The 66,274-nt window shown below is 32.8% G+C and overlaps 3 protein-coding genes across 3 annotated transcripts; all 3 read right to left on the bottom strand.

Moving 5' to 3' along the window:
• Window positions 1-9,298: 9,298 nt before the first annotated feature.
• SerT (Serotonin transporter) lies at window positions 9,299-27,860 on the bottom strand. The gene is made up of 13 exons (XM_067289421.1): window positions 27,638-27,860; window positions 21,706-21,840; window positions 20,607-20,823; window positions 17,864-18,002; window positions 17,078-17,212; window positions 16,627-16,730; window positions 16,381-16,505; window positions 16,165-16,277; window positions 15,952-16,083; window positions 15,780-15,879; window positions 11,859-11,959; window positions 10,499-10,666; window positions 9,299-9,471 (listed from the first exon to the last, which is right to left on the bottom strand). Exons 1-13 carry the CDS (start codon window positions 27,858-27,860, stop codon window positions 9,370-9,372), a joined length of 1,794 nt encoding a protein of 597 aa, XP_067145522.1. The 3' UTR covers window positions 9,299-9,369.
• A 10,902-nt stretch (window positions 27,861-38,762) lies between these two features.
• Window positions 38,763-60,858, bottom strand: LOC136968060 (ras-like protein family member 10B). The gene is made up of 3 exons (XM_067262022.1): window positions 60,764-60,858; window positions 41,045-41,103; window positions 38,763-40,164 (listed from the first exon to the last, which is right to left on the bottom strand). The coding sequence occupies exon 3, from the start codon at window positions 40,158-40,160 to the stop codon at window positions 39,549-39,551; it is 612 nt and encodes a 203-aa protein (XP_067118123.1). The 5' UTR covers window positions 40,161-40,164; window positions 41,045-41,103; window positions 60,764-60,858; the 3' UTR covers window positions 38,763-39,548.
• Window positions 52,102-53,289, bottom strand: LOC136990946 (uncharacterized). Its single transcript, XM_067289420.1, has one exon. It carries the CDS (start codon window positions 53,287-53,289, stop codon window positions 52,102-52,104), a length of 1,188 nt encoding a protein of 395 aa, XP_067145521.1.
• Window positions 60,859-66,274: the final 5,416 nt, after the last annotated feature.

The raw sequence follows: 66,274 nt of genomic DNA, 5'->3' as shown, positions 1-66,274 counted from the left end.
ATTCTAAAATAAAATGAATTATAACTGTACAATAATGGCATGCAGCCACGGTACCTAATTTTAAGTAAAATTAGGATCGGATTCTTGGTCTCCACATTTGCCGGACTCGATTCCATTAGGTTTTTTTTTACGGGGACGTGCGAAAACAATAGCGTATGCAACCAAACCTCAATCTTTAGAAGACTCGAAAGCTAAAATAACTAATGCGATTTCGGGCATTACCGTAAATCAATTGGCAAATGTTTTTAGAGAATTAGAGAAAATCTTCTTATCCTTTGTATTACTAACGATGGTGGACACACGGAAACTTAATAAAATACAATAAAACCGGCGGTGTGTCGCAGTCCACGCAAAAGTGCTCCTTCTTTTGTATTTTCTAAAATATAAATACATATTGTGCGATTATTTTCATAAACAAATTCTTATATCTTTGTTTCATATCAATGTATCTATTTTAGAATTAAAATAAATAAACTGTTTATTTTTGTCATTTCCAATATTTGGTTATAACTTTTACGGAAACAGCTTCCCTATCATCAAATGTCACCACACACCACCGAATAAATCAATAAAAAAATATAGATTTTCTTATTTCTAATACATTCTACATACTTTCTCTATCACAAATATTAATAAAGTTATCAATTTTTTCAATTGCACATGGACTTTATGTACATCTTGTGTATATATATATATATATGTACAAAACAGATACATAGGCTACCATAAAGCCTGGATTCCCCTGATTTCATCCCCTCGATACACTGTGATAATTCCTACGTATAATTTCTTCTGCTTTTTACTTATATATTATTAAATTTGATGATATTGTTTAGTATGAAAAAGTAAATAATTGTAAATTTGGAAATTTTCTTCTGGAATAATGAAATTCCAAGGCTATGTAACATGACATTTTTTAAGTTTTTAAATAAATGATTCATGGATAATTTCTTTATTCGTGTTACAAAATCAAGAAGGGTTAATGACACGTTAAGCAAGTTATATTAGGCTTTACAGTATAGGAAATAGACTTTGGTATATTAGAAATATTGACAAAATAATATATAAGAAATGCAACAGATTGGATAATATGTGAAGTTTTTGAAGCCCCAAACAAATAGTTCTGCTGGTTATTTTGGATAGGGCCTTCACTCGAATTTCCAAAGAATTCTGATTATAAATAAAGCAGAAAAACATTCTTTTTTGCAATCATCCAATATTGTAACGTATTGCAGTATCCTATATTGGATGATTGCAACAATAATGTATACATATTTTCTTTAAAAAAACATGTTTTTCATGTTAATTGATCATATATTTATATAATGTAACTGATAAGATGTTGCTGTATGTTGATGTGTTAAAGTACAGTAAGGTCTGCCCAGTTAGACATTCAATGTAATAACAGTTTGTTTAATAAAATGTTTTGATATTAAATAATTTAAAATAGCTTTTAAGAAACAACGTACAATTAATGACCTCTCAACAACGGCCATCAATTAAACGAAAACAATTGATTACATTTGAGATTCAAAATATACATTTGCATAAAATAAAATGATTCGGATGGAAGAAAAAGGTCATGACGCGCGAGAGGGAGTTAACTGGCATTGCTTTAAGTCAACCACCTCTATCCACGACACTCCCTAAAGCTTTCTTTGATCAATTCAAACCAGTCGTTAACGATAAATATATGTAATTTTTGCTTAAAATAAACAAAATTCGAAGCAAACGACTGGAATAAAACGTGTAACACATCATTACTGTAACAAATAACAGTACGACGACGTAATACACTACTTATCTGATACAGAATTATTTAAATTGTTTATAAAGTACAGTCGTGGTTTATTTTTAATGTTTTGTTGAATTCTAACCCATTTAATACCTTAAATATTTAGTAATACAGTTTATAAAAAGTTTTTTTTTTTTTATATTCGTAAAGTGTACTTTGATGGGTAACTGACTTTGTTAAGTTTTAAAAACTACCACCAGGTAAAAATTGGTGTTGCCTTTCTTCCGTACTTTGAAAAATATAACTACGAATTATCTTCCAATTAATATACAATAAATTTTTACTGTAAACACCCAAAAATACTGCAAATCACTGAAATGAACCGACAAAATTCCCAACGTACTGTATAAAGTGACAGTCTGAGTATTAAAATATAATTTTATTAACTGTATACAAAAGTATTAATATTAAAACGAAAACTCTTAAATATATAAAGTACTCGATTAAAATAACAATTAAAAATATTTACAATACATTTTTAACATTACTTAAGAATATATTGTTTATGTACTTTACAGACGAACATACAGACGGCTGGTTTTTCTTAACGACTGGTTTACATCACAGTTATTTCTTGTTCCGTACTAGATAACACCCCGTTTGGAATTTCGTCATCCAGTTTACCGTTGTACATATGCCGAACGGTACTTTTTCGAGGTATTAAACGTGTACCGGGAACGATCTCTAGACCCTGTACGTACCACTTGCTTTTATAATCGTTCCAACGTGTCAGAGTGGTACAGTAATGCGAAGTACGACATTTGGAATGGTTGTATACGGTCTCGGCATAATTTTTCGGTTTCATTAACGTTTTAAAGTACACGCAATCCGTGTAAATTACATCCGTATCGTTTACGTAAACGCTATTGTAATAGTGTATCGGTACAATACGTGGCGTGTACAACACCGAATTTTTGTAACTCCGGCTGCTACCGTACGTACAAGTGGAAAGGACGTTTATCTTTTCTAAAGGTCCTTGAGGGGTGATAGTGATCTGTTCGCTGTAAACTCTAGGAATCATGACGTAGTCCACCCTCTCTTCCACCCTATCTAAGGAATTTTCGACAGACTCTGGAATTTCTTCGTGATTTCCTCCGTGATCCTCCATCTCGATTCCCCCTTATTGTGTAGGCACAAAGGCAAAATTCATCCAAAAAAAACCTGAAAAAAGTCATGAAATTTATTTTTTATTTCGAAAGAAACGTGATAAATAGTTTCACGATTAGTTCTTTCGTAACGATGTAATTTCAGCTTGTCATAATACAAAAACACGTACTGGCTTAATATATTAGTGATGTCATAAAACAAGTTAAAAGTGTAGAGTGGATCATCCAACCAGAGATCGGGTTTCTCGTATAAGATATTAAAATTAAATAGAAATAAAAAAATGTGCATTTCATTTGAATACAGTCGAATTATTCAAAAGTCATCCTTGAACTGTTTTGTAACTGAATAGTACCATAAAAGTGTACAGGAAGCAGATACTTTGCCGTTGAAAACGTCTCGTTTCGTGGAAATTTGATAAAACATCCCGGATATTTATTTAGTACCGACGTAGTTAAGGGGGATTTAAGGTGCCGACCCCCTCAAAAAGTATACTTTTAATTACACTTTTATCAACTTTTCGGTTCGAGTAACGCAACAAACAGTAAAGAATAATTAATTTGATCGATCGATATGAAGATTTAAGCGGTATTTCAACAGAGATTTTGGCCGTTTAGTAAAAAAACAATTCAACTTTTTTTGTGTTTTATTATTTCGTTATACGTCTACTCGTCTTTTAACATAAAAAAACAACATTTAAACTCTATACATTAACTCGAAACTCGTTTATGTAGTGGTTTATTACACGTCTCAATTTTTATGGCCATCACTAACGTAAAAAATAGAGATTTTATTTTTAAAAAATAACACATTTCACTTTGTTTTACTTAAAATAATTAGCTAAAAACGGCAGGAAATTATGCAAATATTGTTTTTTCCTAATTAATTTGTCTGGTTTCGAGCGCACGCTGCACGAATATGAAGTTCAAGGAGCGAGACGTGTAATCAATTTGCATAAAGAATGGATTGGAGATCACGTTTGCATCTATTCTAAATTAAATTAGACTTTTGAACCGTTTTAGAAAATATTATTATATTACTTACAATTATCAGAAAGGTCGATTTATTCCACTAAGAATGTAGACAATCGAGATGTGGATTACCAAAACACGTCACACACAGTTATAAAGTCTGTTGTGTTGATGTTAAGAGTCAAGAATTCAGGAAGACGTGGGACTAAAACGTTTCGTTACGTCAGTAAAATTTAGCAGAAATCGGTGAATGAAACCTTTGTTTTAATATAATAATCAATACCATATTTAGTTAAGTGGGAAGAGAAAGTCGACTACTCTAAACTTCCTACTAATTAAGGTGTTTTGGGGGGAAAATTTAAACGGGAATTGCCTGTGTTATATACGCGACCATCGGTTGTGACCGTAAGCTATAACAAATAACAGGCCCTTCCCTCCACTAAGCTAAACGAGGCCCTAAACTGCAGCTTAACGTGTAAATCCGGCCCTAACGACGACGGTCGTGAAGAGGAACAATAAAAAGATAATTAATAACCAGCGTGGCAACCGTTTACACGCCCTACACGCGAGTTATTCGTGACATACCAATCGATTTTTTTTAAATCTAAAAAAAGAAACCACCCCCCTAACCGCACTCACCTCGAATACGAGAGACGGAGAGTGTGTGACGTGCCGTTTCTTAGAAAAGTCACGATAGTTCTGTGACGATCAACAGCACTCGAACAACATCGGGGTGAGGAGCATTCGCTGCACACAGTGCACTATAAACGAACGATTGTCGTCGACTGTGCTTCCTTCTGTCGGACGAGAACTCAACCTTACTATACTCCGAGGGGGTATTTTTTTTATTTATTTGTTTTTTTTTGTTTGTTCGACCTTTGACCCGGATGTCTGAGAAGTAGATAAAGCGGCGCGCTTTCGTCACAGTGTACTTCTGCGTGTAAAATCTGGAGAATTTTAAACGGTTTTAATTTCGATTGTCGAGGAAATTATTTAATAATTGTTATTGAACTCTTCGCCTTATATTTTTGCTGACGAGATAATCAGGCTTTACTCGTTCGAACAATAAAAATGCCCCTTTTTTGTGTGTGTACGCGGTTTAATTGTGGTTTAACTGACCCGTAACGCGTTAAAAATATACCCAGAAAATTTTATGAATTTTTAATTCTTACTTTTACAAATTTAACTGTCATTTAATGACATTTGAATCGTTTAATGACAACTAAACTATTAATTACACTATTAATACTCGATTTTTGATTATTTAATTACTAATTAAATGATCAATATCCTAAAGATTATGCGTCAAAACTTAATAGTGATTATGATAAATAACATAATTAAAATTAATCGTGATTACATACCAACCAGTAATTCTAATTAACTTTCAAGGACGTTGATGATTAACTGGAAGAAAAAAAATCCTTCAGGTAAGCTTGAATGGAATGATTGATGAAGTGTGTCAGTTGAATTTCCTCCACACTTAGATTATTTATAATTATGTTGGAACACACCCCCATAGGAGAGCTTATATGGGGCTCCGGGCCCCATACAAACTGTGCTATGGGGGTAGAGCGGTTCCCTTTGCCTCTAGTGGGCCCCTTTTTGACGTTTTGTTAGAACAAATGAAACACATAGTGCTTCTTTATTAATAAATAAATATTTTAAAAATTAATTTATTAATTTAATTTATTAATTTATCTGTTAATAAAAATAACATTTATTGATAAGTGTATAAACTAGTACGTTGCCTAAATTTTCTCGGGGCCCGGGCCTAGTAAAGCGGTTTTAATACAGCTGGATAAACAAACGAATGAAACGTCGTCGGTTTATCAGATTTATTTTTTGCAGATCGCAATCTACAGAAGTCATTGTTACATCAAAGCTCTGTGTCACGTTTATTTTATAGTTGTTACGCTTTACGGATCACAGGAACATTCTCAATTCGATTCTAGTTTTTAGAAAAAATTATATACAGTATGTAATAGATACACAAAACAAGTGCCTCTTACGTGTCCGTGGATATCGCATCTTTATTATCACAGACATCCGAATACACGTAAAACAAGTTATCCAGAATAGCCATAAAGTTCCTACGCTTGCATCCTATGTAAGTTCTGAATATCTCGGGCCCCTTTCCTCACCACCCTGTCGCTCCTATTGTAGGGGTATATAAACAATAGGCCCGACCGATACGACCAGGTCCATTTTGAATCTCTCTAGTATCATATAAAAAGGCTCGCAGACTCGCCGTGTTCAGAATTTTCAGGGTTTTTTGTTGGAGGTGTTCAAACCGCGAATCATGTCTGTACGATGCAGTACAAGAGTTAAAGAAGAAATTAAACTGCTTCAAATCTCCCGCTATCTCGGCCATTTGATTAGAATATGAGATGATGTTGGGGATTGTAGATACGTCTGGTCATACATACACAGTGGGCAGACTCCGGATTCCCCAGACAGACCGGCTGAATCAAGCACGAACAACTGCAATGGCATCTTTGTCTACCATCCAGAGAAAGATGGAAGCTTCGCTACAGAACCCTTCTCTTTCAGTACTATTGACAGGTAGCTAGGACAGGCAAATTTGCACGCGCGGCCATCCATCGGCACTTCATCATCGTCAACTTTATTCATAGTGATACCCTGACACAGATGCATAGACTGTTACGAAATGGTAGCGTATTGCCTTTAGCGACGAATCCTAGCTCTGTTTGGGAATGACAACCACAGTGTTAAAGTATGAAGGATCACCGAACGTTACAATTTCACCTTTACTGTTAAATAGCGCATTGCATCCACTGCTGGTATGCCGATTTGGGGAGCCATCTAGGCGATCGGTCATGCCTATTATTGGTACGACGGACAGGCTATCCTACGTTTTGTGTTGTCTTTCAGGGTAGTGATGCAATCAGCCATTTTCCAGCACAATATAAAGTCACACAGTGCCATATCCGGTGAATACGGAGCTTGCGGTACCGTATTTATTGAATTTTTAGCCAAAAATTCACCGACAAGAGCATTTCTTCGGCCTCTCGAACACATTTTTTTTGGGGAAAAATCCAACGTTTTCGAGACGACTCGAGAAGCGACCAGCCGCAAGCCCAGAAGATCTTTTAAAATTGCTGGACGAGATCCAAATGACAGAGGAGCGTGTTGAATAATATTCCTAATTGTTAAACGACGATCATCGAGCACCAAATCTCTGACTCGTGTTGTTCATCGGTTAAAATGGATGGTCTACCGGAGCGTAGTTCGTCTTCCACGCTTCCTCGAACATCAATTTTTACTTTGTACCATTTGAAAACGCTTGTGTTTGATAAACTATCGTCAACGTTCCTTTATCTTATTAATTGTTGACTAGTAATATTTGAGAAAACCGTAAACTTTGGTCTCAAAATAGACATACTCCAATTCAAAGATTTGCCCAAATTTGCGATATTCGTACAGTTCAAAATAATTGTTCAATCATTGTATTGGACGAAGCCGAATCTTTTCTCATACTATCTCCTTATTTAAGGGTAGTGTTCGAACATATACTAACTGTACGTGAATTGATTATGGCTCGTGTGTGTGAGGACGAGTAAAAGGCTGGAGACAAACTCATGCAATGATCCGTCGAAATCACTCTTTTTAGAAACTAACGTTTAGCGATTTTATCCACTCGGCCACTGGTGAGCTTACGATTAAATATAAAAAGACCCACGCCTCTACCCTCTTCTTAATTGGCAAATCCACTATCTTCATCCTTTTGTGTTCATTAATACAAGAATACGCCGCGCGGTAAATCGTTACCTACCATCGTCAGGGGTTTCAGATTCTAAACTGGTCCAGATCAAGAGATACATTTCCCATCTCCCATCCACGCTGTCGACCCTATTGTAAATCGAACCCACCCGAAATGGGCGTAATTGTGGCCGGTTATATGATCTACAATGCGCCGGTGCCTCCACCCTAATTAATCAATCGAAGTTAACATTCCACAGCCATCGAGTTCGTTGTCCCGACACAAATTCACTATCAACAACGCTAAATTGTCCGGTAAATAATACAGTCAAACCGACGGAAACATCAAAAATCGACCGTTGTTTGGAGGTTATTTTGTAAGGATCTTCGTTCGACTTTCCCGAAGAAATGGAGGTTCGACTGTATTATCGTTTTACCGAATCTAATTCTTATTAAGACCAGACTTTTATCATCAGACAATCTAAAATTTATTCTAAGAAAGCATTATTTACAGTGATAATTTACAAAGAACGACATTAAGTTATACAGATGACGTTTCGTGGCAACAAAACATCTTTAAAAACATTAACTGTTACACTGTTTGCTTTGATGGCAGACAAATATCGAAATTCTGTAATATTTTTTAAATATATGTTTTTTCTTTGTAGACTCTTGAACAATAAGGACCACCGATTTCCAAAAATTGAAAGAGTCGTTGCAATATATCAATCACTTAAACATCAATCCCAGAAACCTTTCGAGAATGGCTTATCGGGGATACGTCGGGACCCCAATTCTCACCACCAGAGAGTAACTAAAAGGGCGTGAAAAAGGCCCTTTTAGTTATCAAATGGAGGAAAGAGGCCCGGTCATAACCGTTCTTAAAGAAATCTCCATTAACAAACTTACGGATTACCCTGTACAGTTTTAATTATATAATAATGATATTTAATTAAACAATTAATTTTTACAGCAAATTGTAACATTTTCCAAGGTAATTTCTTGATTTATCGACGCGAAAACACTATTAAAAGTTGCACAGAACGATATTGCAATAAACGGTTAATGTTACCTTAGGTGCCAAGATGGCGGCTCGTCTCCGATTCCAGCAAGGAAACAGTGGGACGCAACCTAACCTAACCTATTCTAATAAATTACCATAATTATTAGCAACCAAATTATTAGAATAGGTTAGGTTAGGTTAGAACGTGCCTCCCACCGTTTCCTTGCTGGAATCGGAGACGAGTCGCCATCTTGGCACCTGAGGTAACATTAACTCAATAAACTCTTTCAATCCTATACTATATACATATTTTATAACAATTTTATATATTGTTTTCATTTGCATCATTTCATATTCTTTGCTTTGTTTTTTTTGTTTCTAAATCTATACAACTTTTCACATTAATTCACAAAATACACATCTTCCTTGTTGTTTTTTTTCAATATATATTCACAACATAAAATGCTATTCACAAGAAAAATATATATACAATTATTAACCACCTTTTATAATAATAATCATCTCCGTCAACGGATTATTATCTTAAAAAATAAATAAAACTTTATACTTTCTCGTAACGTCTTTGACAGGATAAAGGAAATGTAAACACCAGAAAGGCAACTGATATTATTTACATAAATAACGTCGATGTAAACGAATCAATGGCACCAATTACTTCGTTAAAAAAAAAGGGAAAAATATATATTTAAATAATTTAATCACATTATGAACAAAATTATTGCACCGTTTATCTGTCTGGAACACGTGTTTATTCAGACGTTACTGTTGTAAGTAGTAGAGATGTTTCTGTCTTCGCTTGGCTTTATTGTTGTTACATTTGCAGCAGCATCCGGTCTGATTCCCTTCAACAATTTCTAATAAAAAGAACATTTATTCAATAGTTTTCGAATGTTTAATTCAATTTTATTACAGTAAAACCTGTCTGAAACGGACTTCTAAAAAGCGAAAAACCTGTCTGAACGGATAATATAAATTAAGAACGAAACGATTCGATACACGAAATATTGTAGTATTATAAACCTGTCTACGGCGGAAGATTTTTCGAGAACAAACTGTAACCTGTATAAAGCGGACTTTTTCGTAGCTAAATTTTAAATCGAGTTCTTAACGGAGATCGTTTTCTTTGTCGAGATTGGATAGAATATTCTACAATAAACTGGCGCCCAATTACGTACGGTGTCCGTTTTAGACAGGTTTTGCCGCGTAACATTAATATATATAGTCAATCCTCGATTTAACGAATAAAGCACACAGATATTGATGGGTTATCTAATATTTAGGAGGATAATCCCATTACGACTATCCATTAACGCATTATAGAGGTAGCACTATTTACGAAAGCGTTATATCGAGGTTCGACTGCATATATTTTTAAAAATAGGCATTTCCCATCAGTGCGTAATATTTAGCATTTATTTTATATTTATGTACTGTACATGCAATGCAGATTAGCGATTAGATGAAAATTTCAAAATCGTAAGTTTATTTATTTATTTTTTCGCGTTTATAAAATTTAAAATTCGCAGCTTTTTTACGTAAAAAAATGTGGACATTATTAAATATTAAATGAATAAATTATCATTTATAAATTCCACACTTTGATCCGACAAAAGTTACGAAACTCCACCAGAAAAGTTCGAATCAATTTATTTAAAATTATGCAAATAATTTATAAATTTACAAATAATAATGAACGTTATTTTGATTTTTTTTTTTTTAAAAACAACCTCTTTAAATTGTATTTTAATATAAGTTTCATAACACCGAGACGGGTTCGAATCCGGGCGAGCAAGAGCCGAATCCACGGTTGGTATATGGATGAAAGGGTCTCGGTGACCGAAAATTAGATTAGCTGCTTATTAGAGGTGATGTTAAACTTACCTGCCGTAGAGTTCCCGGTGTTCTAATAAGAGAGTATACAAAGTAAATTGGAATGCAAGAGAGGGAGGAGGCCATAAGTAGCCACCCAACAGCTATGGACCAAGTTGGATAGGTGTAACCTTCCCGTTGTAGATGTTTATATTGCACCATGGCGCAAACGAATATACTCTAATAATAACAAAATTGAATAAATTTCATTTAATATAAATTAATAATAATAAATTAAATTATGTATATTAGAGTGTCCCTTATTTCCCGACACGAAAATTTTTGAACGCCCACCCGTCCTTTTTTTTTTCTTTTCAAAAACACGCCCATGTTTCGGCGTCAAAGTCCTCGTGACTGTGTTTCTGTCGGCCATACGTCCGTCTGTCTGTCCTTCCTTAATCTCGAGAAGGGAGTTAGATAAATGAAAGACGAGACAGATATGTAAACCTTAGGGGCAGGAGGCCCCGATTATTAGACGTATTTGTGCACTTTTACACCACGTTGTACTCCCAAAAATATTGTGTTTTTGATAGGGAACGTGACCAAATAATAGGAAGCAAACTGCTGTCAAATAGACAAGAGCTGGTTGTTTTATTTCACAACATACAAGAGGTAAGTGGGGGATTAACATTATCCTATTGAGAAGAAACTTCATATTTGAGTAATTCTGACCAAATGTATATGCATTTTAAAAATATATACTGTATATTACTGTATTTAAATACACTTAAATATGCTTAATTAAAATTGCACGCCTGTAATAAATATTTAATTAAATAATTATCATTTATTCTCCAATGCTAAAAAGTAAATTTGAGATAAACCTAACACACGATTAAATTAATTTTTTTTAATCTATTAAAAATAATTAAATTTAAGTGCAATTATAATTATTTTAAGTAAATTAAGTTACAGAATATTTTTAGAATTAATAATTTAAATGTATTTAATCTATAAAAAATATAATTTGTGTGATTAATTATCTTTCAAAGTAATTAATTACACAAATTGTGTCTATAAGTACTAAAATCAAGTACTTATAGACAGAAGACGGAAAATGTCGGAAAAAAAACAGAAAATGACAATTTTTCTGCAACAGAATTCGGAGTTAAAAGGAAAGAACGGAAAAATTCCAGCTGAGGAGGATCCAGAACTAAAGCTGGCCCCTGTTATTACAACTCCACTTTTAGATCCTCGTTGGCTGGCTCCCTAAGGGGTTAAATAGGCTTTTAATGACTACAAAGCGCATTCATGATCACAATTCTGGAATTAAAGTAATAATTTTCTGTTTCTGCACACGAGTACCCTGCTTTAAATATTCTGATATATGTTTAGACTTTATATAATAATAATAATAATAATTCTAACTTACAAATATAAAGATAGGACTTATGTATGTCCAGCAAACCCTCCAAAAAATTCCGGGGCGAAAGCCAATCATTTCTTTGATTTGTTCAGAAAATTTTTCAGCTCCTATAATGTTTCAAATAAAATCGATTAGAAGAAAAGAATTCTGTATATTTGTACTATAAATCAATTTCGTTAGATTTACCTATGGTATACAAATGGCGGCTCGTCTCTAATTCCAGCAAACAGAAGGAAAACAGCGGGGATGCACGTTCTAACCTAACCTAACCTATTCTAATAATTTTGTTGCTAATAATTATGGTAATTTATTACAATAGGTTAGGTTAGGTTAGAACGTGCATCCCCACCGTTTCTCTTCTGTTTGCTGGAATTAGAGACGAGCCGCCATTTTGTATACCATAGGTAAATCTAACCATCAATTTAGAGTAAATTGAAAAAAAAGTTACAATTGTCTAATTTAATAAAACGGCTACAAACAAATTAGCAGAAGAGATGTGAAATAATACATAGTATAATACTCACGCGTATCAAAATAATTTAAAAATTGCAATTTTTAAATCCGTTAAGTGGTGAGAATGGATATACTTTCCTACTTGAAATTCCTCGTATTAATTGCCGACAGCACAGATCTTACAATGATTTCTCTAACTCTTTCCATCCTGTAGGTACTAAGAAGTCTTTTTTAACAAGACCGAGCCCTGGATAGAGCTGTAGGGTGACGAGAGACCGGGATGGACCACCTCCAAAAAATTCTCGACATTTTCCAATTTTGCATTTCTTTTCGATATTTTTTTCATTTTTATAAAATTGATTAAGGACTAATGTAATTTTTAAATTATCTTTCGAAAGGATGTGATTTTTATCCAATTTTACATCGACAATTTTGTAAAAGTCAATAATGGTTATATCAATTAAAAGAAGATGGCGCTGCAGAAGTTATCCAGCTATTGTCTCCCGATCTCTTTGTACGAAACACAGGAGTAGTCAAAGTTTTTTTTCACCCGGGCCACATTCCAACTGTATAAATTAGTGGCAGTCACATATAGAAAAGTTTTATTGTATCACTCTCGTTCTTATATTTATGATTTGCCTAAATCGCGAACCCTTGATAAGTACAGTTACGCTGCAAGTTTGAACTCGTTTCTAACAATTCCCGAATCCTCCCACTTTATTTTTATGCTAAGACCAATAGTTTTAACCATTACGAGAATAAAATTTCCGCCATTTTGAACTCTCGTCTTCGGTTAACTAATTATGATTAATTTTTTTGAGTAAGTATTTTTCATTTTACAAGCTCATTCTGTTATTTAAAAAATGTATTAATTAAATCGTTTATTTAATGATTTAATTTATTTAAAAGATAAGAATAAGTATGTACGCTTGTTACCTTCATTAAATTGCCAGAATTCAACAGCAAATAAGGAATTATAATAATAAAATCATAGTTCGGGTGATGGCAATAAGCGCTATTCGACACTGTCTAGGAGAGATTTAGCAATTCAAATGCGACCAAATCTGATATAACAACATTACGGAACACGCGGAAGACATTTCCACAAAATACAATTAGTACCAAAACTTGCCATTACGGTACTTTTGGCGCTTTGTAAGGACACTTAAAACGTGTCATTTATCGAAGATACGTTGCGAATTCGATAGCCAGAAAGGGTATCACACTGCACACGAAAAGCATCACAGACTAGACACGTTGTTACCAGAATGGGGACCACATTGAACGAGGTGCATCTCTAATGTCTCTGTATGGCAAGAGTGTTTTGCAGACAGTCCGTGTACAGAAAAAGAATGGCCAGTAACACTTTGGCAGCCATTTTTCGGGCAAAACAGTCGAAACTTCTTCGGCATAAGCGCTATATTTCTACAATTAGCTGATCCTACTGTAGTTCTTTTATAGTATTTCTACGGAAGTTACTTTTTGGACAAAATTAACAAGAAAATTCCCTTAATTCTCGCCGATTTCGACGAATTTTGAATATGGTGAACAGCGCGAAAAATAAGTAAGATATATCGGATCAATTAAGATTAATCTTGCATACAACCGTTTTAATTAAAGCAAATTTTCGTGAAATATTTTACTGTCAGAAATGTCAATAGTGGCCGATACATTACGCCTTGCGCTTAATCCTTTCAAAATTATAACAATTAGTAATTAATTGGCAGTAAAATTTACAAATCACATTTCTTTTTCCTAATTTCCCTTAACAATTTTACAATATATATTTTTTATTTATTTATTTTTAAAGCTTTTCTCGTAGAGTTACAGTGATAGAAAGCGGTTCATCCGTCTTGTATAGTATTTAAAATTGCTAAGCCCGGTTATGGTTAGGAAAGAGAGAGAGTAGAATTCTTTATTTATGACAAGATTTTTCTTTTTAAGATGTAGAAAAAGAGCTTAGTTAATTTTTCTTTATTATATTTAAGAATACGGGATTACGTTTAAAAGCCGTGTAACTTTGGACTTATCCTTTAAAAGGTTTTTGTAATAAATCAATCATACATTTTTAATTAATTTTACGGCGCTTTTACGTCGCCTTTTTTATTTTCCAAAGGAAAAGAATGCCCTAAATTACATGGCACGGTAATCAGAAAGTAGAATTATATATTTCTACAAGGGAGCACACGCTCCTTTAACTTTTCCGCGAATAGCCCCTCTGTCTTTCTTTACCTATTGGAGAATGTTTGCCGCTATATTAAACACTATATTAAAAGGTCAATTCAAGATTTGTTTCCGACTGTACTTAGACTTACAACGTGAAAAGATGCTTATATTTAGCTAAACTATAACATTTTTAAGTGCCAATAACTTGTATTCACGCAGTTGACCACTCCCTCTCTATATATAGGTTCTCTGGTGTCTGGTAAAGAGCCTATAAGAAAGGAACCGCGCTCCCTTTCCCCTTTTTACCACTTTGTCGTTTGACACTTAACTTTTGCATTAGTTTAACGTAATTAAAAATTATAATCGGATACTTCTATAATACCGAGAAGCAGGTAAATAAAAGTTAAGTTATTTACACGCAAACGAGTATAATTTCGACATATACGTGTCTCATAATTATTCCCGAAATCACTCGTAAACTATAGAAGTAAGCAAAAGGCATAATCTCTATTCCACTATTGACATTTCTGACAGTAAAATATTTCACGAAAATTTGCTTTAATTAAAACTGTTATACGCAAGATTAATCTGTTACCTCTTAAAGTTAATATTACACCTTCCAAAACTACTAACAACACAGGATTTCTGATATTGGTAGGTATTTTAAGATTCGTATTCGAACCATCCTTACTTAATTTATAATTGATTTTATATTGTTTCACTAAATTAGTTATGCGGATTATAAAGGTTGGAGACTTCTAGGCACACTAGGCACACGAGGCACAGTGTGCCTCGTGTGCCTAGTGGAAAATCCAGCAACGATCAACAATTATAGTGGAAGAACTCGTTTGACGAGTTACGAGTAACATTTTCTGTATTTCGGACAGAGAATCATAAGCAGAAATTCTTAATTATCGCTGTTTAATTCATCTGTCGGATTTAAGATGAATGCAATGGATGTTAGAATGTGAAAATCAGCATAAATAAAATTCCTGATTTGGTGAATGTAGGAGATGCGAATTCCATCCAGTAACTTGGCAACAGATTCTTTACGTAACTATTTCCTTTCTTCAAATTAATATAAAACTAAATTCAGTTTGTTTATATTTTTATTAAGTAATATTTTATCAATAGAATTATTTTTAATTATAATTATTGTATATTTAACTACAGTAATAAGGAAAGAAGTATAATCGCCGACAAGTTGAAGGGTTCTCTAACTTATACTCACTGACATTTAATGGATGCGATATTATTTAAGAAAGCGCTAAATTTAGATTTATTTATGTAAACGAATGTTATAATTACCATACAACCAACAAACTGCTGCTGCTTCTACGAAAACTATGAAGAGCACGGACATCGATGTACCATAAGCATCCAACAAATTGACGAGATAGTTTCCGCCCTGAAGAAGAGCTTTCGTTAATAAGATCCTTTATACGCTACGAAGAATATTCAGAATAATAATATTACTTACATAAGTTGTAGTAGGGAGAGCGCAAAGATATATGCATAGTATGAGAACTCCCACGAAGATTTCTCGATGGTTACGTAAGAGTTTGGGATATTCGTCGCAAAGGCCGGTTATCATAGCTTCTAATCCTCCAAACTTAAAAATAATTTATTAAAAATTCAATAAAAGAATATTTATATTAAAGAAATTTAATATCTATGGCCAAGTTTTGCTTACAGTACTATCCAAGCCGAGAGTGATAAGCATTAGAAAGAATAATATTGACCAAAATGTAGATCCATGCATAGTTGCGATGGCTTCGGGATATACAATAAATACTAAACCGGGACCTGTTATAGTGGTATAGCATTGGTGAATTTCAAAAAGAATAGCGAGAATATCGTAAGGTTTAAAGAGAATCGTTAAGAAATTGAAAGATATGTGTGAAAGTACCGTCGGTTGCAACGTTGCTGATATCCTTCCTTTGCATATGAGCCATATATCCGAGTACAGAAAATATAACAAATCCAGCTAAAAAACTCGTCAGGCAATTGATCGTACTCGTAAAAATAGCATCCCTGAAATGATAAAGTCATACAGAGCTTAACAACATCGATGGGTAGATATGCCAATGATAATTACTTATAGTAATTACCACTGCAATACACACCGATCAGACTTAAACGTGTAAATTCAAACCTGTAACAGTTGTTGTGGAATTTATTATAACTCGACAATGCCAATAACGTTCCGAATCCCGGTCCTAACGAAAAGAATATTTGGGTAGCGGCATCTATCCAAACCTGAAATTATAAATAAGAATATTAAGACATTAAACTTGCGAAACAGGACGAACTACAGAGGTAAAGGAGTGAGTTCGGTTCTCGGTGCAGGAACTGAACCCACCACCTTCTTTTAGACTACGAAACAAAGTTAGATATATTAAATAGCGTTAATTTAAAGGAGTATTTTGTCGAGAAGGGAGGTTTTTCTATAGAAAACTGGCCCGTATTTAAGTGTTACGACCGTGGCGGAAACCCAGAAAACTCTACGTATCCACGATTATTACGTATTGTATTTAATAAACAAATCCGAGAAATTCATTGCATCGAATAAGGAATTATTTTAACACGAAATCAAATTAACTTACTCTACTTTCCAATAACATCTCCCACTTTGGCGAGAGATAATATTTAATTCCCTCCAAAGATCCTTCCAAAGTGACACCTCGACACAATAGAATTAATAGCACTAGATAAGGCATCGTGGCTGTAAACCAAACTGCCTGAAAAGAAAAATAAAAAGCGTAATAGTTTAATCTTAAACTAAACTTGTAAAATTCAAAAAAATTCAACTTTTATGACACTTTCGGTACTAAATTTAAGAGGGAAGTTGTGAATATTTTTTAATTGCCTTTAAGAATAAATTGAATTTTTCTAATCGAGATGACGGTGAAGATTATTAGTTTAATAAATTAAGATATCCTTGATCTTGTTTATGATTCGGGAGCTGACTCAACAGAACGGAACGTAACCATTTGAGTGAATGATAATTAATTTTATGGCATCGGTTATAATTATGTAAATTGATCATCTTACAACCATTCTGCTTTTATAATCAATATTTTATCTTATACAATATATTGTAATTCGTCTAGATAGATTCTATTCATTCGAATTTTGTGTAGTATCCGATAAGATCATCATTTAAATCTTTTCTGTAGTAAATTACAGAAAAGATTTCTTTAAAAATCTACAATATTCATTTCATTTTTAAGCATTTATATAGATTTCTTCCTTCCAAACTTTATCCAAAATCATTCATTTATTTTGAGTATTTTTAATTTATATAAATATAAATTGGTTAAATTAATGTAACAAACCTTGTAATTATTTATCCTAGTTATAGTTTATTAACTTATCGAAGAATTTCTCACCTTTCCTGCACTCTTCACACCTTTCCAAAGAGAAAAATAGACTAGAACGAAGACGGCCATCAAACAAAGAGCGAGAGACCATTTGATTGGCCCGATGGCATCTATCCCTTGCGAACGATGAATTTCCAAAACGTGACGCCTAAAATTTAAAAATAATTCAAATTTTTACACTAAAAATTCTCAAAATTCCCATTTAATTATTTAAAATTCTTTCCCTAAATATTCAAAATTCGTCTGTAAACACTACATTATCAAAATTTCGCTATAAACAATTAAAATTCATACTATAAATGCTTAAAATTTATATATAAAATTGTTAAAGAATTCATTCTAGAACGTTATAAATTAAAAATGTAATTGTTTTAAATATTTAGCGAGCTATCAATCGCGTTAAAAGTTTGATAGAATTCTCATTAAAGTTAATTTTATTTCATTTTTTCTCTTTACTTTTCTATGCAACACCGCAGTTTAAAACAAAGAAAAAATGTCACTTTGGAATTTATCTTATAAAATACAGTGTACAACGAGGAAAATAAGTATTTTATTGTACATAATTAAAATGTGCAGCGTAAAATGTGTGTCCCTTACAGATTTCGGGTGTAATTTAAATACTAGTGGAAAAGTTTAAAACAATTTCTAAACACGAAATGATTGAGTTTTAATAAAGAGATTTCAAAATATTCACAATAATTACAAAGCGTATCATTTGATAAAATGTACATTCTCGATTCAAAGATGTCCAATCTGAATAAGGCAGGAGCTAATCACCAATTACATCGGCAGGACTCGGCATTCTTATCAGGATCATAGCGAGGAGACATTAATGCTGGAATATTCTAACCTAAAAGTGTTTTCCACTATTGACAGCGTACCTGTAATAATTGATGGGTGGCAAATATGGCGAGAATAGCGCGTGCAATCCATTGTTGGTTTATGATGCGTACCAGAATGAAGATCTCTAAGAGTGGCGGAGCGTGGAATGATTGGAAAGGAAGTTAGAGGGAGACAATTCACACCACTCGACTCGACTGTGTGATGTGTCACACGCCAATGAATATCCCCACTACCAATCTGAATTCCCACTATCTAAGTCTACGACTGCGTGATTTATATACTCTCCTGTTATAGATTTTATTGGTCCCTATGGGAGAACGTGCTGAAAGATGATACAGTACACTCGATAATATGTTTTTAAATAGAAGCACCTACTGAGATAAAATTAATTACTAGATAAAATACGATAAAAAGTTAAAGTTTATATATATATATGTGTGTATTTTTTAATTTTAGATTTTACTTTAAATAATTGCCTTAAAATCGTGTTTATTTAATGATAAAAAAAAGTCGAGGTGGGCATAAATGTTTCGACAAAAAGTTGAATGAAAATTTATGGCTCGTTATCAACAGGTTGTGAGTGTCTATCACTCTTGGGTTGTCAATAATATTGACCTGTCAACCGAGTTCACCCTCCAGATGATTGGCTCTTCTTAATTTACTGAATAAATATCTACTGATAATGACGTTTTCTGTCTCTAACGCCCTTCTTTTATTTATAAAACTTCAAGTAGACAATGGAAAGAAAAAAGAGGGTTTAAGATAGCAACCGTCATTACTTACTTCGTATCTACTACCCTAGACGGATATTAATGGTGTATTCTTTAGTAGTTTGCTTTATAAAACTTAATATATATATATATATATATTTATTTATTTAAAATTACATTATTAATAAATACTAGTAATATATAATAATAATAAAAAATTCGAATAGATTTAAGTTAATCGAAGTATTTTCTGAAGGATTTTTTAATCAGATAAGTGAGAGAAACCCCGGATAAAAGGGGTGATAAGTATAAAAATTGGCGGTTTATACTGTATTGAAAGCGATTTTCTTTAAATAAGAAGTAAAATATTCGAGTTGTCACATCAAAGTATGATGAAAAATCGAATTTTATTTGTCAAGACAGTTTTTTCGGATGAAGAATTTTACTAATATATATAGAAAGAGGATCTAAAAACTCAATTGAAAGTATATTTTCGGGTGGTTTTAAATGATAAACACTAAACACTTTTATTTAATGTAACTTTAAATTTTTTATATGCAAAACTATAAAATTAAAAATTAAACTCTGTTTATTACCAGCAAAAATTATTTGGGCTGCGATGTTTAATCATATTTTCAATTAATTTAATTTAATTTAATATATAAGCTCTCCATCTTAAATTAGTAGTGGCTTGCCCCTGTAAATCATACTTTTCCTAAAACAACGGAGTCATGCTGGTCAGCTCTGTTCTGGGGAAAGTTTTTGAATTGGATTCACGTGACTTCCGGTTTAGACCGAAAGTTATTATACAGTTATTCGGGGTCTCCTCTCATATACTTTCCATATCCAGTCTTTTATCTATCCACCATCGTTCACGAGATTAAGAAAGGGCAGACAGACAAACGACAGTGTGAATTTACAGGTCTACAATTGTTTTAAATTGCAGTCCAATAAATTTAAAAAGTTTGCACTGCTTTTCTTAGTTTAATATCTTTATTTATTTATTAATACAGGCGATGTAACTAAGACGGTATTAGCCACCTCCATACGAGGAACAATATACGAATCCGATTAAAATATGTTTTAATATATGTTAAAATTATACTTAAATAATATTAAATAAATAATAATTCTAATCTAAATATATTTTAGAATTATATACAAATTGCTTTAGTAATTTTTGTTAATGAATTACCTACTCGAAATACTCCTGTGCGGGACTCGTGGATAAGTTTGAAGAATTTAACCTTCTTTCTGCCAGTGTTAAGCAGTGATCTGTATTCCAGCTGTTATCACATCTAGTCCAAGGTAATTCTGTACTGAATGAAGCGAAGAGGAAGTACACTGCCCATGCAATAATCGTATTATAGTACATAGCCATGTACAAGTCTATCAGACAGATTGCGTACCCTATACCTGAAAATATCATTCATTTTTTAACAAAATATTCCTTTAATTTGGTAATAATCGTGTGTAAACATTGCTCTTTCCGAAAATTAGGTAATAACTCTTAAATTTGGAACCAATCATTTATAAATAATTACTGTTTATTTATCTCGAATTTGTTCCTCTTGATACTTTGGGATAATTTAAATTTAATGCATTATTATACAGTGCGATCGTAAAGTTTCTCCCTGGGCCATGCCCGGGTGGTTCGGCCTAGCGGAGACGTCATTATTTCGTTCCACTTGTGTTTATTCGCCCACTGCAGATGGTCTTTACGATCGCACTGTATGATGAAGATTCTTAGTGATAATTTCAAAGGTTTTTCTCCCGAATTTGGTAGCTTAGTATGTAAATATTACAATGAAGAAACCACAAACAGATAGGCTATACAGTAAATACTTTGATTTTCTTGGATGTCTTCACTAGACTAGTACTAGGCCTGAAAAGTGCTTCAGTTTTAGAGCCAGTAATGTACTAACTAAATCAGGAATACAGGAGGGATAGGAAAGCGATTCAAGGTGCCATAAGCAGTGTGCCACAGGGCATTTTCTCAGAATAGCGGCACTCTTTGAAATTTAAATTTTGGCTGTCTTCAGGGCGCCTCTTTCTATCACCAAGATTTCGATTCCTTGATTTATAGCAGTTTGTCAAGGCGTGTGACGATTGTAATTTTGACAACTAATCTAAAAATGGGGTTATATCTGTTCGATTGCTTGTTATCATTAAAAAAAAGTACTAACTTATACAGAACTATTTGAATGTGGTGGAAAAAGAGCCGTTCCAAGTGGCAAATGTTATAATTATTCATCCTAAGGATTAATTTCATATATTATTAAACATCTTCGAACTAACCTTTCATCATAGGGCACAATTTTTGCCAAATTGTAAGACAACCATTCCTGTAATACTGTCCAAGTGCTAGCTCCAAATAGAACAAAGGTAAACCTCCAAATATTAACATGATAACATATGGTATGAGAAATGCACCTGCAAATATTGAATAAGTTATGGAAATTTATAAATATGCATGGGATATTTTGCTTCATCTTTAAATAAGTTAGTTATATATTTATTAAACAATACACAGTACACATAAATTATATAAATTATATATTAAACAGCATGGCCAAATAAAGTTTAAACAAATTGTATAAGAAACAATGGAAATTTTTCTACTTCATCATCTTTAATAATTGTATCACATAACATCACACTAAAATTAAGCGAATTGCCTTTCAGTAAAGGTAAAATAATACAGTTTTGGTGACAAAATCTTTTATTAATGCCACTCTTTGCTTGTTTTTATTATTGCATTAATATCTCTTCTAATATTTTAACATTTATTTTCTTAAAAAATACATGATTTTTATGCATTTATTTTCTGATTAAATGATGCCTCCCGCACACAATTACATAGCAAAATTTTCACTTTAGTGTTTTAAAGGCTATATTTATAACAAAATTAACACCTAACTTTAAATGATGTGTGTGTAATTAAGTCATCCCGAATGAAATTTAAGTGTTAAAGAATGCCAGAGATTTAAATATAGGGCCTATTAAAATACAATTAATAATTATGTATAAAATTTAAGTAAGTTCTTGTATCATAAAAGCAGATTTGTACAAATAATTGTAATAATCTGTATAGAAAATAAATTGTAAGCGGAATAAGATCTCGTAATTTTAAATATGATCTAAAAAAATATTGTAACATTAATCTTTCTGTATCGAGAAATCTCCAATTTCTTATAAGATAAATATATTTCTGGAGTAGAATACATTTCTTGTATAGGAGAACCATCGAACACAGGTCGCGGGTTCGCGCCTGATGGGCCGGTCACGTGCAGTTTTCCACGTTTTCTTCACGTGTCTAACACCCAGCTGAACCCAAAAATTTAGGGGCGCTGAAGGTCACACCTAAATTTAGGGGCGTGTTTCGTATAGGGAGGCATTCGCTGGAATTGTCGACGTTTTCTTCACGTTCCTAATGCCTAAATAGGGGTGTGTTTTATACAGAAAGTCACCGGGAGGCACTCACACTTGCTAGAACACATTCATTTGTTCTATCAACTCCAATCCGTCCTTGTGTAGGAGATTGTCTTTATATTGTTCCCAATAATACATTTTACATATTTAAAATAATTATTAAATTATTTCTTTATATAAAAATTTAATTAACGTGAAATGAGAATTTTTATCTGATTTTTACTTAATATAAAACATTTATTTATGACTTTTTATAAGGCATTTTTGATGCGTAAAAATAAAATTTTTATTTTATTTTATTGAAAATTGCAATTAAAATATCCTTAACATCTGTCAAAAAACATTAAATAGATTTAAATATAATTTTAAAAATATTTAATTAATTTTTTTATAAAATTAAAAAAATAAAATAAATCTGATTAATATCATAATATTAATATCTAATTCTTGAAAATAATCTTTAATTTAATTAAATTTAATACTTTTTAGCTGAAAAATAAAAAAAGACGAGCGCTATACTTAGTGACACGAGGAAGACATTTCATTAAAATAATAAAAATTAGTTCCAAAACTATCCACTAGGGCACTTTTAGCGCTATAAGGAACGAGAAAGCCGTTTCACACTTAAAAGGAGTCCGTTTACCCGGGACGTGTTGCAAGTTTGGCAGCCTGGCTGTATGAGAAGCATCAAAGAACATTAATTATTGAAAACACTGAATGGGTACCACATTGAGCAGCCGAGTATCTTGTTTCTTGCAGCGCCAAAAGTGCCATTAGTGATAAGCTTTTGTACTATTTTTTCACGGAAATGTCTTCCCGAGATGTCACCATGCCGGATTCGCTGGCATTTGGACTGTTAAATCTCTCTGTAGGCGAAGATCAATCGGTACTTTGTTATAATCAATAAAAGTTTAAAGATATAAGTTTTTATTTATTGCAAGAAAGTATTTAATAAATTAAAATATACATTGTATATATGCTATTTAAAGAATATAGCAATTCGGTTTTTATAACGTTTAACTGACTTTTGAGTCGACTTGTGTAGAAAATGCAATAGTTGCAGGCAACTCTGAACTGTGACAATTGTAATCATTTATTCGAAACGTATTATTTTTCTTTTAAATGTTACAATAAACGTAAGTGAATCATTTATTCTTTCGCTAGTATCCGCCTTCAATTACATGCTAAAGTAATTCCTTACTTGGTTGGACGAATCTACCCACAAATCATTCTCAAACACGACATTTCGTTTCTAACTTATTTAAAATAAATACTAAAAATATTATAAATAAAACGTAACTCGTGATACGTAGTAACAAGTTACTATATTATTATTTGTGTTTTATAGCAATAGAACTTTGCTGTATTTGGAAAAGCAAGATTAAAAATGTGCTTCTGTAATCCTGTATGCATAGGCTTACTATATGTGCGGGATTAACCGGACAACTCGGGAATTTTATTGTTTTCTGGCTTCTGTCCGATCACCCTATATGCCCGAGATTCCAAAATTATAGACAATATAGACACACTTCTGTATTTGAAAAATGCCATTTAGACCGTCCATAAATGAAAGAGCGACGAAATTGTTTGATTGACGTAGAGTTGTTGTATGTACAAGCGCTGGACCAATAAGTATGCAAATACTACAACAGTGGTACTGTACCACTGTTGTAGTATTTGCATACTTATTGGTCCAGCGCTTGTAAGTTCGACACTTTTAGCTCAATATCTCGATTTGCTCGTGAGATTGTATGGTAAACCCGCGTATACGGTATTCAAAAGTGTCTTATTACGTCGAGAACACCAATTCGGTGTGCTCGTGGGAAGTTTTTACACGTCGTTTTTACGGATTCGCTATGAAAATGATGAAAATTGATTCTCTGGTGGCCGTTTTAAGTACAGTACACGGTTGTTATTTTTTGGTGTAACCTACAGGCAAATGTCCATGTTGTTAGTTTCGAGTCTTCCTGTTTTAACGATCTCTGTACCGTTCCACAGTTTATTAATTTGTTAATATATAATTTAAGAACGAATTTATCTATCATAAGAAGCAAATTTTGTTGCAATTTTGCACCATAATTATTTTCTATTTTAAAATATTACTTTATATTCTTTTGCCTTTATTATTTTTCCTAAAATATTGAATAAACCGCGTGAAAACTTACTTTAAATGGCAGATTTTCTATGTATTTTAAAAAATATCCACGAAAATCTACGGATTAAATTTAGTAAAAATTGAAAATTTTGATTAAATTTCTCAAATGCATTTCCAAGAAAATCGATTTCGTCGAAACGATTACTATTTTAATTTAATTATTATCGATTAATCGAATCGATATTGCATTAAATTCCATATTTTTAGTAATTATTTGCACAATACAAGCACTGTATATATATATATGTAATGTATTTACAGAGTTGAGGGGGAGCTCGGATCCTGGGTTCCTTGGTTACTCTACAGCAAGGAAACAATGATGTAGTGTAGAACACGCTACATTATTACTGTGCAAATTTGGCAATGTAACGCTTCACACGGCCCGCCAGTGGCCAAGCGGTTCCGTTCCCCGAACACCGGGAGTGTTTTCTCCACATCTGTAACGCCAGAATACTCTTAAAAAACCTCCCGGAAGGCATCTTCTATTGGAAGATCGCCCAACTTAACTTAATAAACACACAGCGCACACAGAGCCATTGAACAGCGTGTTCAATAGCACTATGATGCTTTTCGTGCGCAGATTCTCTTGATTTTTTCAGCGCCAAAAGTACCCCAGTAGCAAGTTTTGGTACTAATTTTGAATTTGATGTCTTCCTCGTATTAGGGATTTATAAATGACAACGTTAAATAGGAATACTTCAATTACGATTGTATTGTGTAGCGCTCAAAATATTTCAAAATTTATTTATTTATTATTTTTTTAGCTGATAATTTTATATAAAAAAGGGTTATTCCTATGATAATTTATCTTTTAATAAATCAGTTTGACTAATATAGAAATGCCACTTTAATATAAAATGGGATTTCTATCCTATCCCAACTCAATTATTGTTAACCCTTTTGCAAGTTATATTTAAAAATGGAAAATAAATTGGAAAAAAAATATATATATTTTTTCATTCTGAAACGATTTCGAATTGCTTTTATAATAAACAAATAAATAAAATAAGTAAATATTTAATTATTTTTTTATAATAGAAAGCAATTAAAATTAGGTTTATTACAAAAAAAGTACGAGGCTCGTATAATTTTTTCTTGATAAATAGACTTATCTGTTGATAATTACCTAATTATGTATTACCTCGTTATATTTTAACAACGTACGATATATAAAATCCAACATCTACTAATTAGTTTCATTTGAAGTGCTTAGTAAAATGTGGTTATAAAATTTAATAAGATATTATATAAATACAGTAGTTTTATTTTTGCTTTTAAAGCTGATAAAAGAATTTACTTCACCCTGTAAATAAATTATATTCAGACGAACCTTTCAATGTATTTTAACAGTAAGGAGTACCAATAGATCGGGGCCCTGGAAAATTTGAATTTGGGGCCTCCTGTTGTGGGGGATAATTTCCCTTTTTGACCATTGAGGAGTAGGGCCTACTTTCTCTTGTAATCATTACTTGTAAGATTATACGTGTAATTAGCTGAAAAAACACTAAGTTGTAGGCCTACATTCTTACAAGTTAGTTGTAAGAATGGAGTAGTAATTGCAAGAATTCAATAGGGGAGACCAGGGCTAGTTGTAACTTGCGGACTTAAGTGTCTAAGAGTTTAATTTCTGTGCTAAGCCACCCAGAAATTCAGGGTCCTCGGTATGGAGCCAAATTTAAATTTCGATATTCTTACTACTATTATAAGTTTATAAAAGATTGGTTTGGGGCCCCGTTGGTAGGGCCCTAAGTAATTGTCCTTTTTGCTCGTAAGGACAGCAAGCATTCGATTACTGGAAATCGAATTCTTTTCAATAATCTTCAGTAATCGCCCTTAGATTAGACTTAAAAATATGCTTACGTAACCACAAACAGGGGAGTACGTCATAGAGGCACGTGCACGTAAGATTACAACGATGCCAAGTGATTAGGGTAAGATATAATGCTAGTATTACACTCCTATTACACTCCCCTAGTACTTGTAAGAATGTAAGCAATTGTAGGCGCAATAGCGTATTTACAACTACTACAAACGATACAACTGCTTGTATTAAGTTGTAAGAATGTGGTAAATTGTAAATACGTTGTAAATATTTGTATTTTCATCCATTTTTACAAAAAAAGTAATTTTTTACTCCAAAAAATCGAAGTTCTTTACTACACTCTCGCACTCGTTGAATGTTTCTTTACTATAATTGAGACTTCCTTTTCACGTTCGACCTTCTTGCATATAATTGAAAACATTTATTTTGACGTCTTTCCTTTGTTAAAAAGAACACACCATCAGATTTAAAGAAGAATGGAAAGTTAACTTCGATTTAAACGTGCGTAACTTTACAGAAAAGTAAGAAAATGCCCGAACGACCAATGAGTAGCTTTTATAAACAATTTATTTTTTAAAATAAATATAAAATTTAATGCCTGGTACACGTGAAAAGATGCTGACAGTTCAGGTGTTTTCAGTAAAAACATTGTTGATTTAAGAAAAAATAATTATTTTATTTTATTTACTGACAAGATGTGTTGATACTTTTGTAAATTTTCTAAAGATTAGCTTAAAATTTAGCGCTTAAAATCTAATTTTAAAGCATGTCAACTTAGAAATAATTAGAAAGAAATTTAGTAAAATTAAAAGTCGACTTACCTCCTCCGTTTCGGTAACAAATGTAAGGAAATCGCCAAACATTACCCAAATCCACAGCAAAACCAATCACGGCTAATAAAAATTCGATTTTTTTATCCCATGTTTCCCTGGAATCGGAAGTTTGCCTTATAGAGACTACAGTTTCGACTGTGGACGTTTTCACTTCCGTTCCGTCAACTTCCGTTTTCAGGTTCAAGTTGAGATTCTCGGAGCTCGATGACATCCTTACTTTGTGGCCGACACTACGTAACGCCCAAATATCGTTCGGGTATCTCAACTTTGTCATACCCGAGCATGCGCTCTACTTACCACCAACATTATCCTTCCTACACTTTAACCCCCTCTCGACCAACCGCCTTCGTCTTCCTAACACCTTAAACACTCTCTAATGATTAAAATGCAATTGTTCTCCCTTAGAAAGTTTAAAAAAAGTGCATTTTTCTCGCCTAAAAGTTCTGTTTCCGCACCATTCCCCCCCTTAAAATTATACTTTATAAAAGTTAAATGTGAAAATTTGGGCATAGAAGAGGGGTGGAAAACGTTCTATATTAAATTTTCTACAGAAGATTAGCGTTATAGACGGGCTCTATACTGTGTAGAAGTATAAAAAGCATAGTATACGGATAAAATACATAGATATATATAGGAGTATTAGGGGTATTTAACTTTATATACCTTTAGAATAAACACTGTTATAAGGGGGGAGCGCCTAATTGAGGGTCAAGGATGAAGAAAGGAAGAGGAAAGCTCTGTTTACTGTACAGAATTATGAATAAACTATTAATAAAATGCATAGAAAGAAGCAAAATTCAAAAAGTTAAAATATCAACAGAAGGTAGAAACTAGTCAAATATTCTTATTGATTTTATAGTCATAAAATTTCAAAATTCACATTTTTATTCCACTCCATCTTCTTCTTTAAGTACATAAATTTAAAAATTATAATTCTTTTTTACTTTAAATACGGATTATTATTATTTTTTTGATTATAATTCCTCATCAATTTAGTTTAATATCTGTATAATGTGATGATAATATTTTAAGGTTGGATGCTCTGTTCTCTTATCCATGTCGCATCTGTTTATGGCATGGTAATGAAAAGATGTTAATAGATCCCTAGTAACTCGATTATCATAAATACTTGGAGAATTTTTCGAATTTATATTTGAAAAATCTCTTTTCAACGAGCCACAAATCCATGAATTATTGCGGTTGTTTTGTTGTTTTTGTAAAACTTAATTAATTTCCACAACTATATGAAATTTATTAAGTGATTTTTCTACGCAATTCTTCGAATAAAAACGTTATTTTAAAAAGTTACTTAATAACTGTATACAACTCGACGTAATTACAGTCGAACCTCGATTTAGCGCCATCGCTCGCTTCCGCTAAATCGAGGGAACACGTAACAATAAGAATTATGCCAAACACGTGCGCTTGATAATCGCGTAACAATGGCCTTTTGTGACGAAAAATCGTACTTTTAATGCATTATTTGTTTAATATTTGTAAATCCGTTGGCTCGATACGAGGGTAGCGCTACGTAGAAGGGCGTTATATAGAGGCTTGGATTATTAGGAATAAAATACAAGCAGGAATTTCTGGAAACAGTAAATACAGTAAACACGTGATGTGATAAAATAATGTGGAAGGGCCGCCAACCTTTCGAGTGTAGAGCCACTGATAGTAAATGATAGGGGACACGGGCAAATTTGAATTAGGAGGTCCCGTGTATAGTTGTTTTCTTATAAACTCCACCTGTATTAGTGCATAAATACATATTTTTAAACTACAACAGCTGTACTTTATACAGTAAATTATTGTTTTTGGTAGCAATTTTCTAGAAGGGCCCTTGTTTTACGAGAACTTATTTGATATTAGCGATTATAAGAGGAATGTTGTCCTTGGTGGGACCACGATGTTTCATCCAGTCAATTTTCCTTCTTTGCAGCTAACCTCAGATGACATCGCGACACGTAACTTAGCAACAGGCTGACGATTCCAGTGACATGGCACGTCTTGTAATTTAAGCTGTCTAACATTAAGAGGATGTCAGACATGGGACATTAAGAATATAGGCTGACTTTCGCATCCGTTAGTTGCATAAACAACAGTCCAATTATGACTGATAATACTGCAATTTAGTCGTTAAACGTTTAGTTGTCTTGTAAAATACGTTCCCGTCTCGCCATTTTTGCATTACTTCAATTTAATTATTTAACAAATTATTATTAAATTGAAGAATATTAAGCATTCGACGAAATTGAACTGCAAGACAATAGGCTGTTTAATGCTGACGACTTAAAGATTATCTCAAGTTTTGAAGTCGTCTATTTTTAAAGAATAAAGTAAAATAAGAGTTTATTTTCGTATTATTAATTATTATAAAGGTTAATTTTCGGGGTAGAATTGAGTTTCATTGCAAAAATAAAATTGTACGCGCTAATAAGGGGTAAAATCTGCATTAAGTGATACGACACGTGACTTCCTCTATCTCCCCCACCTCCTCGAATTTAGCCACTAAAATTTAGTAGAATCAATCCCCCTAACACACGAAACTCCCTACAAAATTTCAGCAATTTTTGACTAAATGCAAACGAGTTATTAAGCTTTAAAGTGGACGAACAAAGTCCCCCCACACACAAACACACACAAGCACGCGCGCAATACAGAAAAATCCCCAAATATTTTTGCATTTCTCAACGTTTCGAGGAGTCCAAAAACGTAAAAATATTGGGGGGATTCGTCGCATACTTCCCCGTGTTATACGTAATATCCGGGAACGTAATATAGAAGTATAACTGTAGAATTTTGGATGCCAATTGTATTCACCAGGGAAACTTTGAAGTAGGATCGTAATGCCTTTAAAAGGTTTCAGGATAATGCCATATACGACAATGGCTTAACGTATTATCTTGATGGATTTTGATTAAAGATAGCTAATGATGTTGTTACCCGTTAATTATGCAAACCGTTCTTTATGCAAATGGAGAATTCCTATTTCGATTTATTATTATTATTATTATTTTTTCATTTATTAATAAAATATATATTTTTTTTAAGGTTGTGCTAAATGGGTGAACTGTCGAACCTACTGTAATGAAACCAATAAGTCACAGACAATCGGTGACGAGTTCCTGCAAAATGTCACTTCTTGTAACAAGACCATTAAACGTTAGAAGATAACGCTAACTCACTGCAATGATCGACGATTTAACTCTTTTAAGATTTTCACTTGGACCGTTGGTCATATGACCTCTCCCTCGTCACACATTTTGTCAAAAAATTACTTGAACAAACTCCATTTATATAACTTTAACACAACTTCCCCCCTATCAATTCTTTTTCTTAATTACTAATTACTATTATAAATTCTCTTTTTTATTATTTAAACAATGGATAATACGGTAAAGATTCGATTTAACGCCACTTATGTAACTGGCGCTAAATCGAAGTACCTTCGGTTTAGCGCCAAACTCGATTTAGTGCCAATTACACAAGAGAATTTTAATTATTTTATTGTGATAAAAGTCGGGTTTATAGCGTTAAAAAGGCGCTATATCGGGGTTGGATTGTAGTAAACTTCTTATACATTTACCGTTATATTTTAAATTAATTTATAGAGTTATTACCCTTATAAAATGATTAAATATATTAATCTAATAAAGCGTAATTCATTTAAAATGTATCATTTTATGAATTATGTATTCTTATGTTATATAATTTCGAGCTGTTAAATTAGATTTAGTTAATAATAATAAGTTTTAAAAATCAATTAATGCAAAATTTCAGTTAATATTAATTAAATCGACTTCCTGTCATAATGAAATTATTTGCCAATTCTTTCATTTCTGACAATCAAACTTTAATTATTTATTTTAAAATCTTTCAGATTATTGGATGTATTTTTTCAGTGTCCTTAAAGACCCTAAATTAAACAAAATTAGAGCCTTTAAGGGGGATCATATTAGCTCCTGTTACATTCATGACCTAGTCAATAGTCACGTACGTTCTTACATTTTTATCGGTGGCACGTTATAGCTTGGTGGGGCCCAGGCAAATTTGATTAAGGGGGCCCCCTGTACAGTGTTGACTTCATACATTTTTCTTCGAGGGAAATATTTTTTTTTTATAAACGATTGGTTTGGGGCTCTTCGTTGGAGAGGGCCACTGTCGTTTCCCATAGAAAGTCCTCTTGGGATGGAACCCCCTGGCAATATCCAGCTAAACAGAACCTTGAAGTATATTCCTTAACCCTTTGCTTGTCGACCCCCTTTCCAAATTACTATTAATTCTCAGAACATTTTAAAATATTGTATAAGAAGGACGTCAACTCGAACGATCCCTGTTAGTTTATCGACCCCTCCAGATAGATCGATCGACCAATCGGGAGGTGGCTAGCCACCAGTTTGGCTACCCCTTATCTAAATGAACCCATTTAACCAACCAGTGGGTCGCAATCTACCGAATCTAGTGGTAAGATTCTAATTCGGGCCCTACGATAACTGCTGGATCGTAACCTACTAGCAGGGTTGAACTCTTTCCTTTATAAGCCGTCTTCGGGGAGCCAATATTAAATAATTAATACAAGATACATAATATTCTATGTATAAAATCAATAAATATAGAAGTTTTAAAGTTACAAAACCGTTTTTAATGGCCTAAATTTCTGTCCGCGGGCCCTTGTCTATAGATTTGTATATGTTCAGCTTACGGTTACGTAGTACAGGGGTAAATGTAGGTTTGCACGTTGTAATTGGGGCCCCTAATTACGCTTCTGATGACATTATGCATTAATTTTCTAGACGAGGGTGAAGCTTTTAACTACATGACAGTTGAAATTATATAATAAAACCTATTATTAGTAATTTATATCTATAACTTTTGCATAATCATCAATTGAAATAGCAAATTTCTTCTCTCCATTCTGACGTTTATCACGATCAATAATCAAAAGTGTCAAATCTATGGTGACCCGAGAATATACGTTTAGATAAGACAATGACATTTTTGCCCTTTACTTTAATACTATTAGCATACATTAGAAGTTTTATGACTATAATTTAGATGCTTCTTAATCATTTCTTTTCATTAATTAATTATTATTGACATTTATTATTTACTTTACTACAACTTTCTTCTTTAAAATGGTAATGCAAATTACTTATTTACAAGATTTGAAGTTTTTCCTCCCCGCTGTACAGATCTTTGTGTGAGGTGCATCGCGAATAACTGACGAAAAGACTTTGATTACCAGTACAGGTCAATGTTTCTCCTATTATTGATAAGTTAAGTGTTTTTTACACTCATTTACGTAATGAAAACAAGTATTTAAGTTTATTTATTGTCTCTATTTACCTGATAATTCTTTAAAGTACCGAAAAATTGTTATCTGTACACAAAAATACAGGGAAAAACTAATACTTGTTACTCTTTTCTAATCAACCAGTGGATCTCGAGCTACTGCTCGAGATCCACTGGTTGATTAGTAGTAGACGAAGAGTAACTCGTTGATATTAATATATATATATATATGTGTGGGGGGGGCAACATATAAATATCATTCCAACGTGTATCGGCGACATTGCTGCTAATGTTATAAGGGTGTAGCCGAGAAAATAGCTTATGGCTGCATTAGGGTGTGTAAGTTGAGTGGACGTAATGGTAAATGGGGCCCAGTTTACGCTCCAAAGTCGTGAATTTTCATTCCATTGTTGCATTTAATACAATTTTAAATTAGTAATTTGTAATAAAATTATAATACATTACATTGACAATACTTATAGGAATTGTCTTACTTTAAATATTGGTTAAGCGTGTGTAATGTTATATACGTATATTTTTATAACATTTATGTGATAATTCTCAAACAAACCTTACTTTTAAGTCAGTAGATTTTGTATATAAAAATGCGTACACTTTACAATCAAGAAATAATAAAAGAAATGTTTATAATTTTTTTATTATTTAAAAGTATGTATTTTTGATTTAATTTACAAAATAAAACGAGAAAATATTTAAAAAAAATGAATTTATTAAATTTAAAAAACAGAGTGTATGGCCGTATTTTGTTATGTGTCGCCATCTGTTGAGAAAATTCTAAAATGTAAAGAAAATTCTAATATAGTGTTAATGTTAAATTATCTCCCCAAAAAAAGAACAAATGATGCGAAAGAATATGTAAATTGGAACAATTCAAATAGGCCAATGATATAGTCTGTTTCAAATTAAACGGGCTTTGTTATTGGCTCGCTTGTCCAGTTGTGTTAATTTCGTTTTACCAGGCCAGTTGAAGCGCGTATTCTTACGGGTAAAATGACACGAGAAACCGAATTTAATTTAGTTTATATACTGTTAAATCTTCATAATACACTTTGGCATGTACAAAATGACGGCTTCGGGCTAACATTATTGCTAGAACGATTGCGTGAAGAAGCCAAGTTAAATTATTCTATAAACTTGTATAAAATTTGTGAAAAGTTTATAAGTAAACTAAATACTATAATATATGTCAAGACGGACAAAGCAGATAGTTCTTGTGTTGATTTGTCTTATCTCATCAATTGAATCCAATCTTAATGTTCTTCGTGTATTCTTGAAAAGAATAATACAGGGACCGATTCGGGAGATTTGCAGGGCCCAGCTGCATTCCCCTAAATCCGCTCTGCACCCTAAGGCCCTGCATCTTCTGGGGTTTTCCCGAGTAAAGTCGGGTACTTCAGATTTTGTACGTGGCGATCTGCCTAGGGGTGAGCCTCCCGGGAGGGTTTTCTATGAGAAACTGGCCCCTATTTAGGCGAAGAAAACCCAGAAAAACTCCACGTGACTGGCCCATTGGCGAGGCGCGAACCCACGACCACTATGTTCAATAGGTTTATCCACTCGATTTGTGGTGTATGAAACGTGTGATACTTTGTTCGATTTCCGACAGTTGAAGGGTTAACGGATCGCCATACTTTCTATCTGTAATGTATAACAGCCAGGAAAGTAAAATGATTACTTTGTCACTTCGTATATATACTATAATAATTGTAATAACTGAATGTGTAAGTTAGTAACACTACTATTCTACTGTTAATTATGATGAGAGTTAATTGTTCTATCATTGTCCTTCTTCAAGATTTTCTCTTATTGGTTTTATGTTGTTTAGTTGTCTAAAAGTATTGACTGTCTTGTATCCACTGTGTACTAGATCAAAAGAGACAGTCGGATTGGACTAGATTGATGGGATCAGGCAACGCAACACGTAAACCATCTGCCAAGAGGGATGTCTTCCGGGAGGATTTTTTAGAAGAAACAGGCCCCTGTTTACGCGAAGAAGACCCGAAAACTCCTCGTAGCTATTCATCAGGCACGAACCCGCGACTACCACTAAACACTGGTAGTCGTGGATTCATGCCTATGGTTTAGTGGTTATATCAGATCGATGATACTTGATAATTGAAGATAATGTGAAATATACGTTCATGACTTGTGTAAAAGGAAGAATAGTTGAGAATGGCGATGGAATTGATTTCATACTAAGTGAGGACAAGCAAGAAAAGAAATCTAATTTGAAAAAATTGGATATAGAAAATATCCGCTTTCTGTTGGAAAACATGTAAGTACTTGAACATTTTTGAAAAAGGAATGTTAGAAATCTTCAACAAGCTTTAAGGCCACTCTTAGGGCACTAAGAGGGCCTTTTTTATGCCAATTATGAGTTCGGGCGGTTGAATTATGAGGATTGGCATATCCGGAAGGTCCATCTCTCGAAAAACACTTCCTGGAGTTTTTTGACTCATTCCGAATCCGGGAGATCCGGGATCGAATCCAGTCGGCTCCCACCTTAATCGCTCGGCCGTCAGGCTAAACTTTAGTTTTATGAAATCCTTGTTTGATAATTTTCAATAGAAATTGTATGCCTAAGCAGTAGGTTGACACTTTAACCACTCTGGGAGACCCGGAAACCGCGGGGGTCGAAAAACTCTAGCAATTTTTCTCATATACTTCGGGCCCGTCCTTCATTACTCAGCCAACCCCCTTGTGGGCCTGTCCGAATCTACGATAACCGTGGGATTATGGACTAGTTTTCAGAGTTACATGGCATACGTTCTGTAATTTGATATTAAAAATTAGTGAAAATTAGTATTCTTAGAGAAAACGTTATGTTTTTCTAAACACGTGTAAAAAAGTACAGCGCAAATATTACGGGCATATATCATTTATTCTCGTATGTAAACTTACCAAAGTAGCCCTTAAAAATATCCAAATAAATTGCATATGTTTTGTAACCACACTACTAAGAAAATGCAAATAAATCGATTATCTTCTATAAAATATGGCCGAAACAACTATTTATTATGTATGTCACAACTTTGTATGTATGTGTATCGTGTAACTCGACAGACTTCTATAATACGAATACATTTTATCAGACAAGAAACAATAGCTTTTGATCTTCGTTTTAGGCACTACAGTTGGCGCTTAAAAGAATAAATTTTCTGTTTTCGGTAATCATGCGGGTGTCTATGATTTCTTATTTGCTGCATATTGTATAGGCAATGTCTTTATTAGGCTGTAATTTTCAAATTGCAGCCCAATAAACCCACGCGAACCGCGGTGCGAACCCGCGAGTGGATAAAACTCGTGGGTTCGCACCCGATCAATGGACTGGCTATATAGAATTCTCTGGGCTTTCTTCACACGTCTAACATATAAATAGGAGGTAGTTTCCCCGTAGAAGGTTACCTCGGAGGCAACACCTTAGCACGTCATGTGTTAGCACAGAAACTAAATATTTCTTATAATAAAATATATTGATTAGAAAATAGAATTTAGAAATAAAAGACAAAAAAAATTAAAATTAAATTTCTGATTCAATTTATTTAAAAAATTCTTTATAAAAATAGAATTTAATAATATCGATCATGAAAATTATTACACGAGTGCATTTATTACTCGAATTTAATAAATCAATTTATTGTTAAAATAAACAAATATTGCTTTTTTGATTAAATATAAAAAATGATTTTTTATTCTAATATTTACCATAAAATATTCATAAATAATTTTAATATATTAAAAATTAAATACTTGTATTCGATTTGGGGGATGATAATGGTGGTCTGACATCCCATTATATACATCTTCACAGGGCATTTACGTGCACATAACGATTAAATTTTATGTTTACTTATGTTTATCGGATTTCGGTGACGAGTTGGAGCCACCCCCTAAAACATCATTAAAATGTATTGTCATCGGGAAATGTCTCGAAAGTTTCTGTCCTCTATCTTAATTGGTACAGAATCCAAAACACATCTGCCATTAGCACTCTAATATAGTCGGCTTCGTTTCCCATGGTGTCATAACAGAGAAGCGTGGACTGCTACTGCTGCTACTGAAAATACACTGGCAGTGTATTTTCTTGAGCGATAATCCGAGACGACCACCGTATTAAAGTGTGGAGGACAGTTGTTCGGTCTACTGTTAAGTGGCACACTGCTTTCACTGGTCTGGAAAGCCATTTCTTACGACGGTCGGTCATTCCAATACGAGGGGCATCGAAGGCACGGCATTAATACCTTCAGGAAATCCTACATCCTCGTGTGTTGTCTTTGGTGGCACGGCCGCAAACGTCATTTTCTAGCAGATAAAGCTCATCCGCATACAGATAGAATTTCCGAGAATAGCTCTGTCACGTTGCTATATTTCCTTGACCCGCTCGGACTCTCGGTTTGCTGTCTATTTGTGGGACCAGATGGGACGCCAGTTCGGCCGCCTAAGAGTGTGAAAAATCTGGACAACATTTGTGGGAAAATCTGTCGCAGAATAGAATATGGTACCTGTATGCCTCCACGCCCGATTGTATGGCACCAAGTATTCAGGCAAGATACTAAAGATGAAATTGTCCTATTATAATCATTTATTACCATTGCCATTGTGTTCTTACTAATACATTTTCATTCGTTTCTAACGCTGCCTCTTTGTAACGTAGACACTAGTGACCGAGTAGATAAAACCACCGAACGTTGATAGTTGGTCGCGAGTTCGCGCTTCACCAACGAGCCACGTGGAGTTTTTCGGATTTTCTTAACACGCTAACACCTAAATAATGGCCTTCCTTGGCAGATCTACCCCGTGTCTATTGCATCAATCCAATCCAATCCTGGAGATTGTTCGTTGTGTGGTGACTAGATCCGGCTATAGAAACCGCAATCGGTCCTGTAAATTTTCAGGTGGGTAGGGTACCGGATAGGTTGTCCTTCGGTTCCCGATTGACCACGGTACATACATACATCACACGTAACTTTGTATATATATATTTTTATTTATAATTATTTAAAAATTTAGCATACGAAAATCCATTTAATGTATAAGAAATTAAAGAAAAAACAGCGAGTAATCTAAAAGAGATTAAAGAAATATTGGATATTTTAGAAAAAATGAAGAATTAAATAAAAATATTATTATGATAAGATAAAAGTATTTTAAATTTTAATACTTTCAATTGAGTGCAATTAAATAACTTTAAATATTATAAAATGCAAATTTTATTTAAATAACTAAAAATTCTTTCGTTTTCGTTTGATAAAACGAATTTAATTTTAAAATCTTTAATTTCCTCTTTGAAAATTTCATTTTTACGCACGTCGAATGAATCCATTCATATGCAAATCAATTCATTTATAATTAAGTTAATCATACAGATTTGTTAAAATCGATAGTTTTATATGTTAATTAAATGGAGAATTTCTAATTTGACCAAAGAAAATAACTTATCTAAACGAAATTTATACGGTTTATAATTAATATTGTGAGCCTTTTCGTGAGTGCTATCGATTTGGCATAGCCCCAAATGGAACGATTGAGCCATAAACGGGACCTGGCAGAGGCCCGGCCACTTACCTTTTTTATGTATTCTGGCTCCAGTATTGAGCCTTTTTTCTTTATTTTCCTTAAGGCAATTCCTTATTTAGTAGGCGTGCTGCACGCATCATAAATTATAACAAATAGAGCTGAGATGATTTCAGATTTGACTTTTATTAATTGTATCGCTTCGTTAAAAGATTCGCAATGATTTATTTAATTTATTTTTTCCAAATTGAATTCTTCGAAACCATTAAATTTAAAGATCTATCATATCGTTACTGACATTGGCACACGATAAACGTACATCAAATTGATTTAAATTACATTTTTGTTATCGAACTGAGACTTTCTTGTAATCTAGAACGATTTCTAATACTTTTATATAATTATAACAAAAATAATAATTTCATTTTATATTTAATAAGTCGAAATAAATGTTAACAACATTTATACCAAGTCTTTTCATTAGTCTTTTCTATGCGAAGAATTTTAAACTGACATTGTCTTAGCTTCGTAGATATGGAATATTTGAAGGAATATTAATATTTACTCCTAAAAAATGTTCAATTTTATATAACGATCATAAAAAATAACATGACCATAAAAATAAATAATGTAATATATCGTAAAAATGGCACATTTTCAACATTATATTAATATAATATATAGATATATGTACATATATATATAGTATTAAAATTAGAAAATAAAAATTTTATATCCTGCAACAATGAGTATAACATTATACAGCCGATAGAAATATTTAATTATACAAAATTAGAGCGTTGTTTCGACCTTTCGTGTAATTCTCGTAGCTCGAAGAAGCGAGAATTAGTTGAAAGAAAAACAATTTCTTGTGTTTCTTTTGGAAGCCGAATGCATCAGCGTAACGGTAATTTGGCACATTAACTACGTAATGTAAACGAAAATACCTATGTTTTTTAACATCCTAGAGGTCTATAACATTAAGTATAAACTTCTAAATATATAATACGTTGGCTTTTCTGAACATATTTAATTTTATAATTGAGCGGAACACGTATCGAACAATCCAACATCACAAGATGATGCACTTGTTGTTATGAAGAGAACCTTGAAGGCCATCGAACCGGCTGGCACCACTCGAAGGTTTGTACGTCGAATCCAAATTATCGAGAATTCTCATTACTTCTTTGAATAAAAGTACAATATGCCAATTATATTTTGCAGAACATTCGACGTAACCGCACTTCCAGTGTTTCTTCACTAAAGTTGCAATGTCTCTTCTATCGCGGGTTTCGCACAGATCGTGCTTATTGCCCACTACAAAAACTGGAACGTTATGCATATTTCGGCTATCGAATATCTGATCACGTATAAATTTAACGTACTGAAACGTTTCGGGAACGTTTAGATCAAAAACTAAAACGTAAGCCGAAGCGCTTCTCAATCCCCACGACTGAAATTCACTCCATTCGTAATATGTATTTGACGGGAAGTAGGAGATGACGGGTAGATCTATGATCATTAATTCGTATAAATGCTCGTTTATGTATACCGTAGGATAGAATGTTTGCTTCATCTCTGTCGGACAATAATCTTCTGTATATTCGTTCCATACAAATTGATTAATGATGGATGTTTTCCCGACAGCAGCTGCTCCAAGAACGACCAGTTTTACTCGTTGCATGGCACTAAACAAATAGAAAATTGTTTGTTTCTAATCATGAATTTTCACTCGTTTTCTCTCTTTTCATTATTTTCTTCATATAGAAAGTAATAATGTAATTCTGAAATTTAAAAAAATTGACACACATTTTAATATTTTATTTACTTATTAATTAATTATAAACATTTAAATTGTCAAAATTATAACCTATATCGGAATAAGAATGGAGCCAATGTTCAATTAATCCACTACAATACGCCGAGGAAAATACATTACGAAGTAGAACATAACGTATATAGAAAATTATAAGATGTATTTAAACAAGTCCAGATCCAGCACATCGGCTCCATTTTTATTTTGGGAAATATTATAAGATTTTCAGTTTCAAGTCAATTTTTTAATTTTTACAATTTTTCTCTTCTTTGTAAAAAAAATTATGATATTTTTAGGAAATTTAAGTCATTCGATCACCGAAAATATTAAAAGATCTGTAAAATTACAGAATGGGATAATAACTATCTCTTAAAATAATTGTATTTTGAAGTGAAATCATTCTGCTCTGTGGGCTTAATTGTCCATGGATATTTCTTCGTGCCCACCGTAGCTCAACAGTGGCCAAATAGATGAAATCACTAAACACACTAGAAGTTTGCGCTTCGCCAACGGGGTAGCCACTGAAGTTTCCGTGTTTGCTTCACGTGTCTAACACGTGAAGAAAACACGTGAAGAAAACACCTGTTTAGATGTCTAAATAGAGGCCAGTTTCTCAGACAATCTCATTGCCAGGCCTAAAATACGATAGAGAAAGACAGAGAAGAGAGGTCTAACCTAACCGATGTTTAATTCTGTATACATTTACCACACATTTTACTAAAATAATTAATTAAAATCAAGAAAAATCTTACATTATTAGCCAAAATCTCTATGTATAATATTCCACAAGACACAAAGTTCCTCCGATTTCCTGGAAGAAAAAATGGTTACAAAAATTTTAAACGATGAATTTATAGATTAATTATAGATAATATTTTTATATTATATTTTCCGTATTATTTAAAATACAGAGCCAGACCATTATATAAAAAATAATATATTAAATTAATAAACACGTTAATTTGAATTTTTATTTAAAATTTTCGATTTTATAAGAAAAAGAATTAGAGAAAAAAATTTAATGATTTAATCGTATCGAATTTACAATAATTTAACACACGAAAGTAAACGTTAATAAAGGTTATATTTAGGAAAAAAGTAAAATAAATAGCAAAATCAATAATTTAATTAAAATCTCGTATAAAAATACAAACCTTGAAAAATTCGACAATAAATTTATAAACAATATTTATTAATTTATGTAATTTGTTTGATGCTTTGAGCTTTTTTATTTGTGGAACTTTTCTCTCTATGGGCACTAAGCCTTTTTAATTATATCCAAGGCCCATAATAGAGGCGACAAAATGGTGGGGAGAGGCCCAATATATACGGGACAGACCACCCATTGAAAAATTCACGTGTCATTCCAACAAGTAGCCTAGTAGATAACACCGCAGAACAATGGTAGTTTGTCATAGGTTTGCTCCTGGACAACGTGAGCTGTTTTCAGCATTCTTCACGTGTCTAACATTAAATCAAATAGGGCCAGTTTACCATAGAAGGCTTGCAGAAATCCACCCCGTGACAGATTGCTCTTGTGTGCAACTCAACACCAGAGCAATCTGTGGTTTCCTGCAAGTCTTCTATGGTAAACTGGCCCTATTGCTGTCTCCCATTCAATCAGTCCAAGATAACTGAACCGTCTCTACCTCAGATTATTGAATTATATATATATATATATATATATTTCCCAACTTGTAATTAAAAACTGTACATTAATTTAATTCCAAAAAGATACTTAAAACATCAAAAATCTTAAATTTTTATGTTAAAATTTTGAATTTTTTATATAATTTCATTACCTTTTTTTTAACTAAAAATACATTTATTGATTTTTTAAAAGTTATTTTAACTTATCAATATCTAAAGTAATCTTGTTAAAATATCTGATCATAGACCATAACGTACGTCTTCAATTTTTACATTTACACGATAAAAATCTGGTAAAATCGCCCATAAAATTCGAATTATTAAGTTTTGAACTTACGAAAATACCCAATAGTTCATTAATATGAAAGAATATAAATATCCAGAAAGCATAAAAAAAAATTCTTATGTGAATCAATTCAATCTTTCGAGTAATCTGCATGTAGATATATATATATAGAAAACCTATTCTTTAAGATAAAAGGAGAAAAAACTCATTATTCAGATGATGAAGACAGAATCTCATGAATTTTTAATACACTAAGTCTAAATTTCACTTTAAATTGTAATTTTGTATGAAAAAAAACCTGAATATTCCTTACACGAAGTGGATATTCTACGAAAATTAAACCACCAATTTTTAGTTATAAATTCCCACTGGAGTTTGTCCGTCTGTCTGTGTTTCCTTAATCTCGAGAAAGGAGTTAGATAGATGAATATCGAGACCAGATATGGAAACTTTAGGGGCAGGAGGCTCGATTAAATATAATATTTAATATGTATATTTTGTTTCAAAATGAATTTTTCTCCATGTTTTCCAACATCCTATTATCTTCCAATGTCCCCTTGAGTTTTCTACCCCTTCAAGGGGGATAGCGCTCACATTGAGCTACTTGCATACGTAATATAAGAAAGGTTATATTCAGATAATAGCGAATTTTTTATATAACAATAACCTTCGGGTTTTACTATTATATAAATTATATATATTTTTTTAAATTTAGCAACTTTACATACTTAGATAAGAAGGGAGTCTATGAAGGAAAGTCGACTCTGCTATGGGATCTTGTGTTCCTGTGGTGTAAAAAAGAGAAGTTTAAAGACTAAACTTTGTATTAGCGTGTAGTTACTAATAAATTTTTCGTTAAAATAAAGCAATTTTTTGGTTTTATGAAGTCTTAAGACGAGTGTCTTCTAATTCATTAATGATTAATTAGATTTCTCTGTAAAAACAGTTTAGAGGACTTTTAAAAACGATAAAATTTATCAATATATTGCATCTTTCAGTTATTGATTTTCGACATTTTTATTACAGAATAACTGAAAAACTGTAACAGCATTTTTATACGGGGGAGAAAAAATTCGAAAGTTTTATTCTCGATTTTATCTTCTGTTCCTTTTGACTTGTATCAAATGTTGCAAACGTCCTGTTTGTGGTAAGGAATAGCTGTAAAATTTCCTGAGTGATGTATCATGTAAAAATAAATTCAAATACTTTGAGTGTTTCAACAGTTTTTGTGTTATGCTATAGACTAGGGAGACGATCCAAAACTTATAAAAGGAATATGTTACATTTTGGTGGAAAATGGACGTTATGAAAAGAGGTTTTTTACAGTTTCGTAAAATGTAGCATAGAATATTGCTGTAAAACTAAAGCTTACTACAATAAGAGATGATACGATAAATGGTTCTATAGAACCATTAGAGGATAAGAGATGATAAAAAACCACACAATGGTTCTAGAGAACCATTGGAGGATAAGAGATGGCAAGAAGAATGGTTCTAGAGAACCAACGGAGGATAAGAAATGATAAAAACAATGGTTCTCTAGAACCATTGTTTTTATCATCTCTTATCCTCTATAATGGAGAATCTCTTAATCTACAATGGTTCTAGAGAACCATTGGAGGATAAGAGGTGATAAAAACAATGGTTCTAGAGAACCATTGGAGAATAAAAAGTGGTTATAAAGAACCATTTTTCTTATTATCCTGCAGTATTTCTAGAATTTGTTTATTTCTTTCAAAAACGTAATCCTATAATTAAGATAGACGTTTAAATCATAATGAAAAGTTTAAAGCACGTTCTTCGCATCTTTAAGTTTTGTTTCACGTAAGTACAACAGCCACTACGCAGAATTTAAACGCAGAATAGAAGAAAATCTAGAAATTAATGTTTATATAATGTAAAGGGCTTAATGTAAGCTATTTTCGTATATTCGGGCGTTAAAATATTATTTAAATAAATTTTATACTAAAAAATGATAAATTATAAAACACAGAAATAATTTATGTTTAAATGGCATCATACTTTGTATTGATTCCTTTTTATAGTTTATCTGACAGCCCAATGTTACATTCTGTTTACAGAAATACTTTGACACTTTTCCTCCAAAATATTGTTAAATTTTTATATATGTTTTGTGAAAAAAATCCAGATTAATAATAAATTACCTTCCAACATTCCAATTAAGCTCAACAGAATTATATGGAGGAGCTGACTACTTTTATAAGGTGATAATGTTTACCTGAAAGTACTCTTCAACCAATCTATCTCGGCTTTTTTTTCTGTAAAATGAGATTTTTTTTATATAATACTATTTCTGCAATACACACAATATGCTTATTCTGTAATTTATCTACTGCCTATACAAACACTGAAATCTTTGGCATTTTTGGGGACGACAAATTCCCATGAAAGTAGTCTAAAGTCAGTTTTAAGAAATGTATTTGAACGCATTTGTTAACATCACACAGAACCCTATTGTGAATCTAATTGGTGTGATACTTTCTAATAATAAACAATATACCAACCAGTAGCAGAGTGGATAATATCACTGAACACTGGCGCTTTGTCGCGGGTTCACGCCTTACTTATCGGCTGGTTACATGCTTTTCGGGTCTTCCTTAAGTGTCTAACATCTAAATAGGAGCCAGTTTACCATAGAAAGTCCTTCCGGGAAGCATCCTCTCTGGTAAATTGCCTACGTGTTGCGTTGTCGTATTCCATCAAAACTTTCAATCACTTCCATTTTCTATTTACATCGAACCTAATTATCAGTTCTTTCGTTCAGGAAGTCATGTTATTAACTGCTAAATAAATGACTCTAAATCTCATTTTATCTGCATAGATTAGTGATTTGAATAACTACAACTATTACAATGATTTGCTTATGGGAAAGAAGATCAGAAAACCATTTACTTCACATACAGATAATTTAATTTAATTTTCCTACTTAACTGACGATATCAAACTAAAAATACATTAAAAATTGGTATATTTTAGTCAGATGATCGTTAATCTAACTAAAATATAGGGTTAATGTTACCTATGGTTCCAAGATGGCGACTCGTCTGATTCCAGCAAGGAAACAGTGGGGATGCACGTTCTAACCTAACCTATTCTAATGAGACGGCCGGATGGCCGAGCGGTAAAGGTGGCAGCCTACCGCTAATTTATTAGAATAGGTTAGGTTAGGTTAGAACGTGCGTCCCACTGTTCCTTGTCTTCTGATTGCTGGAATCGGAGACGAGCCGCCATCTTGGAACCATAGGTAACATTAACCAAATATAGTTTTAGTAAGACTAATGGAATTTTCCAAGGGGTACTTCCCGGTTACTAATGGGAAAAAACTCCACGTGGACGGTCCGTTATACAGGTGCAAACCCGCGACTATTCAGCCTTAAATAAATGCAATGTAATAATAGCAAATCTGTACTGTAGATAAGAAAAATAAGTTTATTTATTATCTTTAATACAAAAGAAATATGCAAATTTTGGAAAAGGAAAAAGAGAAAAATATTTGAAAAAATGTTAAAATTTGGCGATTGAAATAACAAATTTTATATAAAACTTGAAGCTATTTTGTTAAGAATAAAATCTCAGAAAAGGAATAAATAAAAGAAATAAGCGAGAAGATGAAGAAAAATAGGAAAGAATAAAGAAAAGCAAAGATATGAGTTACAGACATCTTTTCTTTTTATAGCCTTCTCTCCCTCGAATTCTCTATATTGATTGATTAGAGTAATTCAGAATGCTACGTTATCACTTTTATTACGTCAATAGCCGTGTCTGGTTCCATAATCTTCTAATAATTATATAAAAATAATTTACATTATTTAGATATTACAGTAATAAAATATTAAAAATTGTTTACGTGACGATATAATTGGGTAAAAAAAAACATGGAAGAAAATGTTTTTGTGTACAATAGAAGTTTGTTAATCCGGCACCGCACAGGTGCCGGATTATTGAAGATTTTTGTATCTTCACAAAATTCAATAACTTATACTCGTTTCGGACATTGCAGACATTTCTGTATAGTTTGTACCAACGTACGCTGCTGTACGCTTTCGATTTGTATACGCACCCTCTGTTCTCAGTCTGGAGACGATACACTGAATGTATACCTACTTTTGCATCCCACTGTATATATATAAGGGCATAAATAGCAATAATAGTTACACTACAACAAATTAGAATAGTTTACTAATTCTCTCGAATCTACGTCGAAGATATCTCTCTTCTTATATAATGAAAGCAAAGTAAACACTTCGCATTAACGTAATTATGCATTTTTTTTAAATGTTAGTAAAGAAAGATAAGTTAATTAATAAGTTTTCCACAGCTCCTTTAATTTTGATATTATTGTCTTTCCGAGACGAACAGGCAGAACGGAAATAGTCTAGTGGTGCTTGAAGATATTTGATAAGCTTAATTAAAGCCAGATATCGATCTTGATCCGTTGGTTAGTTTTAGATTTGTCTGTAAAATTGCCTTTGGGAGATATCGCTTCCTTTGGGGACCATTTGCACTGTATATAAACGACATTTCTGTCACAACTGCCAATCTCTCGTTCTGTGCCACGAATCTTCTATTTATAATCTACATTTCTCATCTTCCTAATGATTTTATTATTCATAGTTTTTACAATTCAATCGTCTTCAAATGTGAATGAATTTAAGCACAGTTTCCCTTCAGTGTGAAGTTCCCTTCAAGAAGCCTTTTTTATTGTGATTTGTAGGTCTGAATAAAACGGGCCCACCGGTGATTAAGAAGTTCTGTTCCCTGAACACTGGGAGTTCGGTCGTGAGTTCGAGCCTTGCCAGTATGGCCTGGCCTGGAGTTTTCCAGGTTTCCTCGTTTTTAACACCTGTGTAGGAGCCAGTTACTCTTAAAAAGGCATCCTCCTAGGCAGATCGCCCAAGTGTTGCATTGCCATAACTTAACAAACAAACTGAATCAAATGCCCTTGTAAAAATGAGTCTCGAATCCCAGTTGGTCCTATGTGATAAGACCCAACAGAGAATCGGACCTCATTTTTACAGGGGCTTTCATACGAGTCCAACAACTGAGTCCACGAGTCCACAATAATCATGACTTAGATTAGGTAACTAAAGTAATTCTATGGTAATTGAGTAATATTCTCCGAAAAACGACAGGGGGTGCGTGCGGTTGGTTCCCCCGAATCTGCCTCGAGCAGCATCCATATTCTCAAAATCTAGGATACGCCACTGCCCCATATATGATATGAAAAGCTGAGGATAAGAAATTATATGATTAAATATAGGCTAGATATTTATATACCAATTAATAAACCATGACAGGAAACACAAATAAACTAAAGTCTACGATTCGCTCCTTTCTGCACCACAAGAACAAATCACAAAGAGGAGTTCACTTCTCTTTTCAGGTTCTTCCTCACCTAAACGTGTATTGTACATTTTAAAGTCAAATTTGCATATTTAGGCGCGCTTAATATAAAATTTAAAGATATTTATATCTATACTTCAATAAAATTTCAGTATTTGTAGAACTGTGTTTTCTTTGTAGTGTTTTACAGGTTTCTATCGATCACTCTTCATCATCTTATTGTGCTGCTTTTGTTATTTACGTACAGGAAATCACAAGAGGTCTTGGAAAATGAGTAACGTTTCCTATTCAAAGAGTGTTCATTGTATTTAAAATATAACACATTAAATTGCATTCTTCTAGAATTTACAATCGTTAAGTTCTTAAATTCCAGTTATAATAATCAGTAAATATATTTAATTAACAAATATTTTTATAATAAAATTGAAGACATTTTACCTTTACCTTTATGATTATTAATATTTATGAGTGAGTAATTTAAGCAAGAATTTTAACGTTCCTTCCAGGGCCATTTGTTAAATATTTATATTCTAAATCTATAATTTAAGTAGATAACTTATATTTTTATTATTATTTAATTATAATACAATATGTGAAATATTGTAATTATGGGTAATTGGGTGGAATTCATAACACAACAAGTGGACGATCTGTCGAAGGTCATCCTCCAGGGAAGACTTTCTGTGGTAAACTAGACCTTATTTAGGCGAATAAAACCCGGAAAACAGCACGTGTTAAGCCGTCGATGAGGTGCGAACCCGCAACCAACTATTAATGTCAGTGGTTTTATCCACTCATCAATAGTGAGATCTACTCTTAGGGATGAAAAATTGATTCCAGAAAAGGAAATGTCCTAGAGAAGAATACGAAAATTCATTTTGATTTTATAATAATTCATGTATTTTTTAATTACTCGAGTTCCTTTTAAATACAGTAACGTAGAGGTAGAAGCGTAAAGTATTGACAACGAACGAAAGTAATGGAAATTTCGTGGTAAACATGGCAAAGAATTGCTTTAAAAATAAAATAAAACGAGAGGAATTAATTTTCTTAAAAGAAAATCATTGTTTACGAAGAAAGGACGTAGCAAAAATTGATTAATTGCACGTCAGATGCATCATACATTTCTCCAATTGCATACAAAATCCGATAACTTCTTTGCCAAAATAAAATAATATAAATTTAATACTTTAAACAGTACGAAGAAATTTCGGTGTAATCGATATTTTTACACCTCGTAACAATAGAAGATAGTACATAAAATTACCTGAAGATGGCAGCAACTTACTCAAAATGGCAGACTTAATAATTAATGCGTTAATTTTTTAGAAACTGGTAATAAATATAAGTTAAAAAGTAGTTTAAAATAATTTATATTAATGAGAAATTTCGTTTAAGGAAACAATTGATATTAATGGCGACTTCCTTTGCAAATACAGGAAAGAAATGTAAAAATTACAGCATACATCTGTCTTTATCATGGAATTTCTGTTAAACAATACACAGATTTTTAGAAAAAAGGTTAAATCAAGTATATGTTAGATAAATTAAATATATTTTTAAAAATATTATCTTACTCGATACTACAATCGAAGCGAAAACTAGTATTTTATTGGAGTTTTCTATCATTTTCATGCTAAATAATATTTATTTCTCAGTTTAATTATTCATTATAATGTAAATAAACGTGTGAGGGTTCCAAAATCAATAGGAATTAAAACATTTGTATTGATTTGAAAGGATAAGGCGAGGCAACACATGGGCGATGTGCCAAAGGCGTGTCTCCCGGAAGATTTTCTATGAGAAATTGTCTCAATAAAAGTATTACAGATGTGAAGAAGAACTAGAAAACTGTATTTTATCAGGCTCTAATTCACAGTCACTACTAATATTCAATGATTTTATCCATTCCGGGTAAGAACCCATGGTACTTTCCTTCTATTACGTAACAAAAGAAAAAAATAAAACACCATCTCTGAATATGTAACAAAGATATCAACGACATTCCTGTAGAACTATTGTTAAATTACAAATAAAGGCAAGTCTATAAATAATATCCTCTGTATTGTCGTCAATATATATATGTTGTGTTTAATTTTCAGATACACTTGACTCGTACTGTACCTCCCGGTTTCTAGTTCACGATTAATTGATTGAGAAATAACTCTATACATTTAATTTTAACAGATTCAGACAGTGAAATAATAGAATTTTCAGAACAGAATCGATAAATAAAATTAAATTAAACCAATTGAATGAGAGGATAGTGATTTGAGAGATAAAACAAACTAAATTAATTATGAAAGAACTAATATAAAAATAAAGTTTTATCTACTCTTTGTTAGAAGGTTGTTACTCTCCAGACATTTCTATTCAGACACTACTTCTTCTGTTAGAAAGAACATTCTATAATCAATTTATGTGTAGAGAGAAGCCAGTCGAGAACCTCCATAGAATCAAACACAAGTAATAATTGATTTTTAAACCCCTAAAATTGGATTTATTATTATTTTTTAATTCATTAAGTAATTTTTGTTTATTTATAATGAAATTGGCGAACTCTATATAGTTAAATCAGGTAGACACGTACCGGTATATATGGTATATCGGTACGTGTGTACCCAGCTTTTGCGAAAAGAACAATTGTTCAGTCATCAATACTGTTCAATGAGACTGTAAAAATATTTCTGTAAGTTTCATAGGAGTTTATATTATTATTTTTTATACAAACGTGCACTCAGGAAACTAAATTGAACGATTTCAAGTAAGGGAAACATTCATATTTGACGTGCACTTGGTGCAATAACTCTATTATTACCGCTTAAAAATAGATACAGGCGTGCATAGAAATACTCAAGATTTTTCTAACAATAAAAATAAAATGGAGACTTTCAAATTCTTCTAAATTTAAATTTAAATTTCTTTAAAAATACGTGAAATATGTAAGAATTTTAAGGCATAAAAATCATTTTCGATTATTCTCTCGCACGTGTTATCAATCTTTAATGTAAAATTCGATATTTTATAATAAAATAAAGAATAAATAATCTTTGAAAACATCGAAAGAAATGCATCAAAGATATTCTTTTAGATAAAAGTATGGATATCTTCTTCTTCCTCAGCTTTTCCCACTCTATGTAGGGTCGCTGTTTCTGATGAGTCGTCTCCACTGCTCCCTGTCTTGGGCTGCCTCCACATTCAGATGCCTTTCTCTCAAGTCCTCCGCCACAAGATCCATCCACCGTTTCCGCGGCCGTCCCCGCCTCCTCCTCCCCCTCACTGTCATCTGCATAACCCTTCTTCCCACATACTCTTCTTCCCTTCGTACCACATGACCAAACCACTTCAACCTTGCTTCCTGTATCTTTGCTTCTATGTTCGCAACTTTCACAGTCCCCCTCACACATTCATTTCGAATGTGATCCCTTCTCGTAACCCCACACATCCAACGGAGCATCCTCATCTCCGCCACCTCCATCCTTTTGACATGGGTTTTCCTTAAGCTCACAGTCTCGATAGCATACAGCATAGCTGGTCTCACCACCATCCGATAAACTTTCCCTTTCAACCTAAGCGGCACCCTCTTATCACACAACACACCTGACATATCCCTCCAATTCCTCCAACCAGCCTGAATCCTGCCTGTCACCTCCTTATCCACACCTCCATCCTCAGCCATAGTTGACCCCAGGTACTTAAAGGTATTGACTCTGCGAAATACGTCTCCCCTCAACTCCAGATCACTCTCCCGGGCACCATCCACCTCCCCACTACACATATACTCTGTTTTACTCCTGCTCACCCTCATGCCCCTCCCTTCCAACACACCCAACCACCTTTCCAATTTAACCCTCAGCTCCTCTTTTGTCTCGGCGCACAGAACGATATCATCTGCATACAACATGGTCCAAGGCGCCTCTTCTCTGACCTCGTCCGTGATCACCTCCATCAGCATGTTAAACAAGAAGGGGCTCAGTGCTGACCCTTGATGTAAACCAACTCCCACCTTGAAGCACCGGGACACTCCAACACAGCTCCTAACCTTTGTGGCCACATCCCTATACAGTTCCTGGATCAATCTAACATACTTTTCAGGAACCAGCTTTTCCCTTAGACACCTCCAGAGCTCTTGTCTAGGCACCGTATCATAAGCTTTCTCCAGGTCAATGAATGCCATATGCAGCTGTGTTTGCTTCTCCCAATATTTTTCCAACATTTGCCGAAGGGCAAAAATGGCATCGACTGTTGATCGTCCTGGCATGAATCCAAACTGCTCTCCTGAAATGGTCACCTCTGCTCTCAACCTTCCGTCCAAAACCCTTTCCAAAATCTTCATCGTGTGAGACATCAACTTTATTCCTCTATAATTTTTACAATCTTGAACATCTCCTTTTCCTTTGTAGATAGGTACCAGTATACTTTCTCTCCATTCGTTAGGTATTTCCTCCTGCTCAAAGACTTTTTTGAATAGGTCCCATAGCAGATCAATACCCTTCCTCCCCAATGACTTTCACACCTCTACAGGGATTCCATCCGGGCCCTCCGCTTTACCGTTCTTCATCCTCTTTAGGGCCCTTTCCACTTCTTCTCTAGTTACCATCTGTACCATGCCCATGTTTCGGCTTCCTTCCTCTCTGTTCGTTCTTTCATTCTCTGTATTCAAAAGTCCCTCAAAGTATGCCCTCCATCCTTCTCTTATATCGTTCTCCCCTCGTAGGACCACCCCCGTCGTGTCCTTGATCTGCCTTACATGCGAAATATCCTTCGTTGCCCTATTCCTGAGTTTGGCTAAACGATATATTTTCTTCTGTCCTTCCCTTGTATCCAACTCCTCGTATAAATTCGCATATGCTCCTGCCTTTGCCTGTGCCACTACTCTCTTAGCTTCACGCTTTGCCGTTTTATACGCAAATCTATCTTCCTCAGTACGTGACCTGTCCCACTTCCGTTTTGCCTCCTTTTTTACCTTAACAACTTGTTGCACACCTTCATTCCACCACCAACTTTCCTTTTGTACCCTAATCTTTCCAGATGTTACACCAAGCACCTCCTCCGCACAGTTCCTGATAGCCTGGGCATTATATGCCCACCAGTCCTGCACCTCTTCCCAATCTTGCGAGATTTGTAGCAGCACCCTCTCCACATAATCCGCCCTCACCTTCTCCTCCCTCAAACGAAACCACTTAATTTTCTTCATCTGTGTATTTCCAATTTTCCTATGCATTCTTGACTTCATGTCTATGCACATCAACCGATGTTGCGCCGATACCTGATCTGTTGGTATAACCTTACAATTTATCACCGTCGCAAGGTGCTCTCGTCTAGTGAGGATATAGTCAATCTGCGAACTATGAGGCCCGCTGTTGAAAGTTATCAGATGACTTTCCTGCTTGGTGAAAAACGAATTCACAATCACCAGGTCGAAAGCCACAGCAAAACCCAATATACTCTCCCCCTCTTGATTGAGTTCCCCAACCCCATGGCCTCCATGAACCCTTTCATAGCCCATGTTCCGCCCCCCTATGTGCCCATTGAAGTCGCCTCCCACAATTACTCTCTCCCCTCCTTCCAGTGTCCTCATTTCTTCATCCAATTCATTCCAAAAACACTCTTTCTCCACTGTTGCACATCCTACCTGGGGTGCGTACACACTAAACACCACAAGTAGATCATCTCCAAAACTCAGCCTCATTCGCATCATCCTATCACCTCTTCTGTACACCTGTAGTACCTCGCTCCTCCACCTGCCAGCCACCACTATTCCAACCCCATTTCTTCCATTCCTGTTTGCACTGTAAAAACAGTTATGTTAACTCCGCCTGCAGCCCTGAAAATGGCTGTTGCCGGTCCCAAGCCCGGGTAAAGGAGGAGGGTTGGTGTCAGGAAGGGCATCCGGCCGTAAAATATCTTGCCAAAACTACATGATGAGTCTCAGAAGCTGTGATAGAAAGAGAGCTAGGGCGTACCCTGTAGGCGACGCGCAGCTAGATCGCCCTAAAGCTGCGAAAAGTGGGCAAGGGCTACCTCACCAGGAGCAGATGAGGTTAAGGAAGCAAGCCCTACTTGAGGAAAAGGTGTTGAGAGTGGGAACATTGAATGTGGGAAGTATGACAGGAAGAGGAATGGAGGTGGTGGATATGATGCGGAGAAGGAGGATTGATGTCCTGTGCGTGCAGGAAACGAGGTGGAGGGGAGACAAGGCGTAGGAACTTGGAGATGGATGTAAATTGTTTTATAGCAGTGCAAACAGGAATGGAAGATAAAAGTATGGATATAAATATATTAAAAACGGAAATTTTTCTATTTTTAGATGAACAAACGTACCTAGGAGATACGCAATCCATAGTTTTGAACGTTGTAGTATTTGCTAGATCTCGATATACCGCTCCTTCGCAGATCTTCCTCAAAAGTATTAAATGGAATTCACCGGTGGCCAAGAGGATAAAACCCCCGAACACTGATAATTGGTCGCGGGTTCGTACCAACTACTAGTTTTCTGGGTTTTCTTCGTGTAACATGTAAATAGAGATCCATTGAAAATCCTGGCAGATCTCGTGGCCGTATCCATCAAACCAAACCGAAAACTAAATGGAATTTTATATTGCAAACGACATTATTACTAAATTACGTGTGTCAAACTCAAACTTATGTGTAGACCTTACTACTATCCATAATTCTTATTATGTAAGGCACTTCAGTTTAGCGCCGCACGCGATTTAGTATCATTTTCAAAGGCAAACAAATGATGGCGATGTTTGACTGAAATTTCATAACATTTGTTAAAAAACAATGAAATTTTCTGACTTATAAATGACTTAAAATTACGTTTAAGTTGAGAATACACTTATAAATATGGCTGCGTAATATAAAGAGGTTGACACACTAATCAATTAATCAATCAGTTTAAAAATAAAATAGATCGTGTAGGTCTATATATTTAATTAATTAATCATGCAGATGCTAAATTTAACTAGAATTTTCATGAAAATTTTCTCGATTACTCGTATATTGCCATCTCCTTTGTAAGATAAATGAGTAAAATATCATTCTGTGATAAATGACACAAAGATAAATGAACAGTCCTTCTGAATTTTTAAATTAAATTGAAACATGTAATGTATGCAACTAATGCAATATGATTAATAATCACATTTAATGATAATTAACTGTTTTTGATTGTCCAATTAATCATAATGTAATCAATAATGATAAATACATTGCCTCGATATTATGTCATTTACAGGTTTATGCATTGATAGGATAAGCAGTTGTAAAACCTGATATCCGGAACTGTATAATGAAATTTTAATTATAATGTGTAATTTATACAGTTTGATATTAATAAAAGGACAAAACAAATATCATAAACAAAGCGTGGAGAGGTTTGGAAAGCCTCAGCCTCCAGTACCAAGATAGCTCTGTGTTACGTTAAAGCGTACAAAGGACTATTGATACAGTGACACTCGGTGTAGTGATCATTGTCCTTACTTTTTATCTAGGGATGTAAGATGTTGAAGATGCGTTTTTAACAGATTCTGTTAGGTGCAGCATCTCACTATCAACAGAGCACGTAGAACAAGCGTATTTCACATGTCATTTGGGGTTAGTGCTAGCAAGTAAGCTGAAGTTGCAAGTATTTCTATCATTTTATGTTCTAAAAGTAATTTATTTTGATTATGTTTCAACGTGATTTTGGCTTGAAGGTCTGAAGATAAGTTGCCCTTATTGTTCGTGTTTATGTTACTTATTAGCGCTCAATTCACGCTGTTACCGACCAGTTTGTTTACTTAGTTTACGAGCAGGAACTAGGTTAAATGTAAAATCGACTCTCGGGGCTAATTGTTACAAGGCGAAAGGAGCACGTCGTTACACTGTAACAACTTGCTCCATACTCCACATTATTGACACGCCATTGTTTACGGTTTTCGCTTTAAAGAATTGTACGAATATGAGAGAAAGGCTCATAAAAGATCAAATTATCTCGGAACATCTGTAGATATTTCACGACATTACGATATGTTACATAGTGTTTTCTTTCTTCTAATATTTTGCATATATGTCTGATTTTTATATGAACAATTTGCCTGGACCTGTAGCAGCTTGTCCCTTAAAGGAGCAAGTTGTTATAGGTCCAGGCAAATTGTTTATAAATAAAAATTTCCAAATATTCAAGAGCTTTAAATTTATAATGTACAGATATTTAATCAATAGACTATATATAATACCCAAATATATACTGGTTTATACTGAACATTTCCTTATTTCAGATACAGTAAAAAAAAGATTATTAAAAATGCTGAAATTGTGACAATTAGACTCTGTCTCTTCTACAGTAGGAATCTTTAATCCGCCATCTTGTAAAAAACACAAGAAGCAGTTCCATCAACGTCATCTCTAGTATTTAGGAGGACCTCAAATTTCTGTGTAGTGTTAATTCAGTAAACTAAATGTAATGAATCTCATATTGCTTCGTTAGAACTAGCATGTGTTTTCTTTTCCATAACCAATGCGAGAACAGCACACCTAAAAACAGGTTTCTAATACTTGGCGCATATTTTTGTGAAGTATACAGTACAGTACTGTATATGCACGAATTATTATAAATGTTGATTTTGTGCAATATAGTGTTCAATAACGTTTTTCAGGTGTTTCAATTAATCTTAACCAGAGTAGTCATACACCGTATCTTCTTCAGATTTATTGAAGGACGTGCGTAAACACATCGAAGCATACAACAGCATGCAACGTCAGTGGCTATTACATAAAAATTACAAGCCATTACATACTACACATACTACAAGACGTATAAAGTAGTTTGTAGAAAGTACAGTACTTTCAACTTGTTAATGATTATGGGTAACTGTATGTTATCAAAATTGGGTTAATGTTACCTATGGTTCCAAGATGGCGGCTCGTTTCTGATTCCAGCAAATAGAAGAAGGGACACACGTTCTAATCTAACCTAACCTATTGTAATAAATTAACATAATTATTACCAACAAAATTATTAGAATAGGTTAGGTTAGGTTAGGTTAGAACGTGCGTCCCCACTATTCCTTGCTGGAATCAGACGAGCCGCCATCTTGGAACCATAGGTAACATTAACCCAAAATTGTTTACAAATAGCTTGTAACTTGTAATTCCTCGATATTACACCATTGGATTTCTGTCTTTGGAGGTTTGTCAATTACAGGAGGACACAACGAGGGTTTGCGACATTGAAAGTTTAAAACGTCGAATCAGTGAAGTCATTAGAGGAATAACTGCCGAAATTTTCTGTAACACATGGCGCGAAATTGAATACCGCCCTCATATTTTACGTGATACACGTGGAAGTTAATTAAAGCATAAAATGTTGTAAATTAGAAATGGTCTCTTAAATAAAACAGCATATACGTTAGTACTTTACTTTGTTCTTCTCTTTTCCTCCCCGAAATGCTCTAAAACCGTACTGTATTTCATACAACTTGTTATAATTAAATAAAATAATATAATTAATTAATAATTTCCTTACTTTTATTTATCAAAACAATTATTTATAACAGAATTAATGTCAAAAAGAAATATGTATAATATTAATTTTTAAATAAATTATATAAATATTTTAATGTTAGAATTCAACTACATTTTTAATTAAAATTGTTAATTTATTACTATAATTATTCACAATAAAATATTTAGTATAATAGAATTTTATATTAAATATGTTACATAAAATTGATTATTATTTCTTTAACTTTTTAGGTTAATGTTACCTTAGGTAGCCAAGATGGCGGCTCGTCTGATTCCAGCAAGGAAACAGTGGGACGCACGTTCTAACATAACCTATTCTAATAAATTACCATAATTATTAGCAACCAAATTATTAGAATAGGTTAGGTTAGGTTAGGTTAGAACTTGCCTCCCACTGTTTCCTTGCTGGAATCAGAGACGAGTCGCCATCTTGGCTACCTAAGGTAACATTAACCAATTTTTAGTATATTTTTTACTGGAATCTGTAGAAATTCATACATTTACAATAAGCAGATAGTATATTACAATTGGTATATTATTGTTGCTTGTTTTAAACAGTAAAACCTGTCCAAAACGGAAACCTGTACCGGTTTACTCGGGTTTTACTGTATACTATTTATTGTAGTATTGAAGTTTAGTATTGAGCACACATATAACATATACGTTTCATTACATTATATTTGAAGAAACTATATTTTGTATTGTTTCATTGTATTGTAGTTCTAAGTAGTGTGCATATTGTGTTACCATTTACTGCAAAGAAACTAATGCACCCCATTCAATTGCATTATACTTCATTCACATCAACCAGTATACATCATTTGCATTATGCTCCCATTCATATCGAATAGACTAATGCACTCTATTTAATTGTATTCAGTTTCCATTCATATTAAATAAACTTTAATATACATCAATTAATTACATTGTGTTGCAATTCATTTAACAGAAACTTAACCTCATTCCCGTTTCCTCTCGAATGAATTTCATATTATTGATTGTATTTCATAACAATATAAAAACACATACTTCCGTTACAATACTCTCTATAATAGAAGAATGTAAAGTATATTCGTCAAATCTTCGTTAAAGATGGCCACATATTAAACTGCAGTAATTTATACACGTCTTTAAATATTCTCCAAAGATTATTTAATCACATTATTTAGCTAATACAACTCTAACTAATGTCTTACAGTATATTCGCGTGTACAGCACACGGATTTATATATAACTGACGAAGAGATTCTTCCATAAATATACTTATATATTCAATTCTTTAACATGTATTTTTAATAATTATTTACAGAATATTCAAGAATTTTATATGATTTCACGTTCGGAGCAAACGTGAAAATTTTATTCCGCTACTGAATTATATATAATGATTCATTTTATATTTATAGAATGATTTTTCGCCAAATTACAATGCTGATTTTCGGAATTTTATAATATAATTCTTTTCCTTTATTAAAGTGTTATGTTTTTAATATTTTATCAGATTAAAATCATATTTTTTTTTGTAAAATCCTTTGAATTATTTAAGAAATGCGCCGTTCTCTTCAAGCAAAGTGAAGAGGAAAGTCTATCAGCTCTTCAAATTTCCATCTGGAAGATTTTTAGACTCTTCTAAGCTATATAAATCATCAATTTTTATAAACTGACACGAAATTTCTTAATTATTTAATACTTTATAATGATAAATTCATACTGAAATTGTATTTAAACTCATAATTTTTTAGTATGGCCATTCGGATGTGGAGAGGGCCCTAGCTAAAAATTACAAGCTTTTTAAAGAAAAAAAGCAAGATTTTTACATTAAATTTTCCATAGTTTTCAATATATTAAGGGCTGTTACCTCTCTGAGACCCTCAATATATTAAAAAAATTAATTGTCTATAATAAACACGTGTTTTCTTAATATAAAGAATATCATTTGGAGGGCCTCATAAATATAAGGGCCCTTCAAATGACTCCTGTCTTTCTTCTTGTATATTACAAAATCTTTACGAAATTATTCATTAAAAACTATTTCTTCATCGGGGGTAAACTGCATATGCAACTGTTCTGGATATGTCGCGCTTCGTCCCTCCCAATTGTGGGCCTACTAGAAAGGGCCCCGAGAGTTAAAAGATAATTTATTGATAATCATTCAAGTTTTCATCACGATCTTTGATGCTTAAGCTTGTTTAACAACACATTATCCTATTGATTTTTTTGATGTATTGAATGGAGTAGAATTGCGAAACACTAACGTTAACGAGATGCTTAATATATATTTAAAACACTTACATTATACCAAATTTACAGGAATATCGTTCAGGGAAATAATGAATAAAGATATAAGTGATATATTGCATCGATTGATGTACGTATCTTTAACTCTACTTTATTTTTTTTATCATCTTTATCGCTCGTAAAGATGATAAAAGTGTATAGAAGTAGAGCAAAGATAAAGCATCTTGCAAGTATTAAATAAAGTTATACAAAATTAGGATATTTTTTCTGACGTACGAAAGCATTTCATAAGCTATAAATCACTTTAAAATGTCCAAAAAAATGTAATATTTATTTAAAAGTACATTTTAAACGTTAAAAAAACCAATAAAATTTGGTTTTTTAGACGGAAAAAGCCAAGCAAAAACACGCATCTGTCTTTAAAAAATCCTTAAATTTCTAATGAAAAATCAATATTAATTTAAAAATTGAAGTTTTAATATATTTTTATGTGTTAATACGTATGTCAGGTCGAAGGGTTTATATTACAAGAGATTTTTTGTAATTTTTTTTCTTGATTGACATTGTAAAATTACGATAGAATTTCCTAGAAAGATATCGCCATTGATTCTCATCTTCATAGCTTTTTATTGATATGTCAAACATTAAACCTTAATATAATGATTGGTTGAGTTGAAAGACGTCTTCATAACTGATCAAAGAAGATGCCAATAAACAATCTTTCACGTCACACAAGACAAAATTCCATTTTAATTGTAATTTAAGCATATTTTTTGCGCTTACTTTCACAATAACGCCAGTGTAAAACGTATAATAAATATTAATAATTAATTAATTAATTAATATTTTTTACAAATTAAATAAAGAGCAATTTAAAGTTTAAAAATCAAATAATTTTCTAACAAGTTTTTCTTACAAAAAAGTATTTTAAAATGAAATATTTTTATTATTAAACAAATATTTACTTATACGAAATAAACGTAATTTTTGATTATATTATTAACTAAATATAACAATAAATCAAACATTGCAGCTGAATAATCGAATTAATATTAATTATAAACACGTTTGTAACGTGATTAATTCCCATCTTTTAACGAAATTATAAAGATCCACAATGCATATTTTATATTAAAAAATATATACAAAGATAAAAAGCAATTTATATTTTAATAAAAATCCCGTTTTTATCAATCAATAAGAAGCAAGTCGATAAGTCGAGGAAATACGTTTATTATTCATCATTAACATTAAGGATCTTATACGATTTTTAGCGACAAACATAGGAAAAATATAGAGAAGTGAAGAAAAATTTCGATCGTTATCCCCCCTTTAAGAAATTTTTTCCAATGGATTTTTTAGGAATTAGGAAATTTTTTTGTACGGTTTATTTATTAATTATTAAAGAAATCGTAACTTACTTGAAGGTACACTCCATGATATTAGTGTAACAAGATTTTGCTCGCTCCTCGACTTGCTTGAATAACGTCTGTTTTCAACCGGTTGTCTGATGCTGTATGTGCTATACCAAAGGAGAGATATTGCGCAAGCGTCAAGCATCATCTCGTTCAATCAATAAATGGGTTGAAAGCTAGGTCATGGAAAAGTAATACAGACCAATCTTCTTATACCTTTGTTCGCTTGCCTAAGTATTCCACACTTCTATCATTACCGCTTTCCTATTTATTCCATGCTCTACTTCCTCTCATTTACACAAATACGCAAACAATTTATGCATTTGTTAAAATTACTTCTGCACTTTTATGTGCTCTAATATGTCCTCACTTTCGAAACATCGTACGTTTAAAGTGCATCAACTGCACATTTTTATTACACGTAATGCAAATTCCTTATACACGTATCACGAAAATCCTTATATATATACACTTTTAACACATGTTTATGTATAATATGTGAACACATTTAACATATTTTTAAAGGACCACACGTTTAATATCTTACATATATGCATTTTTATGCATAAAATCTACATATTCAACGCCAGCTTTTATATGCGTACTTTTAAAATACGCTTTGATAAATACTGTCACACTTATAACACAAGCGAGCGCTTGTTTAATACACTTCTTATTCATCCATAGAATGTTCAACATAAGTTCATATTGGACTTCAGTTTGGAAAAATCGTATACCTATAAATTCAGTTTGTCTGTATGTCTGTCCTTCCTTAATCTCGAGAACCGTGTTGGATAGATGAAAGTGGTGAGGGGATGTGGAAAGATTAGGAAAAGCAGGCCCCGATTAACTATATATGAACTTCCGTTCTAGACTGGACGTCAGGGGATTTCAATTCAAAATTCCCCCCTCCCCAGAACGGAGTTACATAGATGACAGGCATGGCTCTTTCGTTATTAGGAAACGTATTATGTATAAGGCCACAGAACGAGTTACATAGATGACAGGCATGGATCTTTCATTATTAGGAAACGTATAGTATAAGGCAAGACACTACTAGTGTTACATGATACGTGAGGATCTTTACAAATCAAAGATCATTCTCGGTTTGTTGAACATTTTTAAAAGCAATTCCTATCGAAAGTAATACAATCGAAACTCGATCATATCTTCAATTGTATTTAATGTTTACAATAATTTATTACGCGATAAACGTTTTATTCGATCTTCCAGGTAATTTTCTTAATATTTACATAATTATTCACCGAATTTACTGTATTAATTCAGCAAATATCGAGGGTGACAATCTCGTAATCTTCATATATTTAATCGAGGTCTCCTGTTCCTGTGGTTACCACATCTGGTCTCGACTTTCACGCATCTAACTCCATTCTCGAGATTAAGAAAGGACAGACAGACAGTGGGAATTTATAAGTCTACAATTTTTTCAAATTGTAGCCAAAATTATGCCTGGTATTAAAGTAAGATTTCCTTTGTTTTGCTCTTCTTTTTATTGAAAGAAAAACTAAATTAATTCTACTTTTTTGGGGGGGGTGTGTTTTTTCGTTTGGAGTTAAGATTTGGAAGTGTTTTTGATCAGTGAAAAACACGATACGTTGCAAAAAAACGAGAAACTAAACAAGTCGGAGTTGGAAAATTCGTTGTTAGGAAATTGTTAAACGAAAGGGAGTAAGTCGTTTGTAAGAACGTATAAGACAGGATGTCACGGGAGAGGGAGTTGTTTATCTGTCTGCTGCTGATTTTCAATGAGGAAGAAACACCATAAATGGTGTGGCAAACCCCCACTGTAAAGAACGGATGAAAGCATTGTCATTATCAACAGTTCTCACAGTAAGATCGAATGGTCTTGTTGAGCTTGAAGTTCAATACTGTGTGTCTACAAAACACATAATTTACTGTTCTTCATACTTTGAATTATTTTAGAAATTTTAACGCGCTGTATAAAGAATTCGATTTTAAACGTGTTTACACTAGGATGAAAAAAAACCATTGTTTCTGGTATGAAAATTGTGCTTTTATTTATACATTTTAACAATAAAAATCACATTTAAATATGAATTTTATAGAAGTTTAAATTTCTCTCGTTACGTATATAAAAGTATTTAAAATAAAATATCATAACAGATGACGCCGCACGCAATTTAAAATTTTTTTTCTTTGCCGGAAAAGTTATGCAACTCGTTGCTGAATTTTTAAAATAATAAAATAAAAATTATAATATTTTGTTTATCATTTAATTTAATTTTTCGGGACAATATTTTAAATGTTTTTATATTTTTTGAATTAAAAATTAAAGTTTTTCGAATAGAAAATAATAAATATTTTAAATTAAAAATAAATCGTGAAAAAATTCAAAAGTTCTATCGTTTTTTAGGGTTTTAATTGTAATTTTTTATTAAAAATTTTAATTATATTTCTGGAAAGCATTCTGTTTTTAATTATTTAAACCGAAATTAATTTATTTAACGATTTTCTACTGTAATTTAATTTAATTAACTCATTTGGTAGTATTAAAGACCTGTAGGCACTAATGTCTTTTTGCCGCATCCGTCGTGGATCCGGCAGGCCCACAATGGAGGTGGCCGTGCGGTCAGAGACAATGGAGGGCTACCCTGTGGGTGAAAGAAGCAAATTGTCAGGACCCTATCAACAGGAAGCCCTAAACCAATATTTTAGCCCTCTAATTCGAAATTTTCTGGGCCCCAAGAAGTTATAACGAGTCACTGGTGAGAGAAGAAGCCTGGCATGGCATAGCACCCTTGAAAAACTCCTGAACTTGCTTTGCCCGGGTCTTCCAGAGTGGTAAGTTCACTCCTTAAATACAGTAGAAAATCGATTATCCCAAACAGTTTAAAAATAATTAGAACTTGTAGCATTGTAAATATCATTGAGACAAAACTCTCCACGTAACTGGAAATTACTACGCCATAACTAAAAATATAAAAAGTTTTTAATAATAAAATATCATAAAAGATGGCGCCACACACGCAGTTTTAAATGTCGCCGGGAAAGTTAAGCAACGCGTTGCTGGATTTTTTTTTTTTTTTTTTTTTTTTATATAGAAGTTAGTTGGAATGTGTTGTTTCACTTCAAATAAACAATACATTAAAATTAAAATTAAAATTTTGTATTATTTGAATTTATATAAAACAATACGTAGTGTTTTAACGTTTTTACAATAGTTTTAAAGTGATTATGTTTATAAAATTTGAAGATTTTATTTAGTTTATTTTATAGCAAAATCCTTATATTTTATTTATTGAATAAATTATTTATTCTATTGATTCAATCCAGAAAAATAAGTCGAGTCCGGTAACTAGATTTCCGATAAGTAAAAATACAAATTTATTTTTAAACTATATTTTATGTAATGTTTTTCATTTAATTTTCAAAAATATATCATTAGGAAAGTGTTACAAATCTCAAAATCTAGGCACTTTTTACATAAAATTGTATTTTTTATATTAATTAAACGAGCAATTATTTATTGTGACATCGTCGCAATGCCGAGCTGCAATTTTAATTTATTTCATTTAAAATATACGCTCTCCACCTCAAATCGGTAGTGGCTTGCCAGTGTACAGTACATCATAGTTTAATACCCGATTTTCTCATATTTTTCTGTGCCCATAAACTATTCGTTATCAAGCCATTTCTCGAGAATCTGTTCACGTAATGATATTAGTTTATGGAACTTTTGAGTGTGTTGTAATGGTTGTAGTGTTGCCGACGTCAGGTTGTAATAGTGTGTTGTGTTTGGCATGGAACAGTAGTGTTTGTTTATCTTATTATACAGAGGATTATTCTTATTATATAATATATAGTTAGATAAAGTGTTTGATATTTTAACAAACATCAAACAGATTCGTAAACCAAATGTGCTTGTGTTAAACGTTGGTAGCAATTGGCCATATCGCCAACTACCACGTGCACCCATGTGTACCACTTGTGTCACCGTAATGTAATTATTTAACGTGTACTACATTGAATAATTGCTTCCGTCTCAAAGGCAGCGAATTTTGTCTTTTTGCTTTTTTAATAAAATAAATTTCCGGAAGCGATAAACTCAATTTCCGATATTGGGTGAGGTCATACTGATGAAGCGGTAACGACACCTCGGCCGATTTTAGTCAGTTGCACGTCATTATTTAGAACACGTGTTCTTAGTGACGTTACTGATTCGTTTTATGGTTATTTGAAAGAAGTGTATGACTTTTTGTGAATTTTTCTATAAATACGATGGAACGGATCGGTAAGAAGCGTTTTCAGTTATTTGTATGAATTTTTACATACAACTACATTTGCTACGGTGGCAGGCAGTTTCAGATTTGAGAAAGACATTTCCATTAAAGAAGTTAGTACTGGAACTTAGCACTATGGCACTTTTGGCTCTGTAAGCAGCATGCATTTTACTTGTATTTATAAAAAAACATCATGCTATACAGGGAATACTGATTATGTGGTCCATTTTATAAAGGTGCAAAACCTGAAGGCGATAAACAATGTCAATTATAATTTCAATAGACAATTATAATCGAATCTCCGTGATGCATTGTTATACTGACTTTCAATGCTGCCAAATTTGCGAAATGTCTTTTGCATGTTCTGAAATGTTACTGTACAAGATTTGGTTTAGTAGTAGTGTAATTTTAATAATAGGAGTGCTTTAATTACGATTACCCGGTATATAATTATACAAATATACTGTATATGCTTTGAACCTATTTAACATGTTTAAAAGTATAGATATTCGTCATGGAGAATTAAGATGGTTATTCGATTCGTTTTTATATCATATTTAAGGAAATTCCTTTTGCTTCATTCCTACGAGATGGTGACACGAGTATAAAATCAATAAATATGCATAATTTATAGAGACAAAAGGGCATGAAAGTTCCAGAGAATTTTGTACTTGTAATTTCTCTTGTAATTTATAATTTACTTCTCGTACGAAACACACGTTTGCACCAATTAACGTAAAAATAATATAAATTGTTCTGTACATTAAATATATTATTTGTATTTAAATTTATAAACCAGTAATTATGAATAAAATAAATCTTTTTTTTGATAATTTTATCTGAAAAAATAATTATTTTAGTTTTACTTGGATTAACTGCTAAATATTTAGACTTAAAATGCGAATTTAATTGATTGATTTTCCTTTGGAGAGAAATTTTTGTCGGTGCTACCACAACCAAGTCATCATATAATTTGTTGGTAATAATTACGGTAATTTATTACAATAGGTTAGGTTAGAACGTGCGTCTGCACTGTTTCCTTTCTTCTATTTGCTGGAATCAGAGACGAGCCGCCATTTTGGAACCATAGGTAACATTAACCAAGATTTTTAAAGATTAAAATTATTTTATATATTTAAAAATTTCAATTTTATATACATGTAACTATATACATTTGTGAAAATTTTACAAAAAATTCCATAATTACTTACTTAAAACTAGTGTAATCTTAGAGAGAAAACGTTGAGAATAAAAG

The sequence above is a fragment of the Centruroides vittatus genome, unplaced genomic scaffold, assembly GCF_030686945.1.
Source record: "Centruroides vittatus isolate TY-2023 unplaced genomic scaffold, ASM3068694v2 contig_1381, whole genome shotgun sequence".
Classification (NCBI taxonomy): domain Eukaryota; kingdom Metazoa; phylum Arthropoda; class Arachnida; order Scorpiones; family Buthidae; genus Centruroides; species Centruroides vittatus.
Note: the sequence above shows the minus strand (reverse complement) of the source record. Positions and strands in the feature narration are given on the sequence as shown.

Excerpts from the sequence above, each read along its gene's own strand:
- SerT (XM_067289421.1), bottom strand. The coding sequence starts at position 27,860 with ATGTCATCGAGCTCCGAGAATCTCAACTTGAACCTGAAAACGGAAGTT. Across the intron at positions 20,824-21,705 it reads ATTGTGCCCTATGATGAAAG|GTATAGGGTACGCAATCTGT; the intron begins GTTAGTTCGAAG and ends TGATATTTTCAG. Across the intron at positions 9,472-10,498 it reads CACCGGGAACTCTACGGCAG|AAATTGTTGAAGGGAATCAG; the intron begins GTAAGTTTAACA and ends TCTTTTTATTAG.
- LOC136968060 (XM_067262022.1), bottom strand. The coding sequence starts at position 40,160 with ATGCAACGAGTAAAACTGGTCGTTCTTGGAGCAGCTGCTGTCGGGAAA.
- LOC136990946 (XM_067289420.1), bottom strand. The coding sequence starts at position 53,289 with ATGCGAATGAGGCTGAGTTTTGGAGATGATCTACTTGTGGTGTTTAGT.